The sequence below is a fragment of the Coffea arabica genome, chromosome 4e (genome assembly GCF_036785885.1).
Source record: "Coffea arabica cultivar ET-39 chromosome 4e, Coffea Arabica ET-39 HiFi, whole genome shotgun sequence".
NCBI lineage: Eukaryota > Viridiplantae > Streptophyta > Magnoliopsida > Gentianales > Rubiaceae > Coffea > Coffea arabica.
This window is the reverse complement of record NC_092317.1, coordinates 42,206,425-42,277,014: the sequence shown is the minus strand read 5'-3', so window position 1 is coordinate 42,277,014 and position 70,590 is coordinate 42,206,425. Positions and strand designations below refer to the sequence as shown.

At 34.4% G+C, this 70,590-nt stretch overlaps 7 protein-coding genes and 1 non-coding gene across 18 annotated transcripts; 6 read left to right on the top strand and 2 right to left on the bottom strand.

Moving 5' to 3' along the window:
- Positions 1–9,265: 9,265 nt before the first annotated feature.
- On the top strand, positions 9,266–14,967 carry LOC113741841 (heparanase-like protein 2). The gene is made up of 10 exons (XM_027269483.2): positions 9,266–9,484; positions 10,385–10,616; positions 10,741–10,777; positions 11,216–11,393; positions 11,518–11,666; positions 11,778–12,011; positions 12,626–12,815; positions 12,959–13,084; positions 13,334–13,430; positions 14,307–14,967. Exons 2-10 carry the CDS (start codon positions 10,407–10,409, stop codon positions 14,691–14,693), a joined length of 1,608 nt encoding a protein of 535 aa, XP_027125284.1. The 5' UTR covers positions 9,266–9,484; positions 10,385–10,406; the 3' UTR covers positions 14,694–14,967.
- A 3,471-nt stretch (positions 14,968–18,438) lies between these two features.
- LOC113743074 (small nucleolar RNA Z122) lies at positions 18,439–18,539 on the top strand. Its single transcript, XR_003460964.1, has one exon. It is a non-coding gene; the product is annotated as a small nucleolar RNA Z122 (small nucleolar RNA).
- Positions 18,540–19,176: 637 nt separating this feature from the next.
- On the top strand, positions 19,177–22,390 carry LOC113740996 (cation/H(+) antiporter 4-like). Its single transcript, XM_072046634.1, has 4 exons — positions 19,177–19,259; positions 19,854–19,875; positions 19,932–20,957; positions 21,284–22,390. The coding sequence occupies exons 1-4, from the start codon at positions 19,177–19,179 to the stop codon at positions 22,388–22,390; spliced, it is 2,238 nt and encodes a 745-aa protein (XP_071902735.1).
- A 6,993-nt stretch (positions 22,391–29,383) lies between these two features.
- On the top strand, positions 29,384–33,192 carry LOC113741611 (pentatricopeptide repeat-containing protein At2g40240, mitochondrial-like). 3 transcript variants are annotated; one of them, XM_027269102.2, is made up of 3 exons: positions 29,430–29,539; positions 30,783–30,919; positions 31,839–33,192. In XM_027269102.2, the coding sequence occupies exon 3, from the start codon at positions 31,901–31,903 to the stop codon at positions 32,867–32,869; it is 969 nt and encodes a 322-aa protein (XP_027124903.1). In that variant the 5' UTR covers positions 29,430–29,539; positions 30,783–30,919; positions 31,839–31,900; the 3' UTR covers positions 32,870–33,192. The 3 variants fall into 3 exon arrangements, with proteins under 3 accessions (XP_027124978.1, XP_027124903.1, XP_071903988.1); XM_027269177.2 differs by lacking the exon at positions 30,783–30,919 and having other exon boundaries at positions 29,384–29,539; XM_072047887.1 differs by having other exon boundaries at positions 29,442–29,539; positions 30,783–33,192.
- A 6,713-nt stretch (positions 33,193–39,905) lies between these two features.
- On the bottom strand, positions 39,906–45,076 carry LOC113741374 (SNAP25 homologous protein SNAP33-like). Its single transcript, XM_027268892.2, has 6 exons — positions 44,774–45,076; positions 43,160–43,742; positions 41,496–41,589; positions 41,182–41,312; positions 40,355–40,452; positions 39,906–40,239 (listed from the first exon to the last, which is right to left on the bottom strand). The coding sequence occupies exons 2-6, from the start codon at positions 43,643–43,645 to the stop codon at positions 40,140–40,142; spliced, it is 909 nt and encodes a 302-aa protein (XP_027124693.1). The 5' UTR covers positions 43,646–43,742; positions 44,774–45,076; the 3' UTR covers positions 39,906–40,139.
- An 8,049-nt stretch (positions 45,077–53,125) lies between these two features.
- Positions 53,126–59,397, top strand: LOC140006115 (uncharacterized). 8 transcript variants are annotated; one of them, XM_072047885.1, is made up of 5 exons: positions 53,129–53,730; positions 54,136–54,263; positions 54,458–55,095; positions 55,646–55,777; positions 56,026–57,998. In XM_072047885.1, exon 5 carries the CDS (start codon positions 56,072–56,074, stop codon positions 57,374–57,376), a length of 1,305 nt encoding a protein of 434 aa, XP_071903986.1. In that variant the 5' UTR covers positions 53,129–53,730; positions 54,136–54,263; positions 54,458–55,095; positions 55,646–55,777; positions 56,026–56,071; the 3' UTR covers positions 57,377–57,998. The 8 variants fall into 8 exon arrangements, 4 of the variants coding, with proteins under 4 accessions (XP_071903985.1, XP_071903986.1, XP_071903987.1 ...); XR_011813734.1 differs by lacking the exon at positions 56,026–57,998 and adding an exon at positions 58,744–59,397 and having other exon boundaries at positions 53,156–53,730; XR_011813732.1 differs by lacking the exon at positions 56,026–57,998 and adding an exon at positions 58,005–58,568 and having other exon boundaries at positions 53,156–53,730.
- A 3,848-nt stretch (positions 59,398–63,245) lies between these two features.
- Positions 63,246–66,258, top strand: LOC140005790 (replication protein A 70 kDa DNA-binding subunit B-like). 2 transcript variants are annotated; one of them, XM_072046752.1, is made up of 9 exons: positions 63,246–63,322; positions 63,545–63,618; positions 63,737–63,890; positions 64,011–64,471; positions 64,550–64,674; positions 64,760–64,838; positions 64,910–65,042; positions 65,118–65,284; positions 65,419–66,258. In XM_072046752.1, exons 2-9 carry the CDS (start codon positions 63,605–63,607, stop codon positions 65,900–65,902), a joined length of 1,617 nt encoding a protein of 538 aa, XP_071902853.1. In that variant the 5' UTR covers positions 63,246–63,322; positions 63,545–63,604; the 3' UTR covers positions 65,903–66,258. The 2 variants fall into 2 exon arrangements, with proteins under 2 accessions (XP_071902853.1, XP_071902854.1); XM_072046753.1 differs by having other exon boundaries at positions 65,186–65,284; positions 65,419–65,557.
- A 2-nt stretch (positions 66,259–66,260) lies between these two features.
- Positions 66,261–67,812, bottom strand: LOC140005791 (replication protein A 70 kDa DNA-binding subunit D-like). The gene is made up of 5 exons (XM_072046754.1): positions 67,485–67,812; positions 67,120–67,405; positions 66,926–67,022; positions 66,706–66,830; positions 66,261–66,626 (listed from the first exon to the last, which is right to left on the bottom strand). Exons 1-5 carry the CDS (start codon positions 67,629–67,631, stop codon positions 66,514–66,516), a joined length of 768 nt encoding a protein of 255 aa, XP_071902855.1. The 5' UTR covers positions 67,632–67,812; the 3' UTR covers positions 66,261–66,513.
- Between the last annotated feature and the right edge of the window lie 2,778 nt (positions 67,813–70,590).

Here is a 70,590-nt window from a genome sequence, read left to right as displayed (position 1 = left end):
TTCACTTAACGAGCCTTCAAAAATTAAATTTTGAAACGAGTCACTTTAAAAATATAACTAAGCTATAGATCCCTCTAATTAGGTCTCAAGAGGTTAGAAAATAATAATCGGAGCAAATGGCCAAGTAAATAATTAAATGAACTAGAAATAGGAAATTAAATAAGAAAATTTGTGAGTCCTCACATGAGTCGAGTATTAATTTCTCAATTGACCTTTCTTAATCTACTATTGATCATTCTTAACTCTCCAATATTAATACACTCCCGATTCAAGTATAGCCTCAAAAAACGTTTACTCGTTGTTCCGAACTAAATGAATTTTCGAAAAGTGAATTTTTTTTCAACAGAACACTTTAAAAATATAAAAGAGGCATCGTTCCATATTAATAAATTTTAAATAGTCGAAATAAATAATTCGGAGAAAATGAATAAATAAATATTTAAGTAAATTAGTAATATTCGATAAATAAGAAAATTTTCGGGTCCTCACAGAGAATATGTCCCTTACAAATCCCATCATCCGTGTCCCATTTTTACTTATTGCGGATGCCATCCAATGTCTCTTCTTCATCATTTGCTGTAGGCCTTAGAGTAGTTAGAACATACACCATTTTGAGGGCCACAAGAAGGAAATGCACTCGCTTTTTCCACTGAATAAAATTTCCTCCATCAAAACGGTCAAGTTTAAAAATATCGGAAGCCAAATCTATTATAGTGCTTGCCATTTCAAGGGAGGAATGAAGCCTTAAGGTTGTTGGACAACAACAATAAGAATACTATGGAATGGCTACAAAACTAACAAGAAAAAGGATTCAAATCGTGATTGCAAATCACTTTCTTTAAGGCTTTATTCGCCCACTATATTGTGCAAAAAATTAAGGACAAATATCTTCTAAGATAAGATGAAGTTTGATTACAAAACTCTACACTAAATTATTACCACCCCAAAGAACAAAGAAAAGAAGTGCAGAAATTTTTATAGAATTTGTAAGTCTTTTTTGTCTGCAGCCAAAAGACCACAAATTGATCCATATATAAAATTTCATATTCCTTAAACAGTTATTGAATGGTAGAAACTTGTTTGGAAATGCATCCCTTCAAATGGCAGTTGAATCATTTGAAACTCGAAAAGTTGCAAGCAAAATTGCAGAAAGCTTCTAGATGAAACCTTTGAAATTGTCAATAATTGAAAATTTCTTTGACACTTGCTACTCATAGTTTTGATGTTCCTCCATCCAAAGGTAAATCTTTGCGAATAATGATAGCTCTTTGTCCAATGATTCAACTAGATATGACATTTTAGAACATTAAGACCAATGTGTAGGATGCTCTATTATCAAGTACTCCATTAGAGCATCACCTTGATAGGTATCATCACCATCATAGCTATCTTCACTACCATCTTTATCCTCAGTAGTAACATCTCAATCATCTCGGTCATCTGATGAATCACCACAGCAATTCCCATTGCTTGATGAATCATTACTAGAAAAGTAGTCGACCGCAACAAGTCTCTTGTGACTATTTACAACATATAACCTCCCCTTGTGAAACTGAACATCAGTAATAGGTACAAACTACTAGTAAGGATAATTTCAGGATTGTTTTCTCGACCTTATGGACTCAACCATGGGTGCTATTCCATGGATTGTAGCAATGACATAATCGTCTGGATCCAAACAAGGATCACAGCACAAGAGTGCCTTATGAATCAAGTGTTTGAGGCAAACTGAAGCCTCAGCTGGACCCTCCTCAACCTGGTCATTGTCATAACCATCAAACTGAGGGATTTCTCCATCAACGGAACACTCCTCATTCTCCTCATAAGGAGGATCAAAATGAGGGATTTCCATTACAGGAGGAAGTTGTATGGTCTTCCCAGAGAAGGGATTGATCAATGTGATGGCTAAATCTTTTTTAGCAAAAGCTCACCAACCGTAAGAGCAACCATAGCACTTTTTGCTAAATGGAATTGGTAACAGACAATGATATACCTCATTATCCTCAAAAACACTACATAAATTACGATGTTGTTGACTTCCATATGCTGGGATCTTTTTCATATCCTATCTGGAGAAGGATATCATCAGAAAATTTGACTTTAGGTAAGTCACTCAAATGTCTTGAAGTCATTTTGTGAATGCGTTAATGTCAAAGTCGGTTGGAAACATGATGGCGATATGCTAACTTAATCTCTTTTAAATTTTAAGCATTTTTTTCTTTTCAATGCACTCTTTTTGCTTTGTCGTTTCCAATTAATATGTAGGTATGATTCAAATTGTAATTTCTTGTTTGTTTGTTATTTTTTGAGGAAAATTGATATTATAATTTTTTTGCTATAGCAAATTGTTAATAACTTATATGTTGTAAGGAAATCACAAGGTGTTTAGGTGCTCATATCCCATAAAATAAGGGGTACAACTACTAATTCCTAGTAATAACACATATGAACAAAAGTTTGAGTTCCAAAGAAGTTTTGAGGAAACGATGATAAGTTATAGAAGAAAATAAAGTGAAAAAAGAAATTTTTATAATATTATGTTCATGAAGATAGCAAAAAATACGCACATCTAATGGTATTTCTTATATATATATGATAATGTATTTTGATAGTTGGGAATATGCTAACCAAAAAAGAAAAAGAAAAAAAGCTAACAAGATAACATTGTTATAAGGTATCTCTTCTCCTCTTCCTAAATTATCCCTCCATAGTAGTTTTACTTCCCAAAATCTTCCAGAAAGACCACTAACAAATGCTAGGAAATTAAAAAAAAATAAACAAAAGGGTAGAACTTATTAAAGAAATCTAAAAACTTTTAGAAAGTTTTGTTCTTGTAAGTTTTAAAATAGAAAATGATCAAAATTAGCTAAAACTACTCTTCAATAGATTATAAATTTTACTTTTTTCACTATTAAATAAAGGCATGAAGGGCCATTCAACACCAAAACTCTAAGGTTTGGAACATCACTTTAGTCTAGGGCTGAGCAAACGGTGCATATTCGGTAATTCGGTTATATGAATTCGGTAAATTCGGTTATTAGACTTATAGAAATCTAAACCGCTTTCAAATTTGAATTGAAGATACCCAAATTCATTCAATTTCGAATTTGAATTCGGAAACGGTAATGAATTCGGGTTAACCGAATTCATTTAAAAAAAATTGTTGAATCCTTTAATTGCAGTTTCCGGCCTAATTAAAATAATAAGTATTATAGTTATACTAAATATAGTTATATATTATACCTATACTTATTAATTATTATCTAATTCTAGTCATGTATAAAATAATAAGTATTATAATTATGTTATGTATTGTTGTATATTTGTATTATTATAGTCATATAACAATTAACAAACATTAAAATAATATATTGTACATTATTATATATTATTATTATCATAAGTACATGATAATACCATATACTAACTATTATTAATAGCATTTACCTATATAATATAATAATATATTAGTAGTATATACTAATACTAAACCAATTCTTTATAAACGAATTCGAAATCGGTTATTAACAAATTCATAATCTCATTACCTATTTCATACCATATTAGAATTTGGTAAATACCGCTTTTGTACCAAATTACCAAATACCTTATTTCAAATTACCAAATTGAATTTGAATTCGGGTATGAATTCGGTACGTACCGAATTTGCTCACCCTATCAAGATCTCCTCGACTCTTAATAGATATAAACTTTAAAGCTCACAATTAAAATATAAACTTAGCATCAAATCAGAATCAACATTTATGCCAAATCAGTTATAATATGAACTCTTGTCACGTTATAATAATTAAAAAAAAATCTATTAGATTTCTATCGCATTATTCAATATTCAAATTAAAATTAAAAAAATCGCGAACAGATTCCCGTTTCAGTTGATTTTATTCATCGATTGACCAAATGAAAATAGTAATATAATAAACAACAAACTGCATGAACTTAGATCAATCTAATAATGATATTTATAAGCAACAATTTGATTTGGACTAACCAATTTGTTTGTCCATTTAGATTGGATCTAGTGGAATAATGATAAAGAAGGGAGAGGGGGGAAAAGAGCTTACAAAAAACAGAATTCATAAAATGGGTTGGTTCGGATAGGTTAGGTATATGTAATTGAATGGCTTTAAATAAGTAAACTCCTGTAGATGTTTCAACAATTGATTCTTGAATTCGATTAAATCTAAGATGGGTGCTTACCAATCAGAATCAACATGAAATTCCAAGAGCCGGACATCTTCAACTAAAAGAGTGCAATTGTAGTTTCAACCCCACCCTTAAGGCCTTAACCCAAGCCTGGAATAAAAGATCAAGGAAAGAAGTATTAGATACCCTGTAAACTAGAGAAATTTAGAATAAAAAAATCAACATAAGCTGGACATAAAAGAGTGCAATTGTAGTTTGAACCCCACTCTTAACCCAAGCCTGGAATAAAAGATCAAAGTATTAGATATCCTATAAACTAGAGAAATTTAGAATTAAAAAATCAACATATGCTAGACATCTTCAACTACAAGAGTACAATTGTAGTTTCAACCCTACCCTTAACCAAAGCATGGAATAAAAGATGAAGAAAAGAAGTATTAGATACCCTGTAAACTAGAGAAATTTAGAACAAAAACAAAATCAACATAGTGTAGGATATTCTTCATCTTCGCAGTCCTCAAAATTGAATATTGGGGATATTTTATTTGCTCTGGCCGAAACATTGAGGTTCAATTGGTTCCAATCCCCAAATTTTCAGTACTAAAAGTGCATTTTTTTCCCAAAGAGGATAAAAAATGATGGCTTTGAATATATAATACATTCCTGAGAAATCACTTAAACTAAAGGGCCCAAAATGTCTAGTTCCCTTTGGATGGTTGACTTATTGATGATGACTAGATTTTGGGAGCTCTTTTGAATTGATGATGCCTTTAGTACTAGATATGAATTCTTTGAAAGGCGATACTCTCTTCCTTAAGTAAATAATTTAATTAATCTTATTTGGTGCTAATGTTTTTACCAGTAATTGGTATTATTCCTTAAATTGATGTAGTTATAAATATAAATATATTGATATATGGAGAGGGAGTGTAAGTGAGATGTATTTGATTCAAAACCTCCTGCTTACACCTATATATATACACACACATTCGTGACTTTGAAGATTTTGGATTCCAAATTATTAAGACAACTCTTAGTTCCCCTGATCCTATGCCATCACTGCCCAACAAAATGAACCTATTCAACAATGCCTTCTACTATACACAGGTTTCCCTTCCTACTATAGTGGATGTATACACAGGTTTTCCTTGAAAAAATGTCTGATTTTGACATTGCCACAACTTGTAAACTGTAATTTCCAACGGTGACTTCCATAATTGCCAACGTTTTATGGAAGTTAACATTGGCAATTATAGTTCACAAGTTATGGCAATGTTGAAATGAGCCCTTGTTTCAAGGGAAACCTATGTATGCATCTGTTATAATAGGAGAGCATTGTTGAAGAGGTTCGTTTTGCTGCGTAGTCATGGAATGGGAAAAAATGGGGGATTCTCTCCTCCAGCTCTTCTAGATTTCTCAGTGACCAATAAGTTAACTCAGGGAAACGCTATTGCTGTTTAAGGCGGTTATGCTACAATTTGGCACCTTTGCCGTTATCTGTCCATTGACAGCCTACGCTACATATCCATAACAAAGCTTTCTTCTCTTGTTCCTTGTTCTATTTTTTTCTGTCCAAGGAATTTTTTTTTTTTTTTTATTTTGTATTCTTCTTGATTTGCTTGACCATAGTAGGTAATCATTAGTTTTTTAGTTCTTCAAATTACTGCAACCACCTAAGTTTCTCATGAAAACCGCCTCCCCATCTTTTTCTAGGGCTACCAATTATGTTTCCGAGAGATATCGAAGGTAAAAGTGAATTTTTTTATGGTAATTTTATTTTCATGTTTTTCTTTTTAAATTTGTTGCCTTGATTTTTTTTGTTTGTCTGATCTACTAACCCTTTTTTCGCTTTTTCTCCAGTTTGGATATGAAATTGTTTGAGTAAGAAGCTTTTGCATTTGAATTTTACTTGACTTAAAATTATTTTTTTCTAATTTTAAAATATTTTTCGAACTTAACATTGGGAAAGTAACCTCAAGAACTTAACATTCATGCCAAAGTAGTTGGTAAAGAAAACATTGGGAAAGAGAACTGATTTCTAGAGGAAAACTGATAAAAGTACTTCATCATGACCATAAAGATTGCTGAAAATTAAGAAGTTTGCTTGAGATGGGAAATAAGTTCATAACAACTAAACAATTTAAAGAACCTAACATGCAATTAACTAGGAACACGAAGTTGAATGATTCAAAGCAAAATAGAAATGAAAGGGGAATAGTTGCTATACAAAGAAATCCTAAAACTATCCTAAAGTTATCTATGAAAGTAAGAAGAGAGCTATTCTAAGTGGGAGCCTTTTCTGTGAAGACTCTTCCATTTTTTCTTCTAGCATCTTTCTCCTATTTATAGATAAAAATTTCCCTCCAAGTTAGGATAGTTGTTTGCTAGCAAAAACTGCTTGGTCTCCAACTTGTGGCTTTATGGCTAATTTGATGGTCCACTCCTTTATTTCATAAGTTCATTGCTGATTTAATGGTCCACCTCCAAGAAAACCACTTGCCACTTTAGCCATATCAGTTGAAATGGGGGGAGTAGGAATTACCCACTTCCTTACTTCTAAAAATTCATAACTCACACGTCCCTAATTTTTAGGACCTTGATATGATGCATGTCTTCTAATACACAAGCTAGCATAATCAGCTTCCTTTCTCCCTTTCATATCTGCACATATTAGCATATGTTCATGCTTACTAATAGGTGTATAAATATTGGATATCATGTCGATTATTGATCGGCCTCAAATCGATGCTATTGATAAGTTTCTATCTGCCGATTATGGCATCAATATCAACCTATCTAAATATCGTATTACACTAAATAAGAGCACTCTCCGTCAATCTTCAATTGGTATACCAATAAATTCTTACCTGCCGACAATTGATCAGTCCTTCTTGATGATAATTTCTTGGCTGTCGATTCATAAGTGGTGAATATTGCCCCAACAATATATCTGCAGCTTTGTCTACTGTCTAAGATTTGCCTTTTAGAATAAAAGCACCTTGTGAGATGCTAATGCATGAGTTCAAAAGAGGCTTAAGCCTATTAATCAAAACCTTCGAAATGATTTTATACAAAATAGTACATAAACTAATATATTTGAAATGAGTTAGATTTAGTGGAGTGTCAATTTTTGGAATTATCAAAGTTTCATTAATGGCCTTAGGCAAAAAACTAGAATGCAAAAAACCTTGAATAATCTCCATCACATCTTTTTTAACCAAATTCTAAAATCTTTAGGAGTCAAACCATCCAAATGTGGAGATTTGTTGAGATGTATGGAAAAGAGGGCTACCTTGACTTCTTTGAGAGGCCATGCTTGGATTGCTTGTTTCCGTCGGAAAATATTGTCGTTTTCCGTGATCACATTTCCCCATCACCTTTTTCCCTCACATATATCAAATCGCTACAGTAATTTTTCCATGAAAAATGACGAAAAATACAATCCAAACACAACCTTAGCCCCTAACCCTTTTTACTAAAGCCAATTTCATCATTGACTTTTATTCTACACCAATATAATACTCCTACTTAAATATCGGGGCCAATTAAGGACCTCTATTGCTGTGCCTTCGCCCAAAAGCCAGTGGACTTCTAATTTAACGTCCATAAAGGTGTATTTTTGAAAGTTCCCTTTCAAGCAGTAATAAATCTAGGAAAATCCAGTCAAAACGTGAGACCCAATTCAAAAAATTTAGGAATTTAGCCAAGTGCGAAGTGTGCAAATTCTGAGCAAAATTGAGACCTGTTCGTGTGGATAAGGAAGCGCGAGGCGTTGGAACTTCAAGGATGGAGGAATCGGACAGCAAAATGCATGCAAGTCAATTGTAAGTTTGAAGAATGAGAAGTAGGCAGATCTAGTAAGTTCAAGTTCTTAAATGCTGAATATTCTATTGTTTAATTAATGTAATAATGGCTAGTGTTGATTTGTCGCACTTGTCTTGTTACACTGTAATAGTAGAATCCAATCAAATTTGGTGGGGCTAGTACTGATTTATTGGTTGATAAAAGGGGTTCATGTGGTCCCTGATTCATAAATTAAATTGGTCCTATTGGTCCCATATTTATCTAAAGGCAGACAGGGAAAATACATTACCATGTGGCTATAAATTAACAAATTATTATTGTCATTTTGTGAACAGTGAAAATACATGACTATATGTCTATAAATTAACAAATTATTATTCTCATTTTTTTAACAATAAAATAGGTGAAAATTTGGATATACTGTTTGGATTGCATTTTCCATCATTTTTCATGGAAAAATTATTGTAGCGATTTGATATATGTGAGGAAAAAAGGTGATAGGGAAATGTGATCACGGAAAACGACAATATTTTCCGACGAAAACAAGCAATCCAAACAAGGCCTAATCTCCACATATACTGCAGTGAGACGTATATTCAAGAGCAATTTTTTCAGGAGAGAGTTAGATTGAGTGGTACAGATGTAGGAGTGTAAGTGAGAGGTTCGAATTCGAGTCCTCTCACTTATACTTAAAAAAAAAAAAAAAAGAGCAATTTTTCCAATTTAAAACTTTACCTAATTTGATGGATCCACAAGTCCAATGGTCAGCCTCAACTGAAGTTATTACTTGCTCCAGCCGTCAAACCAAAGTATTAGCTATAATTGTCAAAAACACTAGAGAACATGAATTAAAAACTTAGACCAAAGACATCTGTCCTTTTCCTACTAAATCCCTTATTGTGGTCGCATTATTTTGTATATTTTCTTTAATTAGTCCAAATATATCTTGTGCAAACAATAACATAACTGTCGGTTCGCTTCCCTTCCCAATTCCTTTCTTTTCATTTATTTTTTCTATTAATTTATGTTGATTTGCATTACCTTTTTTCCAAAGCATAACTTTCAACCTAAGATAGCCACGAGATTTTGACCTCTGTAAGGCCACCACACAATATTGCTTACAGAAGAAATTTATTCTACCAAACCCCTGGAAGTAGAACTGGCCAGAAAGAAATGATAAAGATTTGAAAATAGAAATACCAAGAAACACCTCTTAAGAAAGAAATGATAGATTTTGACCTCTGATGCTGACACCTCATAACTCATAAGAGCCAGATATAGCTGAGTTTTTCTGATTATCGAAAAATAAGTAGAGAAAATTGAATACGTTTCCGACCCATTTCAGCTCACACATTTCTCTTGTGATTAAGTGGGACATTAGCATCCAAACCACATGAATAATGCCAGAAAAGTTCTGGTCTTTACTGGTGAAAAAGTACATTGCAACTTCTTGATTTACTCTGTCTAGGAGTTAAGCTTCAGCTTTCCTGTTGATGGTGGATTTGTGCTTCTTGGGGTGAGTTCTCATCTGGGTTCTGCTTAATTTGCTTAAATTTCAAGTGGGCCATGTTTGGGTCTTGGATCTTTTGATTTAATACAGTGAGGAAAGTCCAGAATTTTTGTTGTTTCTTGGATTTAAGTTGGCCTTATTTATTGCAAGAACTAAAGAATTGTATTGTCTTTATTGGTTTATTTCGGTTTCTTGTGATCTACTAGCTTTGCTTATAATCTTGGCTTAGGGTAAAAGTCTGAAAAACTAGCAACTGAATGGCAAACATCACAAACTTGTGTTAGATATGCAGACACAGTTAACCGCTCCTCTGTTTAAGCATATTCTGTGATACATGCTCTGTGTCTCTAAAATTTATACCTCATTTCAGCTTTTTGATTCGTGTTTATATATGGTAACTAGGCCTTAATGTTCTTCTGTAATCAACAAGTTATGTTCTTGAAGGTTTACCGTTATTGGAAGGGACCTGTTCTTATCTTTCCTGAAATTGGTTATTTTGAGTCGGTTTTACATAGAAATTTTTTATCTTTTCTTGGATGCAACTTACCATGATAGAAGTGAAAAGCATTTCTGTTACTTTCTTATGTTAAAGCTGTATCTTTGTTAGATCTATTTAATTAAAGCTGTATCTTTGTTAGATCTATTTAATTGGTAACTTTTTCTATGACATGTTAATGTTCTGCAAGCTTTAATCAAATTCCGGATTAGATACTGTAGCATTGCACACATCTTGTGCTGAACTATGTTATAGACAAAATGATAGTCTATTTATGACTAAGAACTTTGAAGGGCTACCAAGTTTCTTTTCTCATATTAATTTCTAAAAGTATTATTGAGATAACATGTTTGATAATATCATCTATTCAATTACGTGATTGTGTTTTTCTTACAATCAATTTTTCTCAGGTGAAGCTATTTTAGTGTACTAATGGGTTGGAGGACATCTGGTGTAATCTTTCTGGTATTTCTCCCCTCAATTTTGGCACAAAATATAGGAAATGCAGTACTGCTCATTGATTCAACAGCAAAATTTGCTGAGACAGATACTAATTACATATGTGCCACCATTGATTGGTGGCCTAAAGAGAAATGCAACTATAACCAGTGCCCATGGGGATCTTCATCTCTTCTAAATCTGGTAACGATTTCAACTTCTACAGATTATTGATATCTTTAACCTCCGCAGCACACAAATCGGGTGTAATTACTATTTACAAAAGACAGTTTGTGTCTGTTTACTGAAAGTGTTTTTGTCTTTTCAGGACTTGTCTCATCCTTTTCTCTCCAACGCCATTCAAGGTTGTCTTTCTCTGCTATAAGCTTGGTCATCTCCATTTTTTGTTCTTGTTATATTGATAGTAGTTTATCAAATTTTGATCAGAAAGCAAAATAGACCACTAATCTCTTCTTTTATCAAGATTTGGACTTTAATTAGTCAGTCCCAAAATAGCCCATCAAATGAGCATGAACTTTAAGCCCTGTACATTTTGAGCATTGGTTGGCGAAGATACTGTCAAATGCCTTCCATTTGATTTCTGTTGGAAAATTAGTTTCAAAAGTTCGTAGATGTATCAGAATTGTACCAATAGATGTCTGATGTGCTATTTTATACTTCAAATTGTCAAGTGACAAACTTCACATTGAGGATAGTTTGCTAGATTGGCTGTCTTTTGATTTTTTCCATGGTACTTCAAAAGCATTTGGTGATTGCTAAATTATCGATTGGTGTTTTAACAGCTTTCAAGAATTTAAGATTAAGACTTGGAGGTTCTTTGCAAGACCAAGTTCATTATGATGTTGGAAACATTTCTTGCACACCATTTGTGAAACAGAAGGATGGGTTGTTTGGATTTTCAAAGGGTTGCTTACATATGAAAAGGTGGGATGAGTTGAATAGCTTTTTCAAAAAGACAGGGTAAGATCTCATCTACAACTACATTTGAGTGTATGGCGGAAATTACTGAATTTCATTCTCATTATAAATGTATCCAACTATTTCAGAAATTCATCAAGTTCCTATTGGCATTATGTTGTTACAGAGCACTTGTGACCTTTGGCGTCAATGCACTATATGGGAGGCACAAGAATAGAAGGGGTGTTTGGCAAGGGGAATGGGATTCTAGCAATGCCCATGATTTTATTAAATACACAATCTCTAAGGGATACCATATAGATTCATGGGAATTTGGTATTCATTTCGATGACTACCTTTTCTTCATCTAATTGTATACTTAATTGTGTTTACTATATTCTAAACAAATAATAAACCTTATTGTTTCCTTATGTTTTGTTGTCGCAGGTAATGAGTTGAGTGGGAAGGGAGTTGGCGCCAGTGTTGATGCTGAACAGTATGGGAAAGATGTTTCTAATCTGAATTCTATCATCATTGAAGAGTACAAGAGTTTCCATCCTAGACCTTTTGTCTTAGCACCAGGGGGTTTCTTTGATAAGGACTGGTATTCTAGGCTCCTTCTAGTTTCAGGTCCTCAAGTTGTTGATGTCCTGACCCATCACATCTATAACCTGGGTGCAGGTAGGCAAGCATCATGAACATAGTGTAGAAATGATGATGATTTGACTGATATGATCTTTGTGTTAGCTTTCTCTGTTTTGTGGCACAAAAAGCTTAAGACATATTTGCTAATTTTTTTGTTGTAACAATTGCGATGACCATGATAACGAGCAGGGTGCTCATGCTCTGACAAGTTTAAGTTTGTTTCACTGGAATTGAGGAAAAGGAGAAAGACTAAGAAATAATATAAACATTATGATCATTATTTTCATAAGTTTGGATTTTTCCAGATTTCAAAGTGTGGAATATCCTAAAAACTTTCCAGTGAAACAAAGATTTCAATGCACGCAAGTCATTTTTTCTCTTTTGTTTAGCTTCTTAGTTTCCAATTATGGAAGAAACTTAGAAAGAAATGTTTATAGAGATCCCTTTTCAAATGGTGATGAAAAAGTTGAGTGGCATAATTGAAATACATAGAGTACATTGAAGCCTTTGGCTTTCTAATTAGAAGTGTTTGTTTTCTGTGCTTTAACTACTGAAAAAAGATCAACTAACTCTCAAGTATTACTTTATGATTGCATCATTATTTAACGGTTCCATGATACTGTGGGCCTTAAACTTCTTTTCTGTTTCAGGAGTTGACCACAATCTTATTAATAAAATCCTGAACCCGCACCACTTGAGTAAGATAGAGGCCACTTTTGGCAATCTTAGCAGAATCATCCAGACCGATGGTCCTTGGGCTTCTGCTTGGGTTGGTGAAGCTGGGGGAGCTTTTAACAATGGTGGTCGTCATGTTTCTGATACTTTCGTTAACAGCTTCTGGTATTCTTTCTTTTGCCACATCCTTGTTCTGTGACAGAGGCTAGTAAATTTTTTTCTTACATTTAAGATGCTTCCAGTAAATGTAGTATGATTCTGAAGCGTATGGATTTCCATCAACATTTTTGCCTACCTTTTTTATGCAGGTATTTGGATCAGCTCGGTTTGGCTGCTAAGTTTGACACTAAAGTGTATTGTAGGCAAACCTTAATTGGTGGAAACTATGCTCTCCTCGACACAACTACATATGTTCCAAATCCAGATTATTACAGGCAAGGACAATTACTTTTTCAAAAGCCAACAACTTAGTTAAGAACTGAATAACTTTAATGCAACTGATACTTTTGGTATTTGAATTGCTAACGTAAGATGGATCCATTTCGTGTTGATTGTTTTGTCCGCCTATTGCATATGTTGTGGGCTTCTATAAGGACCGGACTAATTTTTCAATTTTTTCTCGTTGCCCTTTAATTTCTTTTCTGCTAAGACTTCTTTTGCTGTATGTGGTTGGGTCTTTGCAGTGCATTGCTCTGGCATCAGCTTATGGGAAGTGGAGTTCTTTCTATTGACAGCAATGAACCATACTTGCGCTCTTATGCTCACTGTTCAAAACAAAAAGTAAGTTATGATTATTCATGAACTTGATAGGTGGAAGCATTCTTACGTCTTAAAGTGGATCTAGATCACTGATAAAGTTAAGCTGTCCATATTTCTGATTGTTGTTTTTGAGATGTAGTTGACCTTCTGCATTCTCAAAGGTTGCTTTTCCTTATTTTTGTTAAGTAGAAATCATACCTTTTATCCGATTTTACGGAAATTTTATATCTTTGTTTTGCCTTGCTTAATGAGCTTCAACCAAATTACATGTCTGTGTGTGGGCCTCTGTATGGTGTTTGATGAGCATGCTATCAGTTATGCGTGAAAAATAAGCTGCTACAATGCAATAGGTTGAAAAGTTCTTTCATATGAAGTTGCTGTATTCCTTGGAGAAACTTTTCTTCAATTAAGCTAGTGGTTTGGTTGGGGAAATCTAGTTTCAGCTATAGTATCTTGTTGGCATGCGTACATTTCTAGCTGTAGATGGAGTCAATGCTTGGCGTCCGATGTAGGCATCCACTGTTGTTATCTCCTTCCCTCTCTGCCTACAAATTATCAGAAAGATTTGCTTCAAAGTCATTCTCATTAAGTTTCTACTAGCAGAAAGAAAGTTCTTTCCTGGATTGCTATAAAATCCTTACACAAATGTGCTTGCTTGTTTTGAGCTGCTTCATTTGTGTACCTGATTCTGCAATCCCCCCTGGATAGTACCCCGTGAACTTCAAGAGCTATGGTCAACCAATTTGTATTTCTGAATCCTAAAGACACTGGTTGCCTCTACAAATTATGTACTAACAACATTGGTCCTATTCATTTGGGGTATTACTTCTGGTGACATCATTTTGAAAATTAATTGAACTTGTTCTCCTAACTAGCAATGCTTTTCTTTTGTTGCAGAAAGGAGTAACTTTACTCCTGATCAATTTAAGCAATGAAACTGCATTCAGTGTCGATGTTGAATCTGTCACACATACAGACTTGCCCGTAGAAGAAAAAAACAAGAAAAAGTCTTTTCTGCATAATCTTAAGAAGACTGTTTCCTGGGTTGGAAGTAAAGCAGCAGATGAAGATCTGTTCCGAGAAGAATACCACTTAACTCCCAAAGATGGAGATATTCAAAGCAAAACCATGCTGCTAAATGGAAAACCATTAAAACTTACTGATGGAGGAGGCATTCCAACTCTTGCTCCAGAATTTGTGGATCTAAATTCTCCTGTATTCATTGACCCTTTGTCCATCAAGTTCATCGTATTGCCCAATTTTGGTGCTCCAGGCTGTAGGTGAAGCTTCTTTACTCCCCAGCATCTGTTGGTGTAAGTCTTGCTGTATTTTTATGCTAGGAGAATCATTTTGGTTTATAGTGTATATGTGTTCTTGAAGCAGTTGTAGTGAATAAACCTGCAAATGTATATCAGGTGATCGCTAGTGAAAGTAATGCAAATGTTTGCGAGAAAAAAGGCGACTACCTCTGTGAATTTACCCTTGTAATCGAATGAATCCATATCTAGTGCTGTGTTAATATGCTAGAGAATTGGACATAGCCTGATGCTGGTTTCTATTCCTTGTGTTTCTCACTAATAGGTTGAGGGGACATCTTATTTGAGATTTGTTTGGTACATTCTACCAGTGATAATTTTTTGCATAAACAAGTCTAGAACAAGTTTCAAGAAACTCTATGATAACTGAAAAGTGAATCCTCAGTTGACATTGAAAATGTCGATACAATTTAGTACCCGAACTTTCAACTTGTAGGCAATGGACTCAAGAGCCCCCCTTAATTGCATGGATGTATACATTGTTTGCAGAGAGTAACGCGCAACATAAACTAAAATAGTATAAAAAGCTTCCTACAAATGATTATAATAGGAATGTAAGTTAACCGAACTACTCGACCAAAGCTCACAAATAGCTTGATCTATTTGACTCAATCTCGTGAGCAGCTTGATTTACTTGATTCAAGCTCGGTGTTGACCAAATTTGAATCGAGTTTAAACTACTTAAAAATTCTTACAAGTCGAGTTCGAAAATATATTTTTAAATTCATAACCTAGGTGAGCCTAATAGTGCGTGTGTGTATATATATGCATATTTTATATATTTTATATTTTTTTTATTGTGAAATGTCAATTGTATCCTTTGTTTAAATTATATGTAAAATATTAATTTTATTAGGTGAGATCGATTAGACTAGAATAAGTTCAATTAAACTTGATTAAGCTTGATTTAACTCGAATTCGAGTAAGATAAATTGAAGTTGAACTCTTCTAAAAGCTTTACAAACTCAAACTCGAGTCAAGTTTGAACTTGACTTCTAAAAGGTTGACGAACTTGATCCCAGTTATTTTAACTTGAGTCAAGATCGAGTAGTGCACTACTCAAACTTGGATCGATTTGAATACACCATTTGAAGCATGTTAAAGTTTTTCATAATTAACAATTAAATAAAAGGGGATTATGAGATTATTTTACATACATTGGATTTAGCTCTAGAGTTTTAAATTTAAGCTAAAACCCCTATATATAGTATCCCAAAAAAAGATTTTTTGTATTTAAGGTTATCATAAGGAAGGACAGAAAAAAAAAGGGATACTTTCAGGAACCTCCCCTAAGGTTCCTGACAATTTCACTACCCTCCCCCAAAGTTTTTAAAATATCACTTACCTCATTTATCAGTCAATTGTAGGCCTGTCAACGGTCCAAGTCTAGACCCAGACCCGGACCAGGACCAGATCCGTGAAATTATTGCGGGTACGGGTAGGGATTTAATTCCATTACCCAGACCTGGATCCGAATCCGTTTTGTCAAACAAAAAAAGGGGTCGGATACGGAATATAGTATTCCGGCCCGTATTAGACCCGGATCCGGATATAAATGGATTAATAATTTAAAATCTATATATTTATCAATATAATTTGATTAGGGTGATGTGTTTGAGTAAAGTCAATTTGATTTCTTTTCTTATTTTTTTTTTGTATTAGTTAGAAATTAGTTTACAAATATATTTTTTTTCTCATTTTTATTAGAAATTGTAAGTTTTGATAAATTTTTTCGGGTAGACCCGTCGGATCCGAATCCGGAACATAGAGTAAAAGACCCGTCGGGTAAACGGGTCGGATTCGGGTCCGGTATGTTATGCCGGGTCTGGGTCTGGAATAATGAATTCTGACTCGGACCCGCCCCATTGACAGGCCTAGTCAATTGGGGTCCAATGCTTACCTCATTGATGGTCAAATGACTTTATTACCCTTGCAACTTTGGAAATTTTACATAGTTATATGGAGAAACAATTGAGCCACTTGTATTGCCATAATTTGGAATGTAAAAAACTTGAAAATCTTGAATACTAAATTTCATAATGATAACCGTTAACATTTAATATTTTTTTCTAAATTTTAGTAGTTCTTGTAATTTCGTCCCCTTAAAAAAGATTAAAATTCTTATTGAGATATTATTATTTCATAAATTTTTCATAAGAATAACAAGATGAATACAAAAAGACATAAAAAAGGATAAATTGTTAATATATGTTTACAATTAGGTTTTATTAAGTAATGGATAAAGTGTAACTACACATAGTCTATTCTTTCCTTCTTTTTCAAAATATTTGTTTTTTTCTTTTCTTTGTATATGTGATCCCAACAAGATTGTTAAAATGATTTTCTCCACTTTGATTTACTTATTTTTCCATTAAAGCCATTTCTTTTCTATTCATGCAAACATTGCTTGAGAGTTGTTATTTTTTTGTTATAAATATTAAAAATTTCTTAGTAATCATGTGAAATATTGGACCTTGTAAGTGAAAGAAATAATTCACAAAAAATATTTTAGCATAGTTTATATATATTTTTTATTTATCGTGGCATTTTTTCTTGAAGAGACCATACTTTGTCTTATCCAATTCTTGTTCAAAATCTTCTAAATTCCACTAGTAAGAATTTAGGAATTCTATGTGTAAATACTGATTCAAAATTAATAAAATTTCCTCTCCAATTCTTTGATTTTGCGAGCCATTGTTACTGAATTCTACTAGGTTCATGCTAGTGTTGTAATTTGCCTCACTTACACTTTCTAACTATAGTTTTTATTTTCTATTCTTAACTAATATTCCCTTTTGATTCTAAGTCAACCAACTAGTAATAAGTTAAGGGCACTTTTGGTATGAAATATTCTTCTCACTCTTGAAATCATTTTTTTATTATTAATTGTTTTGAATTGAGCTAATTTGTTACAATAAAATTAGTTTTAAGGGAGTTTAATGATATTTTTAAAACTTTAGGAGAGGGCAGTAAAACTTTCAGAAACCTCAGGAGAGGTTTTTGAAATTATCCCAAAAAAAAAATTAAACGAATTGGAGTGGTGGATTTGCTGTAGCTAAAAAGAGAGCTGTCAGCATTCTCCTACTGGTCTATATAAGAGCCAACAATTTCAAATGGGAATTTCGCCATTTTCGTCCCTAAACTTTTACACTAAAATCAATTTCGTCCTTTATGATTTTTTTTAGCCAATTTAGTCCTTTGACTATTTTGAAGTCTCCAATGTAGGACTTTTGCGGCGGCAACACCACATTTTACATATTCTGTACAACCGACGAGGGGTATATTTGTCATTTAAATTAAATTCTTTAATTTAAATGGACTACTTCTTCTCCATGGAAATCTCATCCCATTCACCAGAAATTCACACAAACTCTCTCTCACACACACTCAATCATGAAACAAAATTCACAAGAAAAAAACAAAAAATCAAAAGCTGAGTAATATCGTACATCTACTTATTAGTGCCACTGACAATTGGGTTTGCAGGGGGAAGGGCACTGAAGAACCAGAGTGTTAGCGGCCAAGTTTTTAGAAACAAGACAAACTCATGGAGATCGGATTTCCACGCATTTTCTCTTTCCGCCCCCCGTTTTTGGTGGGTAGGGGGGGTGCGCTTCTCGCTTCTGCTTGAGCGGCTAATCTGGGATTTAAGTTTTATTGTGTTTGTTTTCTCTTTAACTTCATATTAATGTTGCATTGAAATAATGGGGCGGTTTGGGAAATGATGAGACTGTTAAACCATTTTTGTTCAGAGGCTCTATTAGATTATCTGGGTTGTGCTGAACAATCTTTTGCACATCAGTCTGATTCTGAACACCTTTAATATTTTGACTACTATTAAGGGAAAACAAATCAATTACTTTAACTTCCATTTGTTTTTTTTTTTAAATAGGGGTTTTATCTTATTTTTTTCTCTTTCTCCAATTTCAGCAGAAAATTTGCCATCTGGGCGTGCATGTTTTAGTAGTTACCCGTTTTGTTTCTTTTAGTTTCCCAGTTTTTTTGATAGTACCTTTTGCCAGTTCACTACACGTGAAAATGATTGGGTTGGAGTAGATTCTGTAATTGGTAGTCATACAGGGGTGAGAAGTATTCAGCCTCATTTTGATGTTAACTATCAATTTGACGTAAAGCAGAAAGTCTTCAATTTTCTCAGCGTGGACTGAAGAATATATAATATGTGTGTGTGAAGTGAGAGTTTGTGCGAATTTCGTGAATGGGATGAGATTCCCATTGGAGAAGAAGAACTATAGTCAAAGGTGCATTTAAATTAAAGAATTTAATTTAAAATGACAGTTATACCCATCATCGATTGTACAGAATATGTAAAATATGGTGTCGCCGCTGCAAAAGTCCTACATTGGAGACTTCAAAATAGTCGAAGGACTAAATTGGCTAAAAAATATCATAAAGGACGAAATTGGTTTTAGTGTAAAAATTTAGGGACGAAAATGGCGAAATTCCCATTTCAAATTGCTGGGACCTCCGTCCTTTGCTGCATATCCATGTTGCAGCTCCACCCTCCTTCTCATAGGTGATCAGCATTCTCCACCTCTCCCCTCTCCTCCCCTTCTCTCCTCCGTAGCACCACCGTCCCTTTTCAAAGGCGGAGGTGGAGGTGGTGGTGCCAATCGGCAGCAATACCACACAAAAATGTCTATCGTTATCCCCAAAACTACAAATTATACCTGGCCTCTTTTTGTGTGTGTAAGGGACCCTCCAAAGGTCAATTCGAATGGCTTCTTTTACCACTACAAACGCAGCAACCCTTTCATGTATTCCTTGCCCATTTTGGAGCTGCAAATTCTTCTCATATTTATGCTAACTCACCTCTTGCATTATGCCCTCAAGCGTCTTGGAATTCCCAAGATTGTCTCTGAAATTGGAGTATGTGCATTGCCTTTAACATCATTTTTTCAGATTTCCCGAGTTGCATCATTTTCCAGGTCTCCTGCCAAATTATTGCTGTTTGATCGTGGGATTTTCTTGTGTTCATTCTCTAAATTTCTTGGACTAATATTGCTATGAATGCATTGTTGTGGTTGAGATTTTTGTTTGGGACTTTGGGCTCATTTTGTTTAGGCAACCTTTTCTCATAGATCTTTTAACTGACATGTTATGGAAGCAGATATGAGATGACATTAGATTCTGTTTGTGGGGAAAACCATACACTAACTGAACATGATCTGTTATTTTTGTGGCATAGGCTGGCCTAATCCTTGGAAGTACATTTCTGGGGAGAGATGAAAGATTCCAGAAGTTTTTGTTTCCCGCCAAAAGCCAAGGAACTTTGGGTGCATTTACGTCGTTCGGTTACTTACTTTTCCAGTTTATGAGCGGAGTGAAAATGGACACTGGCATGATTAGAAAAACAGGACCAAAAGCGCTAGCAATTGGGGTTCTAAATTTAGTCGTGCCCTTGGTAGCTGGTGGAATCGCTATGTTAGCGAACAGAAGCTATAATCCTAATAATGCTTACATAGGAGATCAGATTAGAAGACAACGTAACCGCTATGGAATCTTGGTAGCTCAGTCCATGACAGCATTTCCAGTTATTGCTCTCCTTCTTAAGGATCTCAAAATCCTCAACACAGAGCTTGGCCGATTAGCAATGTCTTCTGGTCTCATCACTCACTTACTTCAAGTGGCAATTACATCAGTCAACACAATATGGTTTTCCAATCTTAAAAATAAGCAGGACTACAATCAAACTCTAGATTCATTCCTTTGCATGGCTCTTGTCATCTTGATTATCTTTATCATCCGGCCAGCCCTTCTGTGGGTAGTCCAACAGACACCTAAAGGCAGGCCTGTAAATGATTTGTACATCTTCTTCGTTATCCTTCTTTGCTTTGTCTCTGGTGTTTTCTCTTATTATCTGGATGTAGGAGTGCTGTTTGGGCCCTTCATTGTTGGATTGGCTATACCTGAGGGGCCGCCTTTAGGATCTGCTTTGGTCGACAAGCTTGATACCTTTTCTTCAGGTGTGCTTTTGCCTACATTCATCACTCTGGTAACCCTGAGAACAAGTCTATCTGCACTGGCAATAAACAAATCCAGTATCGTGTCCATCGTACTCATGGTCGTCCCTTTCGCATCAAAGATTATAGTATGCTCCCTGGTTGCAAGATATTGCAAAATGCCCTTGAATGATTCAATAGCACTCGGTCTAATCATGAGCATAAAAGGGGTTGTGGATTTGGCTACGTACAGCTTCATAAGGGACCAAGGGGTAAGTTGGTTCCTTTTCTTCTTTATCAAATGAACAGGCAGGGTGTAGGATATCAGAATAGGAGACTTAGAAAGGTAATGTTGGCTTCAAATCCAGCATCCAATCCTGTTTTTGATAGTACCTCGTAAGGGACTTGTGTTGCACACCTGTCACAACACAAACAAAAGTATGACAGATGTTACAACGCCACAAATTAACACTTGAAATTTAGAAAAACAAGTTATCAGAAGGCAGCTTGAAAGTACAAATATCAAATCTAATTCCACCTTGTGCTTGTAACGATTACAGTCACTGATGATTTTTCCTGTATAAATTATGTCATGCAGATTATCGATCAAACGACCTTTGCTTTGTTGGTTATTTCAACAGCAGCCATAGCCATGTTTGTTCCTTCTATGGTACAATTGCTTTATGATCCTAGCAGAAAATATGCAAGCTACCAGAAAAGGAACATCATGCACTCAAGACATGGAGGTAAGCTACCAATACTTGCATGCATTCACTCATCAGACAACATTGTGGCTACCATAAAGCTACTTGATGCCTCTACTCCCACGGTAGAAAACCCCATTGTGGTCCATGCCCTTCACTTAATTGAGCTACGTGGTCGAGCCTCGCCAATCTTCATATCCCACCAAGTTCACAAGAGAACAGATATTTCTTACTCTGAAAATGTTATACATGCTTTTAAGCAATTTGAGAGAAACAACTGGGGATCCGTGGCTGTCCAAGCCTTCACGGCAATCTCTCCACGCAACCTAATGCACGAGGATATATGCACGCTTGCCCTTGATGTCCTTGCTTCCCTGATTATAGTCCCTTTCCACCGAAAATGGGGCATTGATGGATCAGTTGAATCTGAAGATCAATGTTTAAGGATGGTAAATCGCAATGTTCTCGACAGGGCTCCTTGCTCAGTAGGAATTCTCGTTGACAGAGGACATCTTGGACGTTCTGGCTCAATGACATTATCCGTGAAAGCACACTTTGTCGCTGTGATCTTTCTTGGAGGAAAGGATGATCAGGAAGCACTGACACTGGCAAAGCGTATGACCAGGAATGAGAATGTTAACCTCACCGTCATGAGATACATCTCTAAGGGTCGTGACGGTTCCGACATGGAGGATGACATGAATGACATGAAGGTGCTGTATGATTTTAAGCAAAACAGAGTTGGTCAAGGCAATGTTACTTACATTGAAAAGGTAGTAAATGATTGCCCTGAATTGGTACAGCTAGTCCGATCCATGGCTGATCAATATGATCTTATTCTAGTGGGAAGAAGGTATAATAAAGAGTCTACATTGACAAGAGGACTTGAGGAATGGAGTGAAGTTCCAGAGATAGGAGTCATTGGTGACTTGCTAGCTTCAAGTGATGTCAGACGCAGGGCTTCTGTTCTTGTTGTGCAACAGCAATTGACAACATATTAGCGCAGATGTTTCTGATTTCTTCGCTTTATGTTTCTGGGATAATTGTTTCTTGTTTTTCCTGTGAGGTGAAATAATGGGGGGGGTTGAGAGGGGAAGGTGATAGTATCATACAGAGATAAATTTGTGAATGTTTCTAAAAATTTAATTGAGCATGAATTTACCTTAATAATATATACACCTGATCATCAGTGTATATAAAATTTATTCATTTTAATATCATACAAAGATAAATTTGTGAATGTTTCTGAAAAGTTTATTAAACATGAATTTTAATAGATTTTTGAGATTTTCTGATTCTTTCCTATGTCTCGCATAAGATTACCAAAGATATCATGCATTTGCGATTAGATTATTCAGTATTGCCTTCAAACAATATCCTCTGTCAGCACCAATTTGTTTGAATTCATTGTACAATTTCTCTTTTTTGTTATTTCGTTCTCAATTTCCATTTCTTTTTCTTCTTTACTATTGATGCTACTATTTTTTTTTTCCAATGCAACTATATGTTTTTTGCACTTTTACTCTCCTTTGAATACGTGAATGAATTCCTTTATTTGCTTAATTTAATTTCCCTAGCATTAGTGTAACATAATATGTATTTGATTGTTTTTCTATGGAATTTGATTGATTATGAGCTCTTTGTATGTTGATGCATGATATTAAAATAATTAAAATGTTCACAGCTGTCGAGCACTGTGAACCAAATTTGTTTCTCTATCAAAAAAAACTAATATTGCACAACTACCGAATTTTTTTTTTTTTTTTTCTGAAAGAACTACCGAACATTGAAAACCAAAACTGCATTTCTCTCATCTTTCTAAGAAGTTACTGTTTACACATTAGAGAAGTCAATATTTTCATTGACTATGATATGGCGGTAGCATATCATTTGACATTATTATTTATAGTCTTAGGTTCCGTTTGATAAAACTGAATCTGAATTCTGAAGTCTAAATTCTGAAATCTGAATACTGAAATAATTAATTTGCTGAATTTTAAGTACTGAAAAGAAATATATGAATGTCTGAATTTTAATACTAAATTTATTTATACTGTTTGATAAATATTTATAACTGAATGCTTAATAAGTTTAATTTGACAATTTTACCCTTATATCTTTTCATTCAAAAAAGAAATAGAACCTATAATTTGATTAGCTTAAAATTGTTAGGTATAAAAATGACAATATTTATTTTTAAATCAAATTAATATAAAAGATGAAATATATTATATGAGGAGTATGGAGAAAATGTGAAAGTCATTAAAAATGGGTAAAAGAGAAACAGAAAACCGTTAGATAGAGAATATCAGGTTATTTAATTAGATAAGAATTTTGACCATAATTAACAAACAAGGGTAGATTTGGTAGATAAGATAAGGTAGTTGAAGTAATTCTATTAATTCTTATCAGAATTAAGCATTCAGTTAGAATTTTTGTACTGAAAAAAATACACACAAGTTCAGCACTGCTTAACAAATTCAGCAGATGGATTTTCATTTATCAAACACTCAAAATATCTGAATGTCTGAAAATGTTCAATTTCAGCACTTTTTTATGTTATCAAACAGATTGCGTCATTCATGCCATAATAAAACTTATAAATTCCATATGATATCAACAGTTCTTAAACTAGCACATATCTTTCATCATCACTTAAAGTTTTTGTCACAATTCTAAACATGGTTGGCTAACATGCAAAGAACTCAAGAGGCAAAAAAATAAATAAATAAACAAACAAACAAAGAGGATGTGAAATTGCTAAACCAGATAAGATAATGATGAAGATGAACAAGAAACCTACGCTATTTATAAGGAACAACATACAAGCTCTGTACATATTCGAATGCCAGCGCAACAACCTCTACACATAATTAAACACCCTCTGCTTCATTTCTTCATCTTCTATTCATTGAAATAGAAAATTAAAATCGGCACAAAATCGAGAATGATGTCTTCAAACTCGCTTAAAATTTCTAAACTCGCTTTCTAATGCCTTGGTGAATTCAATTGGCATGCCCGTGAATTCAAACACGAGCGCATAATTAAACACCCTCTGCTTCATTTCTTCATCTTTCATTCATTGAAATAGAAAATTACTAGCACAATCTTTCATCATCACTTAGTAGTACTCAGTGTAAAGTGATCAAAAGGTAAATTTGTCAATTATATTTGATTTTGACTTTTTCATATTGATTATTAATTTTAATAAAAAAAAACTAGCAGTGGTATTTTAACTCAAATAATGAGGGGATTATAAATAAGTTTTTAAACTATAGGAAGTTATATGATAAAACACCAAACTACAAGAGAATAAATGGTACTTTACTCAATATATTAATGTTTTGACTAAACATGTAGAGCACATCATGACAGAGCAACTTTCCACATTTCACTGGTTCCACAAAAATGTTATACCTAGAGTTATAGAGATCACAGACAATGAGTTTTATGTGAAAAATTATATTAGCACTCCTTAAAAAATTTCTAACACTCCATCCTCCCTTTAAAAACATAAAGGGAGGATGGAGTGCTAGAGACTTTTTAAAGAGTGTTAATAATATCTTCCATTTTATACTAAAAAAAAACTATTCAAAGATGGCTATAATCTTTATAAATGTATCAAATTAAAAGTGCTGATGAGATTATGCTCAAAAAATTCAATAAACTCGAGTATTAAAAATATTTTAGCCAACTTGTGGGCTTCTAAAATCTCGAATAAACATCAATTCAATCAGTTATTTATATGACAAAGAAAAGGCATTGTTGTCTAGTTTCAAACTAAGCAATATCGGATTTTTCTACATGTTGTTCTTCTGATATCTGCGCAAGTAGCCTGCAAGCTTATATCTCACAAGTTTTGAAAATCTTAGCCCTTAGGTTCATGAATTTCTAGGCTTGCAAACTTACCCGAATTCACACCAAATATGCTCTATATCATGTAAGTTCAATGGTTAGCATAAAGCCCTCAATTTTTCACCAACTTATGAAGAGTACAAACAACAGTTTCCTTGCCAAATAATTTTGAGCCATGAACATGACAAGAACATCAATCAAAACCAATGAAGTCACTGCAAAAAAAAAAATTTTTGTTTTGAACTACGAATAGTGCAGACATAATCCAAGGGTATTCGTATACTTTAAGCTGGGGAAAAGAGACATTGTTTCAAATATAACTTAGGATCTTACTTGATTATGGACCAAGGTGCTGCAATGGTGAGTCCCTCTTTTTGCCTCGAGTATATGATGTTTTCCTACTAATTTTTTATTATTTTTTTCTAACAAGAAATGAGTGAAATTTAAAAAGCAAAAAAAGGGCAGGAGGATTAGAACCAAGATCTCTTATTCCTGGACCTCAACCTAACTTACTTATTGAAATATATAGTTACAAAAAGAGGATAAGCACTTCAATAAGTATAATAGTTGCTTCAATAAGAACTTATTGAGATAGCATTACCCAGGAGGACAAGAGTAATAGTTGCCTTTTTTTTTATTATTTTTGCTGCAAAAGTCTGAGTATTACAATACGCCTCCATTGCCACTATCTCATGCCTACAGATTCCTCAATCTTTCACCAAGCCTCAATTCAAATTCGGCCTAGTTTAGTCTCATCTAAATTGCACGAGATTTGTTTCCTTGATTGCAACAAAATCCTGACAAATGTCTTTGTTTCTCTTAGGCTGCTTTAATAGGCTGGCAAACTGCCTAATCTTGCCTTGCTAGTCAGATATATAAGCTACTACTTGGTAGTGTTAGTTTGCAAGGAAAAGTGTGAGAAAATGAAGAAAAGTTAGTTATTTTTTCTTTCATGCATGTTTGGTTGGCAGAATTTTATTTTATTTTTTTGCATTTTCTGCACTTTCTTGCATTTTGTGTCCTGCAGAATGTGTAAGATTTTGAAGAAAAAGATTGATTACTCACAAAAGTTTTAATAACTACTATTAATTGTCATTAACTTCCTACATTCTTTAAATATTTTCCTTAGTAACCAAATGTATATGGAACACTCATTTTCATTTTCCTTTACCTCAATTTCTTTCACTTCACTTTCCCAAACAACTTTCCTTCTATTCAATCGGAGTAAGCTTCTTGAATATATATAAGGATGAGTACTCTTTCTTTATTCATCCAGAATCCTTGTAATTTATAGGATATATTAGTTGAAATAATTGTTTTTTTTTGTCAACTTTCTTGCAAATCTTGTGGTTTACCAGACTAATAAATTGATGTATTTATGATTATGCATGGATATATAAGTATGTTTTAAATAAAATGAACAGTACCTTCTTGAACCAAAAACATAAATATGATAAAGTACAGTGTGGTTTTAATTAATTTTTTGTTATGACTATTTTGTTTCAAAAAATGTACATTGGTTGACTAATTAAGGGTCATGAACATTTTCTTTTTTTCCCTCTAAACTCTCACTTTATTATTAACTTTCATGGATATCAAACATTAAACTAAGAACAGTAATTTTTTGGTCAAATTAGACAGAATTTATCTTGTTCGTTATAATGTGAAAGAGAAATGAATCTGTATGATTAGTTGATATGAATATAGTATCAGTAAGTATCCAAAAAAAAGTACCAGTAATTTTAAAACTTTAGAGTGCCCGAAATGCAGGCGTCAATTAGAGGCATTGAAAAGGGATAATTTCGGAGACCTAACTTGAGATTTCTCATAATGTCACTCAACTCTTCTAAAATTTTAAAATTACACTTACTTCCCTTTCAACTTAACAAGACCAAATGCCCCTATCAAAGGTCACAAAATGACAATATTATCCTTGCACTTTTAATAGCTATTTAACCAAGCCAAAACAAAAAAAGACTTTTTAAACCAAAAATTGTAGATTAAAAATAACTAAGTTGTTATCTAATACTGATCTATATTTCTTTGTATCGAGGTGGTGGTGAGACAGCAAAGGACGTGAATAAATTAAATCTAGTTAAAGTCAATTGCTTCGAAAGATTTTAGCAAGTAATTAACATCTTGAAAAATTTTGTTGAACATATATAAAGAAGTCAAGGAATTTTTTTAGGAAATATCTTTTAATACATTATGTAATTTTAATTATATTGAAAATTCAAATAATCTCTTCATACGTGTGATTTTTAATTTAAATCCTACTTTATTGGAAAATTTTTTATAAATAAGTTAGAATTAGAAAATTAATCAAAAAATGATCTAATGATCCATTATATCTAGGAATATCCTATGTTTTTTCTTTTTTTTTTGTTAAAAAATCATTTGTTACCCTAGGTAATAGTTGTTGTATATTTGCAAAATTACTCGTTATTGCATTTATAATGGCTTATATTTCATCTTTTTAATTTTTAATCTTATTTTATTTTTAATTGTTATTTTTTCAACTTCATAAGTAGGATAACATAAAGGTAGTATTGTAACAAAAAGTTTATCGCTCTTGCTTTTCCTCCAAAGGAGCTAAAATGTTACAAAAAATATCAATTCAGGGGAGGTAGGTAAGATTTTAAAATTTTGAGGGGTGCTAAGTGATATTATGGTAAATGTTAGAGGAGGCTTTTTGAAAATCTGTGTTTTAAAACTCGGACTGGACCTGCCGGTTCGATCGATTGAACCGAGAACCATCCAAGTGTTCGGTCCGAATTATGTTAAAAAACCGGGTAAGTAGAAACCCGGTCAAATCCGGTCAAAAATCAGGTTTGACCGGAAAAAAATCGGATTTTCCAATTCAATCAACCATTTAAAAAAAAATTCAAACTTTTTCAATATTATGTTTTGACCCCTAGATTGTTAAATATACCTCAAATATTTCATACTTTATAAATGTTGTCTTAAAGTTTGGTGTTATTTTTCAATTAAGTCCATAATTTTAATTCTAAACTTGTTAATGCTCATTAAATAATATAAATTGCTACTTGATTGTTCTAATTTCCTTTTATTTTCTTGTTAAATATATTTGAAACATCAAATATAAAATGAATATACCTTTATTAATATTAACATGTTATTAGGTATTTTACATATAATATTTTAATTTTTAAATAATTTTTATTTATGACATCATCCGGTTCAACCTCCATCGAACCCGATTAAATCCATTGATCTCTGATTCCTGAGCTTGACCGAGTCGATACCCGATCCGATTCTGAAAACATAGCTGAAACTATCCCATTAAAAAAGCACGTCTTCAGTGCCTCGGTTAGAACTCCGAGACGCATGCAATTTTTTAAGACAAGAGCACTGCTGTAGCCTGTAAATGGCCCCACACTAAAGGCGTTGACTGGGAGGCGCAGCAATACCACGCCTTCAAGCAACAGCTGCTAAGGTTCCGTTTGATAAAACTGAATCTGAATTCTGAAGTCTGAATTCTGAAATCTGAATACTGAAACAATTAATTTGCTGAATTTTAAGGACTGAAAAAAATATATGAATGTCTGAATTTTAATGCTAAACCTATTTATGTTGTTTGATAAATATTTATAGCTGAATGCTTAATAAGTTTAATTTGACAATTTTGCCCTTATATCCTTTCATTCAAAAAAGAAATAGAATCTACGATTTAATTAGTTTAAAATTGTTAGGTATGAAAATGATAATATTTATTTTTAAATCAAATTAATATAAAAGATGAAATATATTATATGAGGAGTATGGAGAAGATGTGAAAGTCATTAAAAAGGGAGAAAAGAGAAACTAAAAATCGTTAGATAGAGAATATTATGTTTTTTAATTAGATAAGAATTTTGAACATAATTAACAAACAATGGTAGATTTGGTAGATAAGATAAAGTAGTTGAAGTAATTCTATTGATTCTTATCAGAATTAAGCATTCAGTTAGGATTCTTGTGCTGAAAAAAATACACACAGGTTCAGCACTGCTTAACAAGTTCAGCAAATAGATTTTCATTTATCAAACACTCAAAACATCTGAATGTCTGAAAAAATTCAGATTCAGCATTTTTTTATGTTATCAAACAGACCCTAAGTCTCCGACTTAGAATTGGAGCTCAAGTCCTCAATTATAGCCCCAAATCAAATGGGGCATTTGGGTTCATTTTTTCAAACCCGAAGTCCTAATTTCTAAAACCCTAAAAATCCCTTCAATTTTTATTCGCCAAAAATAGAAGAAAAAAATGGAAAGAATATAGGAAAACCTTGCAGGGTAAGTTCCATGCTGTTGAATCCTTTTTGTATTTGGGTTCTGTTTAAATTTCATTTCATATTATTCAGTGTTAAGGCATTTTCTTTGTTTTTATTGTTTGGGATTTTTTTTAATCGTCAATTAAGAACAGCTTGTATGAGTTTTAGTTATGAGAATTTATGGTTCAAATTTCGTTGCATTTTCTACAATTCAAGGTCGATTCTTGTCAATTGTCTTAAATGCTGATGAATCGTTACTATTGAAGCCACGTGAATTACTTATCAGATTTAGCAACAAAAGAATATATATATATATATATATATATATATATATATATATATATATAACAAAGGTTTTGGAGAAGCTAATTTGCAGAGCATAGGCAAAAGGCCTTTTCTGAGTCTGGAAGGCCTGTTTTTTAATCTATCTGACGAACAATTTCATCGAAAGTAGTTTTTGGGTTGGGAAGATTTTTTTTTTTGGATGTTTTTTTTTCCTCAAATGTCACAGTTGTTATTTCGTTGAATGAAATATTTGAGTTGAGAAAATCAATTTGAACTTCTTCCTCTTAGTGACAGACATTTCGTCCTAAACTTGAACTCGGATTTTTTTCAGTTTTCTTGTGGTTTTTAGCTGATTGATATCCGAAATGTTTTGGGTGAAATGCAGATAGTTCTCTGGGCTGTAGGCATTCCCTACTTCTCATCCACATAAGCATGTGACTTTTTAGGCACAAATTGATTTTACTTTCAAACTTCGCACCAGCTATTACTGGAAAACTTACTTGTATAGTGAATCTGATTCTTGAGATCTTTTTTGTCTTTTGTGTCTCTCTTCACTCAGTTAAGTTTTGTTCTATGGAGGTTTTCTTGAATCCCATATGGTTGAGATGTAGACCAAGGAGATGACTGAACATGTGATTTGATCGTGTTGAATGCTGTAGTTCGACTCTAAGGTTTCAGTCAGATTACTGATGAATGCAAAGATTTGAATTATGTGTCTTGTCTTGCGATTCAGGATCACTGATGATCTATAATATTCTTTCCACTTGATACTGGTTATGCATATTTCATTTGGCATACTTCTTCTTTTCATATTCTGCTTTAGGTGTGATTGCTATCAGTTTTGGTTCTCTGCATGATAGGCATATTGTCCTAAACTTGATGTTGGTTTTGTTAGTTGCCCTGTGTTTTTGGAGTCCTCCAGTAGCTGATTCCTCTGTAAATTTTTCAGGGTGACAATTCTGTTGTTCTCTTTGTTGTAGGCATAATTAATCTTGTAATCTTGAACACAAGACAGCTAAAAGAATGGGTGTAAAGGAGGACATATGATACGGCTACACTTGTTCAGTGAATGTGATTCTTGGTGGAAACCTCTTTATCGTCGCATATCTTTGACTTAGTTAAGTGAGGTTCTCTCAGAGGTTTCTTGAATTGTTTGTGGTTGAGGTGTAGAGAGGGGACATGACAACACATATTTTTTTACCCTTTCTGGTTGAATGGTCTAGTTTGATTGTTATCATACTTTATTAATTTGTTTTCTGTCAAATTGCTTGGCAATGCAAAGACATGAAAGCTGTGTCGTTTCTTGTTATTAGTTCTAATGGTGTTATTTTCTTCTTGTTTGTTATATACATGTGTTGTAATCTGGTTGATTCGTGAGTACTTCAACTTTTGCATATTACATACTGATTAATGTCTTAATATTGGTTATAATGTTCCTTTTACTTGGTACTGTTTGTGCCTGCTTTATTTGGTATTCTTCTTCCCTTTCCAATCTTCTGTTTTGGCTGTGATCGCTATCACTTGGAGGCGCCATTTGCTCTTTTTTTTTCACTTTTCTTTTGGGGTGGGGGGTGGGGGGGAGCTCGGACCTATTGATCCTCTTTTGCTGTTTGTTCTTCTATTTGGTGTACACACTTCTAGAAAGTATTCACGTAACCCTCATTTATGCTTCTGGATATGCATTACCGCATCAATGTGCTATGCCTCTATTAAGGGTTAGATTATTAATTTCTTTTATTAGTCTATGCTGCTTGACTGATACCTCTTACCATGGATCCATTGTTAGTTTTTGTTTTTGGCCTAGTATGTTGCCATGGTAGCCCTGTTGAAGCATAACTGTCTCAAATATATATAGTTTTTTTTTTTAAGCTTTAACACAATTGCAGAATGAGTTGATTTCTAAATTCTTGCTCTGTGATGATCATTAGTACTTCTATGTTATATTCTACTGTCGTTATCGTGTACATTGTTTAGCATAATGACTTACTTCTAACCTTTTCATGTCTTGGGGTTTTTGCTTGTTCTCTTCCTCACAGGAATCCAATGGCTGATCCCTTTCACTTCTAGCACTTGAAAAACTTCTGTTACTCCCCAAAACATGCAAGTTGTTCACAAACTCGGCCTGAAATCACTTATATTAACACCAATTGTTTGCAACACTACTCGTTATGTCAGCACCCAAAACTTAGTTACAGATTCACCCAGCTCTGCCAACTATGACTACCTCATCAACAAGGCAGGACGTGACCGAGACTTTGGTACTGTGCAACATCTCCTAATGAAGCGCACCAGGGATGGTTGCTTCTATACCAACAACACTTTCAAGTTCATATCCACAGACCTCTCTGTGCTTGATGACCTGTTAAAAATCCTGGCTGGTCTTAGCCATGGGTTCCCCAAGAAGAGTGCACATGACTGCCTCGTTAACCAACTCTCAAAGTTGCATCGCACAACCGAAGCACTGCACGTGGCAGAGATTATGGTACAGAACAACTATGGTGCAAATGCCTGTACATTTCATCCCATACTGAATGAACTGACCAAGAAAAAGAATATGGATGAAGCATGGCGTGTGATGCAGGTGATGAGAGAGTATGGAATTAAGCCTGATCTGACTGCTTATAATTATTTGCTGACTGCTCATTGTTATGGTGGGGATCTGACTTCTGCTGCTTACCTGCTGACAAAAATGGAGGAGGATAAAATGGGAGCAGATAGTAGAACTTATGATGCACTTGTATTGGGAGCATGTAGAGCTGGGAGAATAGATGGGGCTTTGATGGTGTTGAGGAGGATGCTGGATGATGGAGTGCCAGCATTATACAGCACGCATGCTCACGTTATCAATGCAATGCTTAGGAATGGCTATTATGCACAGACAGTGGAGTTTGTAATGAGCTATGCTGGCAAAGATCAGGGGTTGGATTATGAGAATTTTGGAATTCTGGCTAGCCGTTTGATTAAGTTGGATAGATTGGACGAGGCTAAGTTTGTTCTCAAGGAGATGAAGAGAAGGGGTATAAATATGGGGGAGAAATTGAAGGATTTTTGTCTTTGCTGCAACTAGAATAGCAATACAAAGTTCTTTTATAGTTGCACTGGAAATCAAATAGAGCATCATGAAGGCACCTTTGATCCTCAAACAGTCACAACAATTTTTTTTTTATGCCTGTTTTGCACTACTTGTGAAGTGCAATATTGTTATTACAGGACTAGCATAGGATCTCATACTCAAAGTCTGCTTATAAAGTGGACATAGGAGCTCATTCTCAATCTCAGGGATAGGGAAAAATGAAGCAGTCTTGAGCATTAGGTTGGGTATCACAATACCCTAAAATTGCGTACACGAATGTGGAAATCATATTTTTAACACCATGGTAGATTAATTTCCTCGTAGATGTTCAAATCTTTTTCTATTATAGGTAACAACATTTATGGCCTTTTAATTAAAAAAAAAAGGCAAAAGGTCATGTAATTATTTCATTTCCAAAATACATATGGCTGACCTTTCGTTTATTTCGAGAATTGTGCAGGAGTGCTTATTTGCTTAAATTCAACAATGATCTTTGCCTACTTGGAGCATTTGACAAGTACAATTACTCTAGCTAGACAGTTAAACAAACAAAAAATATCATAAGATTCAAAGTAAATCTGAAACCACCATTGAAAAAGCAAAGAATGAGAAAACTTGCTATAAACCTCCAAAGTGCCTGGTGTCGGGTATAGGGTACGAAAAAAAAAATCAAATTATGTTTGGAAGCATTTTTTTTAAGGAAAAATCGTTCAAAACATTCCTTATATTTCATTTCATCAAATGAATTTTTTGTATCTTTTACTTTTAAAATAGTAATTTTACTTCCCTTACAAAATTAAGTTGGTAAAATTTGATCACAATTTAAATTTTCAACTAAAACATTCCTTATATTTCATTTCATCAAATGAATTTTTTGTATCTTTCACTTTTAAAATAGTAATTTTACTTCCCTTACAAAATTAAGTTGGTAAAATTTGATCACAATTTAAATTTTCAACTACTTTTTTACCCCTCATATAACCCACACATGATCATTTTTTGGGACAAAAAAGTTAGATTCCATTTATAGTTAAATAAATGACATGATACATGTATTCATTTTTATCCCTAAAAAAAATAGAATTTGATTGACATCATATTCATTTTTTCCCTAAAAAAGTGGGATCTTTCCCAATTTATATTTAATTTTGCGCTAAACAAGTTGAGTGCAACTTTTTGTATATAAAAAAATGACTATATGTGAGTTATATAGTGATTTCAGGTTAAAATGTGGTCAAAAAATTACGTTAGAATCAAATTTTACTCACTTGAATTTATAAAGGACGTAAAATTAACATTTTAAAAGTGAATAATGAAAAAAATTATTTAGCGAGATGTAAGAAACATTTTAAACAATTCTCTCTCCCTCTCTCTCTCTTTAAATTAGTTATTTAACTTCAAACAAAATAACTCTTTACCAAAAGATAGTTTGTAACAAACTCTGTTTAATTTAATGCAAATCATTACTTCACCCCAAAAAAAAAGATTTGGAAAATGGTAAACCTTTTAAACTATTCATTTGGTGGAGTAAACTTTTAAATTATGTTTATAGAATAAAATGAAATAAATGTAAATATTCAATTAATTTCTTTTAATTCTTCTACGAAAAAAAAATTTGAAGTCTCTCGAGTGTCTCCACACGAGATGATGTGCAAAATCTTTTTTCTTTTTTTTGACACCATTTAGTAATAATTGGGAAGCCAAGATTGTAATCAAATTTAAAAATGATTCTTATGCCTAGAGTTGAATCACCCATTTTTTCCCCTTGATAAAACAAAGTCCAAAACAAAAAACCAAAAAAAAAACGGATTTTCTTAGTTGGAAAATTAAAAAGAGAAAAAAAAAAATTCCAGACACATATAATTAAGTAAATAATAATAAAAAAAATTTTCCAGACCATTAATCACAGCTCTCTCTCTCTCTCTCTCTTTCTCTCTATCTTTTGGAATTTCGGTTCGTAGAAAATGGCGGCGACGCCTTCAAGAGGCGAGGTGCTTTCGCTTTTCCGGTCACTGTTTCGGACGGCGCGTGGCTTTTCCGACTACAACATCCGAGAGTACACCAAGCGCCGAACCGTCGACGGTTTTCGCCACAACAAGGACATCTCCGACCCATCGTCAATCTGCGCGGCCTTCGCCGACGGCAAGTCCCAGCTAGAAGTCGCCAAAAGACAGGCCGTAGTCTATTCCCTCTACGCCCCTAAACTTAAAAGCATCATGGAACTCAACCACTCTGCTTTACCAGAAAAATTGCCTCAAATTTTGTCATAGTAAGTCCAGAATTGTTCAGCTTTTTCTTTTCTTTATTTTATGACAGTTTTAAGTTTTCGTTGAATAATTTGAATTGGGTCTTCGGTTTAGTGTTCCATTAATTCGGAATTTTGTGTTCTTCCTTTCCCCCTTTTTTGTTGGGGAAATGAAGAAACTTGATAATAGTTTAGGGATTAAGTTTGCTTTGTAGTTGTTGATTAAGGATTAATTTCTGGTGAATTGCGGATTTGAGTACGTTTTGATAGGTATTTTTCAAGTCAGATATACGCCTTGGGAGTTGGGACAATCTATTGTTTCGGCTTGCATTTAGTTCAGCAATATACATGTTTTTGAATAAGCATTAAGCCGATCAAAGTTGTTTTTAGATTTAGTTTTGAGCAAAATCATTGCTGTGTTCTTATGTTAAGTGATCGACAAAATGGGGAAATTGTTTCCTTCTGTTATGTTCTATATTAGCTAGTTATGAGCTGTTATTATTTGGAGAAAAGTATTCTGGTTTTGTCCTACGACATAGATGTACATTGGCTTACTAATAGAATTGTGGGCTAGTGTGTTAAGTTCATTATTTATCCATTTTAGTAAGGGCTGTTACACTATTTCTCCAACCAATCTGCTAAAAAGGTAAAGATTTTGCATTTTGTCTAGTTTTTGATGATTATAAACCCTAGTAAAATGTGAAATAGTGATTTTCACTTGTAGCGGCTAGATTACCTATTCATAGTCTTTACATATTTTACCACCTCTTGCTTGAGGAAGAGCAGGACGAATTCTGTGTAAGGAAGTTCTCTTGTAGAACTTGCATGATTTGGCAAATCTCATTTTTCTGAAATGTCTATCTTTCTTTATTGTTCATTTTTCTTTTCTTTTTTGAACAGAATGGCCATCTTTGTTCACTAGAGTTTTGTTGTATAGTGAATTAACTAGCACCTGAGAGTAGTCAAATTTACAGTGTACTTCATGATGAAGAATTTGTTGCAACTATCTACCATACTTGGTCAGTTAAAACACTAATTGCAAACTAGTGATGTACAAAGACTTTGATGCAGGAAAAGTTAAAAAGAAAGAATAGAGCTAGCTGTAGAAAAAGCGGCTGCTAAGAGCTAGAATGTGTTAATGGTATTCTGTTCTCTTCATTTTCTTTTTTGCTTTTAATTTTTTAAGGCAAATATCTTTGTTTGCTAATGTATTGGTGACCTTTAGATTTTCTTCATGTTAGATTTGGCTCGTGGCATGCTTTTGCTATCTGTATTGTGGCATCTAAGAACTTTCTTATTGAAGAAGAATAGAGGACGAATGTCTAGGTAATTGCAGTATGGAAGATCTTGATCCTAATGGGATGTCAAATGGCTGGGTTGACAGAGGGACCTCTACCGAGGGAGAGGGGAGCGCAGTAGAAGAGCTTGAGGTCAGGGTTTGTATTGCATGCTGTTCTGTCATTTGTGAAATGTTCTTCAGGTTAGCTTTTAGAAAAGTAGGGTGGAATTTGTCTTAAGAAGATGCAGATCAAAGAGCTAGTGTTGTACAGTAAATCACAGACACATTTGATGGTTAGTGCAGTTTTGCCTAATCCACTTGAGTGTTACATCTTTATGTTGTCTTGTGGCAATGCTAATTGGACATAATAGAGGTGATTGATGACTTCAGAGCTACTTTAGGAAGACCTCTAAAGGCTGTTAAGCTTGAGATATAGTAGTAATTGACCTAACTAAATTTGAACCGGTCATTTGAGGTAGTAGTAGATCCAGCTTTAGTTGTTGGTGTCTAGACAAGGGCATGTAACTTTCAACCATTTTGATGCAAAGGTTTCAAAGCTTTTTGGTTGAGTTTTAGAAGTCAGAATTTGGATGTCATTGTTTTATAAATTTTAGGAATAACATATCGCAACTTTGGCCATCAAGATACCTGAACCACTCTCTTTACCTGTTACTTTTAATTTTTTTTTCTTTTTCTTCTCCGTCTTCCTCCTTTCTTCATGCAGAAACACAACTCCCTTTATAATAGTTGCAATGACCACACGTCACATGGCCTGCTCTCCCTCTCTCTCTCCCCCCACGCCCACCCCCCTCCCCCTCCCCCCCAAAAAAAAACCAAAAAAAAAAAAGGCACAGATGTGCCTCTATCTCTTTTCAATCCCTATAACCAATCATCTGTCACTTCGTCGCTCTTCGCCCTCCTACGCTGGTGAGCCCCTCAAGCCTAGATTTTAATGAGAATCTCAAATTTCTTTGGCTTGTTAAATTTCTGAGTCTGTTATGTGTTCTTTTTCTTTTTTGTTAATGGAGGGGCATGATCCTATGTTGATTGACGGCCATTGGGTGCATGGACCACTCTGCAAGGCCCAATCTCTAGGTAGCCCAACATACGCTTTGCCGGTGGCTGCAAGAAGTTTTAGTGTGAATAGAATCTTAGACCTCATGCGCCTGTTGAGATTAGTCTGCTATGTGCACCAATTAGTTGTGATTGTGGCAATTGGTTCCTCTATTTGTGTCTGTGCTTGATTTAATCTAGAAAAGGGGAAGGGGGAGGCAGTGGTTGTGGGTAATCCAATTGCTTGGTTGGGTGTTTCATCATATAAAAGCATGCAGCTGAAAGATTGAGCTGCAATAATTAAAAGAGTAAGGAACTCCTATCTTTTAATGTTCATTGATGATCCTTCCTTTTAATCCTGTTTCACATTCTCTCGTCCATCAAATTGTTGAAACAAGCTGATTTCGATAGTTTATCCCCATGACAGTGCTAGTTGAACTTACTGATGCCAACGACGATCTTCATCTTTGTTCACTGATGCAGATCCGATACTTCACCTGTTTCATCTGGATTTTTCACTTATTGATTTTGAATTTGTAATATTCAGAGTGGCTTCTTCCTAGTATTAAATGAGGTTTCAGCCCTAATTCTTGCTTCTTGTAAAAGAAAACAATGAATAAGAAGAGAGGAACAATGGGAAAATGAAGAAGGAAGATCATGTCGCAAAGGGTGTGTTTTTCATTTATGTTTTTTGAGTTTTTAATGTTCACCCTCAATTCTAACAGAAGTAACGGTTCCTTTAACTCCAAATTTACAAGTGAGGGGGAGGATTGGGTGTGATATGGTAGTTCTGCAAGGGGCTGAAAGATCCAGTGGCCTACTTGTTTGATGGATTTTGTAGTTTCTTTCCCTTTGTTTATTATTTGTGCTTGGTGAATACTGTATTAACCTGCCTTTGAAACGATGTTGCAGGATTCTTGTGACGAAGAAGCCAATGAAAGAAGGAAAAATGGAAATTATTGAAGATATGTGTATCTGAGTAAACACTTGATGTATTCCACCATTTTTTCTTCTGTTTTATGGTCCTAGAAGAAGAACAAGAGCTCGTTCGCTCTAGTAGATAAACAGAGCAAGACATTTAGCATCTGTTGTATCATCAAAAGATGCCTTCGATTGTCTTCCCGGGTGTAGTGCGGGCTTTTTAGCTCTGTTAAGGTTGATTTGGTACTTTGGCAGGTACTGCCTACTTTTTCTGTAGTTCAATTGTGGCGTCACTGTTACTAATGAGTTGATCATTATCACACACTTCAAATTTTTGGAAGGAAAAAACGACACTAATCGTCCCTCACATTACTTGACATTTATCGATGTTAACTTTTAGTCCTTCATATACAAAATAAAATATTTTAGTTCCTCACAAATTCAAAGTGGACCTTTTTTCTATCAGTAAATGTAATTTTAGCCATATTTTCTTTGGAAATAATCACGTCCAGACAAAATTTCTGAAATTAAGGGGCAAATTTATAAATTGATTTTTCTTTTTCTCTATATTAGTCTACAACTCCTTCCAACTATTCTACAACTATTTTTTTTCTTCATAAAATGACAGAAATACTCAAGAAGTTTAAAAACACCTGTATAGTTCAAAAATTTGTCAAACAAAACCTAATGGAAAAAAAAAAACTAACCCTGATCACAAAAATCTCATGGAATTTATAATGTGCCTATGAATTTTCTTAACCTAAACAAACCCATTTTGGAGAGATACAATTTAGTGATCAAAAATTCAAAATGGATAGAAATGACAAGTTTGGGAAATGGAAAACTCCCCACATTTACAAATCTTTTTCATCTTTTCTCATTTTCTACCCAAAATCTTCTATTCTTATCTTCTTCCCCAAAATCTCAAAAGGAAGAGGAGGAGGAGAGGTTTTGGGGAAGGGTTGGTGGCAGTAGAGAGGGGAAATGGAGGGTACAATGGTGGAGGAAGTTGGAGAAAGGGGATCGGAGAGAAGTGTAGGCTTGGTTGAGGAAGTGGAATTGGTGGTTGCGGGTTTCTGAATCGGGGGAATTGGAAGAAGTTCTATAGGATCCTTTAGTATTCTTTTTTTTTTTTTATCAAACTGAAAATTGATATTTGCATAGTTACTTGCGCAAACATGGATTAAAATTATACAGCCTATCAAAATTTCCGTTTAGATTTAGAACAGGTGATGCGTCCGTGACTTTTTCTATTGAAAATATGGTTGTAAATGTGTTCAATGACCCACAAAAAATGCAACTTTTGAATTGGTAAAGGACTAAAATGCTTCATTTTGTTTGTTTGTAAGGGATAAAATTTAACATTAATTAAATACGAGGAACTATTGGTGTTGTTTTTCCTTTTTGGAACAGTAAAAGTGCTTTGCTAGGAGGTAAACATTACGCATTGAATTTGGAATTTAACCTCAGAGAAATTGTTAACAAACAAGCAAAATATAACGGGTGTGAGAAATTTATATTGGATCAGCACAGAAAAGAAACATGTCCTGGTTCATTCGCAGCAGGTTAAGAGATTCAGGAACGATCAATCAATTTTTTTTGCTATATCTGTTACAGGTTGCAAAGGGAAATGCATGGTATTAGACAGAATTCAATGAATGAGTAGAAGTGCAGGTATAATTTGCAATTGGTCCAAAAGTGTCGATTAAAATGGACAGTTCAGGCTTCATGCCAATGTTGACTGCATGTCCTGTGGGCTCTGTTTCCTACTTTCCCAGCAACCGGCGACCGCGCTGAGCGGCACCCTTGACTCTGAAGTTAAGCTCCTCCACATCAGTCTCAAGATTATCCAAGCCCTTGTTCTGCCTGCAATGTTCAATATAGAGAATGGCAAATCAAAAGATGATTAGAGACTGCATTAGCAAGTCGGCAGCATATTAGCAACTAAGAGAGAGAGAGAGAGTGTGTGTGTGTGTGTAACCTTTCAATCTCTGATCCCATGTCAACAGCCATTTCCTTTAGTTCCCCTAAGATATTACTCAAGTCTGACAGCGCATCATCTTGCTTGACCTTTTCTACCTGAGATATATAACATGCGAAATCAGTTCAATATTGGTAACATAGCTCCTTTCCAAAATGTATGGCAGTCATCAATTAGATAAATGAAAAAAAAAAGAAACAGGCAATCTATATCATACAATTGAATTAACACAGGACAATTGAAATCAAATCATACAAAACAACCACCAAAAGACAGGTGCTTTAAGGAGTAAGAAGGTGAACAGAGAATGCTCGCAAACTTATTACTTGAGAGAGAATCCAAGAGTGCAAGCATTTGAATAAAAACAATATCAACCGTCAAAGTGCTCGAGTAATAAATATCAACACATACAACATAAACTTTATCTAAATCTCTCATCACGCTATATATATGCACATTTCAGCACTTGTGTTGCCATTGGCAGTGTGAATCAAATCATAAATGCAGAAGCAAATTTACCAAGAAAAGACCCTTATAAGCAAACACGTATGGCAGCACTGTGACAAGAAGAAAAGACCATCTTTTAATCTTGTCATTATCATAAACAACTAACTAGTTTTTTAACTTAGATCACAGCTCTAAAGATGCGGCACAAATAACAATAACGAATTTTCTGTGCAAACTACCATTGCTACTTCCTGTGACTCAGCATTTGTGGTCATTCAATCAAACATTTCTTGAACACTGATTCTTTGAAAACCAACCTCATGCTGTGATTTTCACTTTGGCACTCATTTAATGGTATCCTCGATCAGGTAGTAGCATACCTCAACTTTCTGCAATGCAGTTGTTGGTTCAGCAGGTGGAGCTCGTGAATTTGACCTTCCTTGCGGTGCTGAAGTCAATCCTAATTTCTCCCTCTGCTCTAGATGGCTACCCTTTCTATAAACTGCATCATCTGCAAAATAAACAGAAAATTAATATAACAGACATCTTCAACCACCTGACCTCACCTCCTACTCTGTTTATCAATTTACTAATTTTACTTACAAAAGCCATCATCTTCCCTTCAACAATTAGTTTTTGAGCATGCAAAATGAAAATGAGACAATGATGAAAAAGAAAACATAGGATAATTAACCTCTTGTTATTATGGGCCCTGTTATCGGACGAGTCTTTTTAGGCTTCCAAGTCTTTGAAAACATGCCTCCTAGACTTCCCAAAAGCTTTTCACCCTGAGATTGTACATCAAACAACTTCAGCCTCTAGGATAATCATGCATATACACAAGGATATGGAACCACGAGACAAAAACAGGCAATAAAAACAAAAAATGGAAACCAAATGAGGAGATAAGCATGACTTAGGGGCCAATAAAATGGACACAGGGATTCCACAGCAAATGATCAACACAAATCTCAACTATGCTTACAGTGTTCTATAGTTTTTTCTTAGCTGATAAATTCCTGCTCACACATATTTGCAATTGGAAAAGAGTATTGTGGGCAATACTGGAAATGGAAGATTTGCAGCATTATGTGAAAAAAAGACAAGGCAATCTAACATAATGGATTAAGTTGGAAACCTTCTACAAAATAAACAGGATGTTCATAAAATCCCCTACATTCCTTGAGAATTGGAACTCGAAAGAATAATTTACAAGACAAAAGGAATGTCACTTGGCATTGAACAAGATTGTATCAAACTTAAAGTGGATAAAAAAGGTAATATGTCAAAAAAAGTTTAGGCATGCTTCCAACTCAAGTCCATAAGACCGAAACTTTTCATTGAAAATAGCAGCTTCATATGTATTATGCAACAAGCAAAAAAATAAAATAACAATAATAATAAATAAATAAATAATAAAAATAGTGAAACACTCAGTGGAATTCAATGCAAGAGCAACATCCCACCATAAAGCAAAAGGCATGGTAAAAGAACAATAAAAATGTTGATAAATTATGTTTAAATCAACGTTGCAATACAATCTATCTTGAAACAGTGCCTAAATAAAGTGTGATAAATATTCCATGATAACTCTCAGTTCTTCTGCATACTTTAAACATCTAATAGAAATTGTCCTTCAGAATAGCACTCATTGCATCTAGTTCATTACATCAAATGGTAATGAGTGAAAGATCAAATGACAAACATTGTAATCTATCCATCAATTAGCAAAGCATAGAAATAGTCTTAGCTCTCGAAACGCTAGTTATATGTTATTGGACCATTCTTCGTAGTTAAAGGTAATGATATTTATTTAACTATTGCAATCATGAGAAAAACTGTAAAATTTCCACTGGTCTTTCCTATATACCTAATCTTAAAAGGGGGCAAGGAAGACAAAAAGAAGGCCAATCTAAAATATTAGCTGAAAAAAGAAGGAAAACTTACACATACTGCAGTGGAAGCCCTATCTACACCAAGACTTTGAACAAAGTCAAAAGTAAACCCTAATTAATCAACTTCAAGACATTGCACTGATAAGCACCATCGGTAACAAAATGCTCATGAACAATGAATTACTAATCAGTGGTCCTAATCTACTGACACCATTCTTCACTAAAATCAGCTACTTCATTCTTAATCTAGCATCCTCATCAATTTCCTAAAGGGAATGCAAGAGGGAAAGGTTCAGATTTCTGATCTCCATATACATAATCAGAGCTTGAACATTTGAAATTAATCAGCCATGAAGAGTCATGAAGGTGGCCAACAGGATGCATAAACAAAACTTTCTTCTAAAATCAGACAAATAAACCGTGAAGCTTGGGGTTAGAAATTTGTTAATTCAGTAAACCATACCCTACTAAGATCATGGTCAATGTCTGCAGCAGTATGATGCGTCCTTGTTATTTGTTCACCCTGCTGATGCAAGGTCACCAGTGTTTTAGTAGCATCCTCTCTCATTTCCTCAGCAATCTTCAGGCAACCATTCACCGCCTTTGTTGTCTCTTCAGCTCTATAAACAGAATAGTTCTCCAACTCTTGAACAGTTTGGTTCTCTAATCCTCCTGAGTCACGGAAATCATTTTTGTATTTATTTCTAGCCGAATGATTGGAGGTATATGATGACAATGAAGTCCCTTTGACCTCTTCATCATCAAATGGGTTGGTACTCGTGTTTTGGGTAACTAGCGAAGGCTCTGAAGAAGTCCTCCTGGAGGTTGTTAGGGCTTGCTTGTTATCTGACTCACCATCAGAATCAAAAGGATTTGAGCCAGAAATTCTAGAGTCAACTGAGGTATGTCTAGCGTTCCTATGCAGTGGAGATTTCTTGTGACCAAACATCTTGAAAAACTAGCTATGCAAATTCAGATACGGCAATACAGAGAGTTAGATTCTGAAGCAGTATCACTGAACAATATTTGCAAAATGCAAAGTGAGCCTGAAAAGAAGATAAACTTGTTAGAGCTGGCAACACCAATGTAGGAGTTAACCTGGGCAACTAGAAATTAAACCAACAAAGTTTAGAAAAACATCTCAATCATCAAGATAGAAACTAAACACAAATGATAGAAAAAGCATCAAGAATAGATAACAGAAAAGAGCAAGGAAGAAGCTAAGCAGATAATTAACTTAAAGGACGGAAAAGTTCCTTGAATCGAGGAACTACTTCCCTTTATCAGCAACACTCAAGAGTAGCATCCTTTAAAAAATCTTTCATAACAAAACCCAATAAAAAAACATCAAATATGCAGAAATCACTCATCAAAAAGCAGCGCGAGCCATGTCTACAGAGATAATTAGTGATTTGGAAAAATAAATAAATCCTGATCCTTTAAGCTTGTATGTCAATTAAGAGAATAATGGGATCTTGACAATGAAATTTCTACATACAGATAAAAAGAAAAACACCGTCTATAGAGTTCTCAAAACATTCTCAACCATTCATTCCTTCTATAACAGCAGGGTATGAAAAATAAGCCTTGATCTCTTTCCCAACTTTCTTTCCGGTTTCTCTCAGCAACCACACATTCCATAAGTCAAAGCAATCAAACACGAAGTTAAACCACTGAATCAGCGCCCCCCCCCACCCACAAAAACCGTCCTAACCTCCTCTCCGCCCCAACCCCACTACCCTCTGCACTTCAAAAAAATTTAGAAAAAAAAGTACCCCCGTCCAAACAAAATAACAAACAAAGTAGAACCACCATATACATTTATACTCCTAATTCATGAAGAAGAAGAAATCAAGAAAATTTAGCCCGTGGGCTACACAGAAATCAACCTGTACAAGTACATGAACCAATAAAACCATGAAAAAAAGAGTTACGAAAACAAGAACAGACTTGAATAAACCAACACAAACATCAGAAATGTAGACAAAGTCAAGTAAAGAGGTTTAAGGGTATCACGGAAAAAGGCAAACCTAGAACAAGAACAACAAAAGAAAAAGAAGGAGAGAGTGGGAAGTACCTGAAATTGAATCAAGAGATCAAGACGTGAAAAGGGACAATCTTGGACTTTTTACAAGGCACAGGAAAAGCCCTTTCTTGGCTTTCAACAACCAGTTTTGACAGCAAAAATGGAGATAAAAGCAGGAAATTTTGGTGTAGTTAACCAAATATTGAAGTGGGCAGCAATTTATATACGAATTGATCAGTTGGGTTGGAGGATTTCTATTGGTTTGAATGGATCTTTGGGAAGAAGGAAGGTTGGAAGAAAATGGGAGAAGTTGGAACAGGAACTGGTATGACTTCTCCTTGTCTACGAGACTACAACACGGCTCCTATTTTTGAATCTTTTATTTCCTTTTTTTTGTGTTTTTGTTATTTTTTAACCTGAATAATCTATATCATGAAATATTTAAATTTTTGAATTTATTGTGGAAATCTACTGAAACAAATATTACTAATATTAGTACTTTTATAAGCTCTTTTAATGGGAAGTAATAAGTAGTTCAACCATTTTTTTTAAAAAACAAAATAGTTCAATTGATCTTTCCTTTAACTTAAGGTGAAAATTTACGTTTTCTTTGTAATTTTTTTTTGTTTATTTGGCTATTTTTTCGAAATTGAAGGATTTTGTTAAGGAAAGAGAAAAGAAGGAGCAAAAAAAAAAAAAAGTAGAAGAAGAAAAAAGAATATGAGAAAAAGAGGAGCGCGTGAGGATGGATGGATAGAGAGTGGACTTTGAATTCTCAGCCAAATATTTGACCGTTTCTTTTTGATTCGACTTTGGGGTGCTGAGACTGACAGCTGATGTGGGATAACTGCCTTTTGTGCTTTTCTTTGTTCCTTTGCAGCCCAATATTTTGAATTAATTTCACTTTGTACTATTTAACTATACCTTAATTTTTATTTTGCTCATTAAATTAAAAATTGAGATACTTTAAACTATTAAAACTGTCCTATTTAAGTGCAATTATTAAAGGAATCTCCAAAACTAATGAAATTCTAGTCATTTGATTAGTATATGGCTACACGTCAAAGGGCATAGAAGGAAAATTAAATTAAGCAATAACAAATAGAAATCCAAAATTAGACGAAAAAAAGGATTTTAGAGAAATCAGGAGTACAATTTACTAATTTAGGGAATAAAGTGTCACATGAGTATAATGATTTAAGTGTCCCAATTTAGAATTTATGAACCAAAGTGGGAATCTGAACATTTTTGAAAGTTGCAAAATGAAATTAATCTTGATATTTTTGTTGACACAAAAATTGATAGTATTTATGAAAAGGGCTGTCCAATTTTCTTGCCATATATAGACAGGTTGTTAGCTCTAAGCCGATGTCTAATCTCAAGTTATATGTTGTGCTAATTACAAGTAATTGAGCAACAAAAACTTTTGACACGTTAAGGGAAATTATTTGATAGATGAAGATATTTATATTTAAGAATCAAAATACAGTTGATTTCTAATTCAATAAGGCAAAATTGAAACAGTCAATTTCCAAATTCAACCCTTTTAGTAATATCTTATCTTATGACCATTCTCTACTTTCTTTTTCTTTCATCTGTATTTAAAGCGGATAAAGACAACAAAATTTAACTAACAAATAAATAACATTAACTTCTTCTACAAATTTGTACAACACAAGTGGAACTAAGTAGTGAGACAAATTGATAATAAGACTCACAATATACTTAGGAATTAATTCCAACTAACACATCTACACCAATCACTAGTTTTATTAATTTGAGGAAATCATCAACTACTTCTGATCACATTTTCTTATTAAGAGGAATAAATTGATATGCATTATACAACCTCCATATTATTGTACTATGGGAAATGTTAAAAGTGGTACCACTTGTTTGGACTCTGATTTTTTGGAGAAAATTTTTTATATTTTTCGTAAATATTTCTTACACGCAATTTTCAACCGCTTTTATATCACATTCTACAAAAAGTGCTACAGTATTTTTTCTCAAAAATTCTCCAAAAAATGCAATCCAAACGGATTCTTAGTAACAATGGACTTGTATTATATTTATATGCATGCGCATTTGGCATTTCATGATAAAAAAAAATTAGCAAGCTGTGAGATGGATTCGTCATTGGAGGAAGTCAACTCATGTATAATTTTAGAAATTTACATGACTAAGTACTTACTTATTGGCTCACAAAAAAAAAAAGTTCTTAGTTATTGAAAAAGGAAACTAGTTGATATTCTCATAGAATTTATTCTGGAGGATAAGGATTTCAATGAAAATTTGTACGAAAATACTTAACACTTGTCAACCCTTGAGTGCCCTTGAGTGTATATTCAATGCTCCTGCAATGAAACTTCTCAGGAAATTCACTGGTTTTCTTAACTTTGAAGGTTCATATCGGGTAACAAATGGGAGTTGGTAGACGAGGTTATTAAACTTAAACGTTTGATGCAACGAGGCTGCCAAGTAAAAGCTTGTAAACAAATTGGTTAAGTAAACGAAGTCAAAAAATAAATAAATAAATAAGGGAACCCAGTAAATGAAGTCACTTTTCTCACTTGTCAATGGGTGGGTTATTTTGTGGATTGTAATTTTGCGGAGTTTTTATAGAAAAATATATAGTATAGCGACATGACATATATGAGATACAAAAGTAAATAAAAAATAGGTAAAGAAAATATGTTTAAATTTTTATTTCTCCGGATATTGATAATCCAAACCTACCTAATGTTGTAGAATCTTCATCTAATAGAAAGGTCATCATGTTCAGGTTGCTTTATTTTTTAACTGGCAAAGTCGAAGGAAATCCGAGTTGAGAAGTACTTGATACGTTGGAATTAAACACGCAAGAATTTGACCAAAAATAGTTGACAACAAGGTTAGAACTAACCCCCCATTTTTCCCATGACAAGAAGGTTAGAGCTATCCCCACATTTTTCCCATGCCAATAATACTTCTGAAAGTGTAGAACCAAAAAATATTATATATTTATAGGAGTAGGGAGATTAATTTAATATATCAAAAAATTATATGAGGGAAGGTAATTTACATACATAAGAATATGTGCGGAAGAAAAGGAATAATATCAAGAATAATATATTGATCGCACATCAAAACTATTAAATTTCAAATAAATTGACAAGGCTATTAAATTTCACTCTTCTCAACTAACTATATTAATATATCAGATGATTTGGTAAACAAGTCTAACAATCATAAGAAACTTTATAATAAAATACTAATTTTTAAATAATAAAACTGCCACGATTTGGCTCTAATAAAATTACTAAAACCCTTACTTGAATAAAACACTGATAAATAGTAATACAAAATTTTTCATTTTCTGAACCTTAATTCAATATGCCAACGTTGTCTCTCGTAAATCAATCTTTCTCTTTGATCAGGTTCACCACGATCATTATCAATAATCCCCTTTGCAAATTCTGCTAACCTTAGTTTAAATTCTTCATCTTCAAAAGTTTTTGTTGCTTCGACATTCCACGTAGAGTTTTTAAGGAGTCGAATCGAGCCGAATACTTGGTGTTTAAATTATATGCATATTTTATACGAATAAGACTCGAGTTTGATTCAAATATTAATGAACTATAAGTATTACTCGAATTCAATTCATTTAGTTGTATAAATATTTGAATTTGAGTCTCGGCTCATTGCTTGAGCTCGAATTTGAATTTGGAGATGATTTAATTATATTTTTAATAGATAATACATTATTTATAATAATTTTAATTGCATTTCTTGGTTTTAAAAAAATAAATAATACTAATTTAGATATAATTACTTTTTAAGTAACATATAATATATATATATTTAGTAATATTAAAGGTATTTATATTTATATTTATTCATTTTTATAATTGTATATGTGTTCATGAACTATCCGAATAGTTCGCGAATAGGTTCGTGTTCGGCTCGAGTATCAAACGAGCATAATATTGTGTTTGAATTTGATTCATTTATTAAACGATCGAATTTTTTTCAAATTCGAACAAGTTGAACACAGACATATTCGCGAACAATTGGATTTGTTAAAAGCTCTAATTCCACGCACCTAGACAATTTCATCTTACCATTCAATTTGTTTTGACTTGCTAAAATAATCCACTTATCTAGATAGACTATTTTTGTAGCACAATTTGATTTTATTCAATGACAACTCACTTTGTGATATCATAATTTAACTGACAGAATTCTTCTCCGATATTTGTCTTCACAATCATATTCAATCTAATATGTTTTAGACCAATTTTATAGTCCAATCTTGGCCGATTGGACACTTGATCAGAATCAACGTTGTGGTCTTAGTCGATCAACTAATTTCTTCACAACATTCTTATACTCTAATTCTGACAGAAAACACCCAAATCTAACCTTGTAATTGGGCTAATTCTTTAATGTTTATAGCACTCCAGAATCAATTTTTTAAGCTTACAACTCTGATACCAATTGTAGAATCAAGAAATATTATAGAATTAGGGAGATACTTGAATGTGTAGGAGGAAAGGAATAATACCAAGAATAATATATTAATCATACACCAACACCATAATAACAAGGTTATTAAATTTCACTCTTCTCAACTAACTATGTTAAAAGACTTCCAAATTATAGAAAAAATGACTTTATAAAAAAGTCTTGACCACAAGAAATTTGCTAATAAAATACTAATTCTTAATAATAAAACTACTATAACTTGATTTGACTCCATAGAATTACTAAAACTTTAACTTAAATAAAACACTACTAAATAATAATATAAAAAATTTTACTTTCGTGCCTTGGTTTCATATGCCAACAAAAAGAATGAAAGACATCCTGTGCAGAAAAATTTCCTGGAAGTCATTTTTTTTAAGGCCAAAACTTGGGTAGACCTAGTTTTTATACACCCAATGACTCAGATTATGCCACATCACTTGGTGAGATGATGTGGCACAATTTGGACCATTGGATCTTTGAAGACCAAGTGCGAGCCTTTTATTAATATATATACTTGTCAAGCTTACATCTGCATCTGAAATGTATTGTTTTGATTGGCAAACAAAAGTCCTCGTGTCTCTAACCTCAGAAGCCTTCCTGGACATTTGTATCCCACGTCTAGTCATCAGAATAGAAAAGAGTAGCAAAAGTTGACGCGTTTATTACAATAATGATGGTTCCCGATCTTTTCCAGCTCCCTAATCTCATGTTAGCATATATCAACGTAGTAATCTGCTATGCATCTGTGAGTGCTCCCCCTCCGCTATACAAAGGAAAGCTGGAAATTACAGACAAGGTAATCACTGTTGAGAAGGTATGGCTGCGCAAGGGGAGACTTTTAAGCGCAACTGGAGATGATCTGGATTCAAAGTTGAAGGACATGTGCCTTTCTTATATGTTATACAGACTTCTTTGTCGGCGATCTGCGGGAAATTCTTTTCCTGAATGCTCACAGAAGAAGATGTGGAAATTTGTCCTAGAAGGGCTTCTCCAAGAAGGTGGGGATTCTGAAAGACCATTTCAACTGATTGAAGTTGAGCTTGGATTTCTATATGATGTTGTGTTTATCAAAATATGCTGTTATCTTCAGAAATCCAGTGCTCAAGCTACTCTATTTCTTCTTTCTTTTGTTAGGCAGTTGTATCATGATTGGCATGCTCACCTATTATGATGAACCTAAAACTAAATTGTCAGGTTCTGTTACAAAAGTTGGGCACAAAGGTGGCATTTTAGTGAGTGGGATTACCATTGGAGTAGTTTTCTCCCTAGACATCATACAATTTGTCCTGTGTGTAATCTCAGATCGGCGTAAGGTGCTACTGTTATGCAAGTATGTGGAGAAACCTTCTTTACAAGAAAGCAGATTATATGACAAGCTAGCAAGAGTAGCATGTAGTGTTCAATGGCTAAAACCCTGGGGAAACAAACTTTGCTAGCATCATTTCCTCAAATCCTGTAATGCAAAACCGTCCTAAATGGAAGTATAATTATTTCACCTCAGATTTTCTTGTAAACCCTGGCAGAGGATATCAAGAATGTGCTGGCTTGGAATTATCTAAAGAGTTCAAGAGGGCTGTTCTTGCCTGGATAAGGAACAATGGCTCTAAATTGACAAATGGGATTGAATCACTACGTCAAAATGGAGTAGACAATGAGCTCTCTTGGGCTTGCAAATTTGAGACCATCACACAAGTAATAATGATCTGGCAAATTACCACCAGTCTATGTGAATTTGCTCTATCAGAATCAGCTAAGTTACCTGAAGGGGAAAATAAACATCAAAGTCCACTAGATCAGGCACAAGTTGCAGTGGCGACAAGCTTATCCAACTAATGTGCATATCTGGTCATTTTCGCACCACGATTGTTACCTGATCATCACTATGCTTCAGATTCCATATTTAAGCAAATTGTACAAGAAGCTCAAGAGGTTTTCATAGGGCTCACGACCATGGAGAGCAAGTACAAAAGAATGATGATTTTGGGCGAAAAAGAGGCTACAGTGTTATAGAAATTAGTGCCAAGCTTGCAAAACAGTTGATTGAAGGATATGATCAAGGGAAAATCTGGAAAATATTGGCAGATTTCTGGACTGAGATGGTTTTATTTGTAGCTCCTTCAGATGATGCATTTGCCCACAGCAGAACAATTGGCCAATGGTGGAGAGTCTCTGACGCACTTGTGGGCTTTGCTTTTCCACACTGGTATTGTTGAGAGAAACGCCATTGAAGAGGTTTGAGAAGGGAATCATGTTGGTTTTCTTTCCCTGTATTTTGGTATAATAAATTTGTATCTTTTGGCATATGCTTAGCTTCGAGTTATGCAATGTATTATATAAGTGCATAGTGTACTTTGTTTCTACCCTGGCTGTGAATAATTTTGTAAAACTTTCGTGTTACACTTCTTGTTATAGTACATCTTAGGTGACGTGTTATATTCAATATTACAGGTAATGTTGAACCAAAAGTCTAACTAAGGATCCAAATCTCTAATTTTTCTTGAAAAAAAAAGTGTAGGAAGTATCTTTCACCATGTTACACCTGACGAACAGTTCATATGCTGAAGTATTGTCCATACTCCATTGGAAGATTGATCTAGAGTATATTCCAGGCCAATTGTGAGTATATCACCATGTGAACTCTCTAGAAACATGATGCAATCTCCTAGATGATTATGGCGTCCCAGTTCCAATTCAATCATACCTAGGAAGAGATACGTTATATCATAGTCTATTTAATTCTATCATGTAAGATTAAATGATAAAATTATTCTTTAGCGTGTGCAAAGGGGTGAAAGCTTTTCAGGATTTGCAATTTTAATTAGTATGACAATTTTGTTATAACACCATTGATCCATAGTTCTACTTTGAGCGTAGATAAGTGGAGAACTGATTGGCCAGACCATGCAAGCAACTATAGCTAAGTGGGAGATTAGCTCAACATAGAAGAACTTGAATGGTAGAGTCATCACTGTTTTGGTATATCTTACATGAATTCAACTTCACAGGTTACAACTGATATGATTAATAGTGTAAATAGACTACCTATAAATTCATAAAACAACCAAATCAGCCAAAACTTGTGGGCTGTACAACAGAAAGTGACTCTTGGAGCTAAACAGGTTTACTTCAAAATCCCAATACCTCAAGCTAATCGGCATAATGCATCACTTAATTATCCAAAAAAGAAGAATATAGTTGTCCATAAATATCAAAAGCTACTTCAATATTCTAGCTTCAAGATGACTTCTGTTTGAATTTCTTTGCTGAAAGAGTGAAAGATAGGGAGACTGAGATCACCATTCTAGATTTTAATAAAGGTGGACCTCATTGTTAGCCTTCTAGTCCATATAATGAGATACACTCGTCTTTGAAGAGTTCAAGACAAAAAAAATAATGTTTGGTAAATTTTGAAGTGTCAATATTTTTTGGCACATGCCAACTACTCCAAAAGTCAAGAAATGAGTATTCAAAAATCTAAAATAGATACTCCCTAAAAATTTTTTGTATTACCTAATCATGAGTACTCGTGTAGCCACTGATGATTGGTTTTCTGCATTGTCGAATTATTCATAGTAGGACTCTCAAAGTTTGGTTATTTTCTGGAACTTGTAAGTCAATGTCCATAATCCATAGCATATATAGGAAATCCCTGCCTTTCCCAGTGCCAAATCTTTACTATACTAAAGGCGTCAGTTGGCTTAGCTACAGTGTAAATGGGCCGGTTATAACGTGATTTGTGTGAGCTTGAGGGGCAGTTTGGTCTTTTGCCATTCAGTGATGGTGGCTTTGCTGGAAAATTTCTTGCTATCCGCGTGCCTTTGTTGTGGGCGGTGAGTTTGTTCCTATCAGCTATCTGCATGGCTTTGGAGCTTCAATGCTGTCCGCGTGGCTTTCTTGTGGCCGGTGAGTTTGCCGCTATGAGCTGTCTGCATGGCCTTCGATTTGCCACTGTCCGTGCGGCGGCTGTCTTCTTGCTCATTCTTAGCGAAGTAGTTAAATGTAAGTGTTCTGGACAGAGTGCAAGAACCGGTGCGCGCAGGCTTTGCAATCTCCATTACTGTGTTTCGTTCGTTTCTTGGGCTGTGCAGAACTAGCTCTTCGATTTTCTTTTGCAAATCTTCTATCCATCTCCTTCGCTGAGGGCAATCTAATTTTGTAGTAAAGATATATACCTATCTTATATTTAATTCCTTCCACCAATCTCGTTCGTTTCTTAGCCTGTGCAACACTAGCTCTGCGATTTTGCAGCTCTGTGATTTTGCTATGATCGGCAGAGTTGAAAGTGCCAGCCTCATCGATTTTGTTTGTTATATGCCCATCTTATACCCTGGAAATGAATAGCTGACTTGAGCAGGCATAGATACCATAGGCTTTATATCCAGTATGGCCTTCGATTTGCCGCTGTCCGCGCGGTGGCTGTGTTCTTGCCCAACCAGTCTCGATTTTGGGACTCTCCTCTAATCTTCGCTGCTTTCAACTTATCTTGTGTTAGATATAAGGTATAATTGGTCTGGTATTATTTTGCTTTTGTTCATTGTCGTGCATGTCTGTTCTCCAATCATTGAGGTTTATATAGAGGTGGAGCTCAATTTGATTTTGTTAATTCAAGCCTTTCTCTAGATCTTATGAGACTTAATGCCCAACCAGTTTCGATTTTGGGACTCTCCCCCAATCTTCCCTGCTTTGAACTTATCTTGTGTTAGATATAAGGTATAATTGGTCTGGTATTATTCTGCTTTTGTTCATTGTCGTGCATGTCTGTTCTCCAATCATTGAGGTTCATATAGAGGTTTATATAAATTAGAACGTGATTGGTATTTTATATGCTGTACTTCGGCGTATTTCCTTTCAATTCTTATGAAGCCTGCGCATGGGAGTAAGCTTCGCTTCTTACTTGTATATAGCTGAGCTTCTTTAATGGGTCGTCCACGGAAATATGCAAGCTTCGAAGAGGCGACCAGAGAGAGGAATGCGAGGAGACGACGGCAGCGTGGCAATGCGAGTGCTAATGACAATTCTAGAGAATGCCGAGGTGTGTGTGCTATGATTATTCATATATTAGTTATCTTGGAGTATTTAGCATATATCGCTCTTTCGTCATAATGCTTCTGTTCTGCTGATTTGTTGAGGTTCTTGAAAATTACGATTCGTGTGAGAAATGCTGGACTTTAGATGTATTAACAATGCTAATTCAAAGATTAGTGAAATATTTATTCCTCTGAACAGATACTGCTGCGAGGACAAGGCTTTCTGTACCTATCGAGCAACCTTCTAGCAGCCCTTCATCTGTGGAATTTAGCTATAAGGGGTCGGTTGGTATCAATACTGAAGGAATAAACAATCGAGATGGACATCGCGTTGGATCGACCTATTTGCGTTCAAATGGTAGTTCTATCAGTCATGTAGATAACAAAAGAACTGGACAGGATTGTGCAGAAACATCAGTTAGACGAATGCATGGATATGTAGAAGAATCGCACGCAGAATCAACAGCTTTGCCGTCGACTTCTGCCAGTAATATTGCTGGTTATTCAAGGGATGGATGCTCAGGGCCTATCATTGCTGACGGTGGTGCTTTGTCTACGCCAACAAGCAAAAAATGTAGATCAGTTCGCCGGAGTGATGCAGGGCAGGGACGGCGTAAGATGTTAGCAATGGATCCATTGAGCATGGTCGCCACTGAGCCTGACATATTGCCAAATATTTCTGATTGCCAGTATTGCAAAGCAAAGAAATTTCAGTTTGAACCACCTGGGTTTTGCTGTTCTTCTGGTGAAATCCAATTACTTCCTACTGAAATGCCGAGAGAACTAATGATGTTGTATCTTGAGGATTCTGAAGAAGCTATTGAATTCCGCAAATGTGTAAGAAGTTATAATAACATGTTTGCATTTACGTCTATTGGAGTGAATTGTGACAAGTCATTGAATGAGTTTTATAATGGAATATACACCTTTAGAATCCAAGGTCAAATGTACCACTTTATAAATCATTTAATCCCTAATGATGGTGAAAAAGCAAGGAATGTACAGTTATATTTTTTTGATACGGATCATGAAACGGTAAATCGGTTATCCATCTCTAATAGATTTCGGCAAAGCCTAATTACTAAACTGGAAGAGATCTTGAAAATTAATCCTTATTCTGCATTTTTTCGAGGCTTACAAAATTTGCCAAACATAGATAATTATAAAATAGTATTGCAATCTAGCCCTGCAGTTGATCAAAAAATATTCAATAAACCAACTATATCTCAAGTTGGTGCTGTTTGGGCAGATAATTGTGATAGCGAGAATGTGACGTCAAAATATATTCAGGTTTATGGAAAAAATGGAAAAACCCAGATTATGAAGCACTACTTTAGCTGTTATGATCCCTTGCAATACCCGCTAATTTTTGCCAGTGCTGAACCAGGTTGGCATCAAGGTATAAAACGCATTGCTCGAACTCCAAATGCTCGTGGGGCAACTTCTTGCGAGCAAGAGGTTGAGCTAGCTCCAGGTGCTGAAACTACACCCGAACAATTAATGAATGCTGAGAATTCAGGTAATTAGCTTCATACTATATTTTATATTTTCCTATAATCTTATATGATGTTTATATATTTCCGTATATCTTTATGTGACTTGTTTTTTATACTAATTATGCAAATTATTTGCTTTCTTTACGCCTTTCTCTAATTTTTTTATTAGTTTTAAATGATACTATATCATAATATTGGACCTTACTTATCCTGACTATAATTGACCAGTAATTCGTCGTAACAAGCGAAAACGCAATATGGTCTCCTGTAGGGAGTACTACTGCTACAAACTACAGATTAGGGAGGACGACCGATCCATGCTATTACATATCGGGAGACTATTACAACACTACGTTGTAGATATGTATGTGAAGATTGAATCAACTAGGTTAGATTTCTATAGGCTGAATGACAATCAGACGCGGCTTCGAACAGAGTTATATCAGAGCCTTATCGATAGTCTTTCACAAGGAGAATCTTCGTCTTCCAATATTGGAACACGGATAATTCTTCCAGGATCATTCATTGGAGGCCCTCGCGATATGAGGCGTCGCTACATGGATGCAATGTCATTGGTCCAACGATATGGAAAACCAGACATCTTTTTAACAATGACTTGTAATCGAAATTGGCCTGAAATTAAAAATTTGCTTCTTAGAACTGATAAGATTGAGAATCGCCCGGATTTAGTTTCCCGTGTATTCAGAGCGAAATTAGAGCAATTAAAAAATGAAATTTTCAAGAAAAATATTTTTGGGAAGGTAGCAGCATATACATATGTTATTGAATTTCAAAAGCGAGGTCTTCCTCATGCCCACTTCTTAATTATTCTAAAGCAGGGAAGTAAGATGTATTCTCCTGAAGCTTATGACCGAATTGTTTGTGCTGAGTTACCTGACATCAATGAGCACGAATATTTACATAGTCTAGTTGTTAAGCACATGATGCATGGTCCTTGTGGCACTATGAATCCAACGTGCGTATGTATGCGTCTACATATTGGTTGTAAAGACAGATATCCCAAACAATTCTGTGAGTCAACAATACATACAACCAACTCATATCCGCTTTATCGTCGTCGAAATAACAAAAAGAAAGTTAAGATACGCGGCCATTATCTGGATAATCGTTGGGTGGTGCCTTATTGTCCTTACCTCTTAGCAAAATTTAATTGTCATATGAATGTTGAAATATGCTCCACGATTCAAGCTGTCAAATATATATACAAATACATATACAAAGGACATGATAGGGTTTTATATCAATTAAGTGACATTGAAACAAATAACAATGTAGATAAAATAAAAAATTATGTTACAGCGAGATGGGTATCCCCTCCCGAAGCAATGTGGCGAATTTTTGGTTTCGATTTGAATCAAATACATCCATCTGTCATGACCTTACAGGTACATTTAGAAAACAAACAACCAGTAACATTTCCAGAAAAAAGCTCGCTTCATAGTGTTATGAAAAATAAAGCTTTGCAGAAAACCATGCTAACAGAATTCTTTTCCATGAATAAATATGACAACCATGCAAAGAATTTGAATTGTATGTATGCGCAATTTCCTGAATACTTCAAATGGAATCAACAATCGAAAATTTGGGAACAACGCAAGTAGAGAGAAGTCATTGGCCGTATTTTAGGTGCATATCCATCAGAAGGAGAAAGATATTATTTACGAATTTTGTTGATGCATGTGAGAAAGCCAACTTCGTTTACAGATTTGAGAACTGTAAATGGACGTGTTTGTGCTTCATTCCATGAAGCTGCGGATGTAATAGAACTGTTACAAACAGATAATGCAGCCGAGCTGTGTTTATCCGAAGCATTTGCCTACCAAATGCCTAATTCATTGCGTCAATTATTTGCTGCTATCTTGGTTTATTGCAGCCCAAAGAATCCTGCTCAACTGTGGCTACAGTTTCAAGACTTCCTATCTGAAGATATAAAACGAGATCCTTCCATTCCAATTCATCTTGTAGAAGTGAAAGTATTACAATGCATTGATAACTACTTACGATCAATGGGAAAGAGTTTAGCTGATTATCAGTTAGACACACCACTGATCCAACAATCTCGACAACAAATGGTAGCAAGAGATATAGAAACTGAGAGAAGTATAAGTGTAAATGAAAGTGACCTTCGAGCAATTGATCAGCTGAACGATGATCAAAGAAATGCCTACGAACAGATTTTAAATGCTGTTACATGTAATAACTCAGCATCATTTTTCGTTGATGGACCAGGAGGTACGGGAAAAACATTTCTATATCGAGCTCTTCTTGCAAAAATAAGATCAGCTGGTGGCATAGCGCTTGCAACTGCAACTTCAGGTGTTGCAGCTTCGATCTTGCCTGGAGGACGTACTGCACATTCGTGATTTAAAATACCCCTCCATGATGATGATTCCAAGAGTTGCCATGTTGGAAAACAAACTGCAATTGCACAGTTGATTAGAGATGCAAAGCTTATTATCTGGGATGAAGCAAGTATGGCAAAGCGAAAATCAATTGAACGGTTTGATGAAATGATGAGAGATATTACTGGTCGCGACCTGTTATTTGGTGGTAAAACTGTAGTTTTCGAAGGAGATTTCCACCAAACATTACCAGTCGTGACAAAAGGCTATAAGGAAGATATTATTAGTGCGAGCTTGGTCATGTCACCCATATGGCAACAGCTGACAAAGCTACGGCTAAAGGAAAATATGCGAGCTCGTTCGGATCAAAAGTTCAGTAATTTTCTACTTCGAATTGGTAATGGTACAGAAATATCAAATTATATGAATGAAATTAAAATTCCAACACCAATTAATCTACCTTTTGTACACGATACTTCGTCGGTTGAAACTTTAGTAAATATGGTATTCCCAGATATGGAGACATTCAGCAATGATCCATCATCAATTGTTAATAGAGCTATCTTGATGACACGTAATGATTTTGTGCATGATATCAATGATATGCTAATCAAAAAAATTTCCAGGTCCACAAAAAACATATCTAAGTTTTGATGAAACTCTTGATACGTCACACCAACAGGAGAACCAAGATTTTCTCAATACACTTACACCAAAAGGATTGCCTTCACATGAATTAAAATTGAAGAAGAACTGTCCTGTTATGTTGATCCGAAATATAAATCCGACTGAAGGACTTTCAAATGGCACGCGACTTATATGCAAGGAGTTCGGAAATAATGTCATTCAAGCAGATATTTCTTTTGGTGCATATACAGGTAAGTCAGTTTTCATACCTCGAATTCCTTTACAATGTTCAGATGATGAAATTTGCTCTGTCCCCTTTAAAAGAATCCAGTTCCCTTTAAGATTATGTTTTGCAATGACAATTAATAAAGCACAAGGGCAAACGTTAGATTATATTGGCTTATATCTAAAAGAACCTGTATTTTCACACGGCCAATTATATGTTGCATTATCGCGAGGAAAAACAGAAAATAATGTGAAAGTACTTATTAGACCATTAACATCTTTCTCTGTACCCACGGACTACACAAAAAATGTAGTATACAAAGAAAGCTTGTCTATGATTGATCTACATTAAGTGTTACTCGTTGCTCGTTGCTTTGAGAATAGAAAGTTTCCAAACTGTATAGAAAGTAGTTTTTTCTTGATTGCAATTCACTTCTCGTTAAAATTGATTTTTAAAATTTGTTTGCTGAACACTAAATACGTGTTCAATACTAGAGTCGCTTTATGATTACACGTCTTGTCATGGAAGACTGACATTTCATTCTCTATGCGTTGGCCATCATAACATCACATTAACTCTTCTTTCTCGTTTGATAGCTATTACACCGTATGTAGGAAATCTAACAACTATGTAGATATAATGAGGTCGCATTAAAAAATATAGCCCTATTTTTAAGAGCACACATATTGCTCGATCAAAAATAACTATGCAAAAAAAAGGAGAAAAACTTTGAACAGGATAAGTAATTTCTAACCAAAGAAGAATTTTAGACTATAATAATTTTTGCATCCCCATATTAAGTCATATGCATGATTTGTCCATCTTGAGACAACATAACTATTCTCTTACCAGTTATTCAGTTTAAGCATATGATAACTATTAAAGTTAAATATATATCTTAGTACTCAAAAGGTTACGTATTAACCTATATCATTCACTTTTTGCTCTTAAAAAAAAACTTATCTTGACCAGTATGTTATTTGCTAACCTTCTTACGAGATCTTCATTCAGAGTATAAAGTTCGTAGTGCCATTCTGCATATGAGCAAATCTTTTCCACTCAACAATAGCTACTGTGCAAACTTTACATAATTTATTTGTTCTTTGTACCTCCTTTGTTTGGATCATTATTGCTTCTTATGATCCAGAGAGATAGGCCACTTTATCTATTTACGTGTATAAGTTTAGCCTTAATTATTTGCCATATTTTTCAATTACGCTATTTATTTTTATCTTCGTTTAACATGTATGTTATATTTGCTTGATTGTTTTGTAATTATATTATTTTGTGATTCTAATTTTTGTTGGCTTGTCGTTCTCTTCACACGTAAGAAAACAATTCTATAAATACATATTTTCTAATTTTAAACGCAAGTTCGTCACCCCATTTATAAAATAGATCCATCCTTTGTTTCTTAGCATTCTATTTCAATCTATCCACAAAGACGGGTCGATTTAAAATTCACCATTTCAGGATTCCAACTATCTCTTAATTTTGAATACCGCTTTTATTCAAAAAAAAAAAAACAAACAGAGAAACTTGCATATTTTAGCGCGTGATTTAACAACACAAAATAACTTATCGTTTTGCAGCTTATAATACAGGTTACAACAAAAAAAAATACCAACCAAATTATTGAGAAAATCATCAAATAGGTAAGAATTATAGATTCAAAGAACCTAGAAAATAGAAAGGAAAAATTTTTAACTCGAAAAATTATTAAATATTATATATATCGAAGTTATTATCTTAGTGAAAATTAAAAGAGCTTCTTGCATACTTCTCATACTCACCACATAAAGTGCTCCCTTCGACACAAATTAGCAAAACCAAAATCATGAAAATCTCCAAAAATATATAAAGAAGCCATAAAAGGGAAAGAAAGAAAAAAAATAAGAAAATATGTATATTTACCCTTACAAGTTAGAACCATTTGACATTGAGAGTCCAAGACTTATTTTCAATTAATAATGTCTTGTCCGAATAAATCATTTTTTCTTTCTTCATTCTTATGTATGAACCAAACTCATAGTAGGATAAAGTTAAATAAAAATTATATGTCACGCATCCAGACCTATTAATAAAAAAAAAGGTTATTGAATATACAAAAAAAATTAATTTATTTTTACATTATTCTAAAAATAGTTTTTAAATATGTTTGAAAGCTCATCCAATATAGCAAACAATGAAAAATGATAAAACCATTTTATAATTTTAGGCATTATTTAGTAATTAAGACCACATTGAAAAGGTTAGATTACCATGCCTGATAATTCTGCTTAATTGTTATCATGACTTAATAATTAATGCTAAATTAAGAATATTAGATAACCTAATGAAGATGTTGAAAGGTTGGAACGAAAACTTTCGCTAGAAAAATCTTGTGAACCAGATGTTTGGACTTATCTTAAAACTCTAACTGATCACGTGATTTCCCACACAGCATTTGGTAGTAATTGTGAAGAAAAAACAAAAAAGGTTTAGAATTTCAACAAAAACAGGCTGGCCATATTGTGACAGCTGAAAGGTTATTATATATCCCTAAAATGAGATATATTACTGATTTCAATCTTTTCCTCCCAGTGTTTAGAAAACATATTCCCCTGTTCTACAAGAATGTGAAGATAGTTCCAATGCGAGAGGCATCAATGCATATCTGAATCAAATCAGACCGTTAAATGATAGTGTTAAACGCAAGACAATAGGTAGCTCTTCCACGTTATCCAAGTACGAAAACGCAGCTCTGATAACTATATTGAACCTTTGCTTTCAAAAGAGGATAATTGCAGAACTTGTATTCTCGTGAAACACATCGTCCAAACTACTACTTTGTAACTACTACTTTGTATGTTATCATGAATCAGACCTACTCCTAATCCTTTGCAGCACCATCTTCCAAGATGAACACGATTCTTTTGTTTTAATCAACTATCCATTGTTCTAAAATAGTTAAAAAAGAATTTCCAGTACGATCAATCCCTAAACTAAACTTATTGATAGCCACCTGAGGATGTGAGAGATCTCTACATTCTTTCCCCAGTCCACATTTTCTTTTTTCTTTATATCATCCAGCAGCTCCATCTGATCTCACGATTCCAATTAGTTTAATGCAGCAATTTCCGAGATGTTATCTATAACCTTTCTTTTAATCAAGCAACAAACAAACAGTTTTCTGATATACTGATATTATGAACAATCAATGCTTCCTTTTGAGTTCTGAACCAGCAATATGATCGCCTTCTTCTAAGTAAGGAGATCAAAATTGTCGAGCATGAAAAAAAAAATTCGCTCGGTATCTCACTTAAATTCAGACTTCACAGAAAAACAACACAGCTTGACATCTGTTAAGCAAAAACGTATAAATATTGCACAATGTAATCACCAAGACAGCATAAAAATATTTATTTTTACATTAGAGAAGGCCAAATTCTCAATTTTTGTATTAATACAAATCTGATCACTGTATCTCTTGATTCAGTTAAAGAATCTGATTACTGCAACAAGAAAGAAACTTTTATTTTTACGATCCATGAGGTTAAATATTCACTCTTTCCTCGAATTCACAGGCCTATCTCCTGGCATATTAAGTTCCTAATATCTTCCTGCACTGCATTGAATTTTATTTTTAATCAATCAAAACTGTCTCCTGGCTTACGTACAAAACATACTAATGCGCCTAAATATAATTCAAACAATCAAGTACAAAGTAACTTCTTTATTCAACTTTGGAACAAAGTATTCAAAGATATCCATGAAAGACTTTGCGCAATTCAGACACCAAAACACCAATATGCCTGTTGACCTGACATCCATTTTCCAACCAGTCCCACGCTTATCAGAAATTTATACACCCTCTGAGAAACAAGCAAAAACCAGTACTAACTTCAACAAAGAGAATACCAGGCTCTACTATCAATCACTGTCGTTGCTTTCGGAAGCTTCTCTTCAGCGCACTCAAGACACAATTCAACTCCATCAAACAAAACAGATATATAATATAGACGAATAATTGTTAGAAGCACTACAAAACTCTGCTTTACTCATACTCATAATACATCACACGTTCCAATTGCTCGTATTACCAACACCTGTGCTGCTGCTTGCATGACGCACGTAATTGATAAGCTACGTGTAACATTCTCTTCTCAGAGCACACATCTCTATAATTCCAGCATTATGACATTTCTTCTTTCTACGCGGTGCACTAATGCATGAAATAACCTTGCTATTATCTCTATAGATATATCGATATATATATATGTGTGCTTAGCAGCATATTAGAAAGCCACTATCCCATGCGAAGCCTCCCTCATATCCTTCACTTCACGGCGGTCTTCTTTTTTACCTGCAAGGTAAGTTTTTTATTCTTATTCCCTTATACTTCTCCATCTCCAACTTTCATTCTGTCAACTCTTATCTGATTTCACTTTTCATCAATCTATCTTGCATCAGAAGTATATTTCAAGCTAATGCTTATATATAAAATATAAAAACATCTACCATGAACATTTGATTTATCGTTATTTTCTTCATCTCCCTGCCATTTATATGAAATTCTACTTAATATCTTCCAGACTTCAAAATAAGCAACTTACTACAATCCGTTATTGATAAGCATTGCGAAAACACTTGCAATGACTACTGCCAGGTATCTCATGATTTTATAGTCTTTAAGTCAGTTATTTACCTGACCTATCTAGAAATCTACAACTTACAATATGCGATATTTTATCTGTTTTGCTTTTTATGAACCATGAAAATTTCAGATCAAGCATAGAAACCAAATGCATTCTCATTCCCGAGCTGACAGATACGAACAGAAACTGGTTTGCAAAGCTTGTTATTATAGAAAAGAGCCCTATTCGTTATGGCAAAGACACTGGCACTCCATATCAGAAATATATCTTCGCAGATGCAGCGGTAAGTGCACCTTCTCAAATTCTTACTCTACATAGAATTTCCAGCAAGCATTTTTCCTTGCCCTGCGAAATTATATTTTAGTAAATCTAATTATTTTTCCTCGTACTTCAAAAAAAGCAGAATAACACAATTCAGGCTTCTGTTTATGATCACGATATTGAAGACCTTGATCCAATCCTGCAGCTGCATTCCACCTATTACATTGGAAATGCTTGGATAACAAAGATTGCCAGTCCATTCTTCATGGCTTTATCAGCCTATCAACTGGCAATATCAAAGAGGACCTTCATTCATGCTGTTACACCTGATAATGCACTCTCTTGTGAACACTGCTACCAATTTACACCTTTTCACGAGCTGCATAGCTTCATTGGAGATGACAATACAAGAATAAGCATGCCAACACAGCTCCCTTCACCTTACTTTCCAGTTTTTTGCCTATTAAACTTTATTAAACTGATGCACTATATATCATTTTTTGTAGGTATCTTATGTGCCGTCATCCATGCCTTACCTCCTCGTACTGTTCCCAGAGGCAACCGTTATGTTCCAATTCAGGAATTTGTTGTTCTTAATGAAGAGTAAGATGATGACTGCCGTGGGATGATTTTTAACAGACACAAACACTTTAAACTTTCTATAACTTCTTCATGCAACAGGGAAAAACCTTTACTATTCACCATGTGGGAAGAATTCCTCCCTTCCGAAGGTTCCCAATTAAAGAGCTTGATACCTCACCAGCCAATCATTATCATATCAAGACTCAAAGTCAACACTCATCACAGTAAGACTTAGCTACTTTCAAATATCATTACAAAAAAACATTCTGTAGAAATCTCCGTGTTGCTAAGAATTGTACAATTTCTCAGCTATATCCATTGGGACTCAGGCAACTTCTATCATTGTATTCAATCCAGAAATCCCCCGGGCTGCACTATTAAGGCAGTGGTAAGATAAATATTCTCTACCTTTAACCTGTTATTAGTGCTATTCTAATATATACACTCTCTTGCTAACAGGATTGCTGAAAACACTACTTATATACGAAGGGTAATTCAAGAAAAACTCTACGACAAAGCTCATCAACAAGTCCATCCGCCGATAGCATCGCAGCTACGAGAAATATATACTATTGACCCTACTGCTCAACAGGTCAATTTCTTAACCTCCATATCTAAACGAAATTTAAAATTTATTTTTCCTGACTTTCATTACAAAAATATACAGACGAAGCCCTTTTGGATCAAAACAGAAATTCGTATTCGAAACACCAATTCACGTTACTATTTCCTCAGTTGTCCCAATCCCACTTGTATGAAGCCCACCGGTGCAGATATAGACACAGATTTCACATGTTTCTATTGCCGAATGACGTATCCGAGACCTCTCGCAAGGTATCAGTTACAAAACTTACGCCTACATTCTTAACAAGCAGTAATGAATTTTCCCTCTATATAAACTTCGAATCTTTTAACTAATCACATGTTTATTACTAACAATTCGCCTATATCTACTTCGCAACTTTTAGATTACGCTTTGAAACCCAGCTATGCGATGATACCGGTCTGCTAACAGCCAGTATCGAAGATGACTATGCTGAATCAATTCTTCAGACATCGGTACATGAAGTCATATGCATGGAACAAGCAAAAGAACAGCTAGACGTCACCGCCATCAATAGCAGGCTACAGAACACTCACTACTATATCCAAGTTAGAAATACAACAAGATCAGCCCAGTTCATACACAACCCTCGCTACATTATTGTAGCATACCTCCCGATATTACCACAACAACCTACTACCAATCCGACTCATCTTTCTAATACTGAATCCGAGGCATCGGGATCTATAGCTATCCCAGCTTCAACTGCTGATAACGACACTTCAACTTCACGATTCACTGTCGCATCTGCAAGTGAAAGTACCAGTGAAGAAGAAAAAGGTCGACTTCAGTCAAAACACCTCCTTGATCCAAGCTCGGGGATTACACCAAAGCGTCATAAACCATGAATAACCTGTTCTGCTATTGAAAAAATAAATACTAACGTAATACCTTTTGTTTAGGTTGACCACATAATGTACAAACATCAAGACTTTTGTTCAGATCCTGCAACTCGCGCTGCCACTAAAGAAGAAAATGTCTGGCTCCAGTCAAAGCGCCTTTGATCCAAAATCCGAAGTTACCGCAAAGCATCACAGAGCAGGAAAAATTTTCCGCTACCGCCAAAAAATACCAATTCCAACGTAATAACTTTTGTCTAAGTAAACTACTTTATGTACATAAATTAAGACTTTTGCTCAAAGAGTACAGCTTGCGTACCTGATCAATGTAACAAACATTTACCAGTAAATACGAAATGCATAGTAATGCTAGCGATAAATAGAATACAAGCCAGTATTATCTAATTTTTACACATACATAGTGCTCCTAACAAGCTAAACCAAAAAAGCTATGAATACTAACATAAATACGACAAAACAGTATTTATACCAACCCATTCCATTAAACTACGCCTAACTCCTTCAGGCAACCAACCCACACTGACTCACAGTATTTATACCGATAATTACATAGCTACAATTCCAACAACAGCGTTGAACCAGCAAAACGTTCGTACAATTTAGCTACCCCCGTCTCCTGGCATGGTTTCATACCACTCGTGTAATTCACGAGCTCGTGGAATATCGACATTATACATAACAATGGTCTGTTCCTGTGTAGCAAGTGACACCCCTAAAAACAAAGAAACAATTTTAAAAAAATTTATTCACCCTTGATCAAAGCATGAAAAAAATTAAGATAAACAACTTACCATGAAAACGACTAATTTTAGGCCTGCAAATCAAAACAACTGGATGTTCATTAGCAATCTGAACAAGATACATCCCTTCTGACTCAAGAAAATCTTCCCACATGGCGAATATCATTGGTCTCATCCTAAAAACAATAAAAATAATAATTACATCAACGTAAACAAATTTCCTAATACAAAAACAAAACTTACTAAAAAATGTCCGATAAATAAAACATACTCCTCATTCAATATAATAAACTCTTGAACCCGTATGTATCTTCCTCCCATAATAAATATTTGCAAAGGTAAGACTTCAATCACAATAGCAAGAATTGCTGCAACAAAAACATAAATAGTTACACAGCTATAAGTGTTAAATGAAACATATATATATACATATACTCAATCAAACTTAAATAAATATATAAATACCTAAGCTCGAATCTCCGAAATATCTCAGGGAGCCCAGATTTGCAAACGACGTAAAATTATATATATTATCAATTGGCAATCTCAGCGATGGATCGACCAAATCGACCAACTGAATAAAACTATATTGTGTAATCACTAACTCAAAAGCAACTGTTCCAAGAACTACTCGATTATTTGTTAATCTACGAACTGTTGCACTTCCTATATAATACGTAGAATATAATTGTAACAACTTATCTAACACCTGAACATCATTTAAATAGACAATCCCTTGAATCCGATCACCCTGCAAATGAAAATTCCGTAAGTCACAAATATGAAGACAAATCAAATAAAGTAAAAAAAAAATGACAATTCGGGCTTACCAAATCATCGGCAAAAACATAACGCTGATACCTACGTCCCATATAATGAGCATGTCGAATCAGACTTTTTTCTACCACCATGACCCGAATAACCCATGCATGGATATTATCATTTAATTGACTAATAGACACACGATTCATCTCCATAATAATACAAAAAAAAAATATTACAAGCTTACAAACTGCTGCTCCAAAGCGCCTATATCAAAACAATCCTTCCAGAAATATACTACTACAACACTGATAAACTCCTACCAACTACTACAGAAACTTATCATCGAAAATGCTCTAAAGGAAAATGAACAACTACGCACCACACACCATTTGACAAAACATTCCGCATTTTTATAGAACAGAACCTCCACTCCGATACACCAAAAAAGGCAAATAGGTGCCACACAACTACAGCCCAAACTGCCAAGTGTCAACTTCAATGCAAATATATGGCACCCATGCAACACAAACAACGTCAATCTTGCCACCGCACACGAAAACCTGACACAATCCATCACATTTTGACAACGCAAATCGTTAACACCAAACTACCTACTACATTAGAGTAACACAAAGTTGGGGCAACCTCGCGCGTAGCGCGAGGCTTAAAAAACTAGTAATGAATAAATGTCTTAGTTCTGGATCAACCAATAAATACAGTTTTTCAGAAGTCTTCGCTGAAATTTCCAAGTCAACTGGCGTGTCAAAGATGGAGCTGGTTTTTCCCTCCTCGCCGTTACTAAAGAGCTTGAAGCTTAGCATATTATCATTAAGCTAGTCCTGATGATTGATTTCCGTAGATTGTCTGTTTTGGTATGGTTTGTGTTGGCTAATACTCAGATAGGAAATAGAGCATGGATCTTGAATTGTTTTTGGCTTTCCTTTTGATTTGTCATGTCCTGCCTCTCTCGGTCTCAGTCTCGGCTGAAGAAGATACCATTTGCCTGGAGAGTTTTGATTGTGGAAGCCTAACTCGGATAACCTTCCCTTTCTTCGATTGGTCATACCCATCTGATTGTGGCTTTTGCATGCTCGACTGTGAGGCTAAATCAAAAATTGCATTCGAATTGTAAAAAAAGCAATGGTTTTTTGTTAAAAGCATAAGCGATGACTCTGTGATCACGGTTCATGACAATGTACTTGAACATCTTTTCGGTGGTCTAAGTTGCAAAACTTTCGACTATGATATACGCCTTCCAAAGTCTCCTTCAATTTCATATTCATACTCTGTGCTTTGTTTGTTTAATTAGTACCTTTTAGCTAGATAATGTTGGATATTCTTTCTTGATATAAGATTTTCAATGGTAGCTCAAACACTTTTCTCTGTTTGATCTTCAACTAGGTTGATCCCCTCTAATCAAAGTCATTTGACAATGTCAAAACCTTAGAATTAATGTTAGCAAGTTATTAATATTCTCATTCCGCATGCCTCTGTGTGCACGCACAAGTCCCTCAGTGAGTGTGTGTGGTTGTTTTTTTTTTTTTAAGGGTCTTTATTGGATCCATGTTTCATGAAAAACGAACTTGAATTAAAGTTAATAAGAAATGAGGAGGCAAAATGGTTCAAAGTCGCGGTCGCGGCCCGGAACGTTCCACATCGGTCTCGGCATATCGGTCGCGGTTTCGGTGAGACGCAAATTTTAAAGCATTTAATATTCTAAAAATTGTTAATAATATAAAAAAAATTATGCTAAACAAAAATAATAAAAAATAGCAAAAGAAAATTTGTAAAATGTTCTATTTTTATACATATTAAACACAATAAGTACTTTTAATTATTTAAGACAATGGCATCATAAATAAAATCAAAATAACATAGACCACAATTTTAAAACTAATAATTGCAAAAGTAATATCAACCATTAACAATACAAACTAAGAATTTATTTATAGCATAAAGTTGGAATATTTTGATCAATCTCCTGCCAAAAATAAAAAGAAATCATATTAAATAAAAGGCAAATATGTAAAAAGATATACTAGTACTTTATATTTTCGTACCTGTTAATACCAAGTAGAATGACGATGTGGTTCAAAATCACCCTCATTTCTCGATGAATGGTAAAACAAATGTGGAAGTGGCATAGGACCTTGAGTAGGTAGTGTATAAGAGTTATCTGGTGTATTTACTGGATATGAGGATTGACTAGATGTTCCATAATCATTAGACGGAAGAACTTCTGGATTAGAGATGAATTGCTGAGTATGATGGTAGTATCCAAACCCTCGATAGTTAACATTATCGCTAGTACCATATGATGCAGTAGAATTATGACCATAAAACCCAATGTTATTGGAATCAAAAGAAGAACCATCACGAGATTTATCTATTTCTTTTTCATAGTATCCACTACCATGAATGCTAATAGACCTTTCGACCTGTCCATATCCATCAAATGGCCGATATCCACCGTAATAGTCAGGAGTGATTTCAAATGAATGGTCATAGCCATATCCCAATTGACTAGTACTGCAGTTTTGGCTAGATTCATGCTCATAGATTGGGTGTATACCTAAATTTTGCATCTGATCATCGACTCCTCTATATCTTTGTGACCCTGAATGGTGAGAGAAAGTAAGGGTGGCAATCAAGTCAGGTTCGGGTTGAGGCCCAAGTATAACAAAAAACCCGCTGATCCGAACCTGACCCGCCAACCCGAAACGGGTCAGGATACCTGACACGAATCCGAAAATTTCGGGTTGGCGGGTCAACCCGAAATGACCCGAAACTTAATTTTAATTTATCACTGTAATTTCTAATAAAATCAATTTCTTACAAAATTAATTACATCATCAAGTAATAAAAATTTAAATAAATAATTTCAAACCAAATGTAAAATAAATTAAACACCGTAAAAGTGTTTTATCGCAAACCAAATATAAAATAAATTAAAATAGCATAAAAGTAAAAAATAATATAATATATTATTTGTCCAAATATGATAATTTCAACTTCACACAAGTTAAATAAATTCATTTAGGATTAAGTAATTAATGATTTAATGCCTTTGAAAAAAAAGAATGATTTAGTTTAGTTAGATCAAATAATTTTTATGTGTATTAAATTATTTTTAATTTGTAAACAGGTCATATCGGGTTATATCAGGTCATC

Bases quoted from the DNA above. Each gene is read 5' to 3' on its own strand.
- LOC113741841 (XM_027269483.2), top strand. From the start codon at position 10,407: ATGGGTTGGAGGACATCTGGTGTAATCTTTCTGGTATTTCTCCCCTCA. The intron at 11,667-11,777 runs GTATTCATTTCG...TTGTTGTCGCAG, and splicing joins TATAGATTCATGGGAATTTG to GTAATGAGTTGAGTGGGAAG. The intron at 13,431-14,306 runs GTAAGTTATGAT...CTTTTGTTGCAG, and splicing joins CTCACTGTTCAAAACAAAAA to AAAGGAGTAACTTTACTCCT.
- LOC113740996 (XM_072046634.1), top strand. From the start codon at position 19,177: ATGGCGAAATTCCCATTTCAAATTGCTGGGACCTCCGTCCTTTGCTGC. The intron at 19,876-19,931 runs GTTTGTGGGGAA...TTTGTGGCATAG, and splicing joins ATGAGATGACATTAGATTCT to GCTGGCCTAATCCTTGGAAG. The intron at 20,958-21,283 runs GTAAGTTGGTTC...TATGTCATGCAG, and splicing joins GCTTCATAAGGGACCAAGGG to ATTATCGATCAAACGACCTT.
- LOC113741611 (XM_027269177.2), top strand. From the start codon at position 31,901: ATGCAAGTTGTTCACAAACTCGGCCTGAAATCACTTATATTAACACCA.
- LOC113741374 (XM_027268892.2), bottom strand. From the start codon at position 43,645: ATGTTTGGTCACAAGAAATCTCCACTGCATAGGAACGCTAGACATACC. The intron at 41,590-43,159 runs GTATGGTTTACT...GTACAATCTCAG, and splicing joins TTGACCATGATCTTAGTAGG to GGTGAAAAGCTTTTGGGAAG. The intron at 41,313-41,495 runs GTTAATTATCCT...TTTATTTTGCAG, and splicing joins AGGGCCCATAATAACAAGAG to ATGATGCAGTTTATAGAAAG.
- LOC140006115 (XM_072047883.1), top strand. The intron at 55,778-55,982 runs GTAATTAGCTTC...ATAATTGACCAG, and splicing joins AATGAATGCTGAGAATTCAG to TAATTCGTCGTAACAAGCGA.
- LOC140005790 (XM_072046752.1), top strand. The intron at 64,675-64,759 runs GTAAGACTTAGC...ACAATTTCTCAG, and splicing joins CAAAGTCAACACTCATCACA to CTATATCCATTGGGACTCAG. The intron at 64,839-64,909 runs GTAAGATAAATA...TCTTGCTAACAG, and splicing joins GCTGCACTATTAAGGCAGTG to GATTGCTGAAAACACTACTT.
- LOC140005791 (XM_072046754.1), bottom strand. From the start codon at position 67,631: ATGGAGATGAATCGTGTGTCTATTAGTCAATTAAATGATAATATCCAT. The intron at 66,831-66,925 runs GTATGTTTTATT...TATTGTTTTTAG, and splicing joins TTTATTATATTGAATGAGGA to GATGAGACCAATGATATTCG. The intron at 66,627-66,705 runs GTAAGTTGTTTA...CTTTGTTTTTAG, and splicing joins TAAAATTAGTCGTTTTCATG to GGGTGTCACTTGCTACACAG.